Source organism: Capsicum annuum, chromosome 8, assembly GCF_002878395.1.
Source record: "Capsicum annuum cultivar UCD-10X-F1 chromosome 8, UCD10Xv1.1, whole genome shotgun sequence".
NCBI lineage: Eukaryota > Viridiplantae > Streptophyta > Magnoliopsida > Solanales > Solanaceae > Capsicum > Capsicum annuum.
In genome coordinates, this window is record NC_061118.1 from 115,981,012 (window position 1) to 116,053,100 (window position 72,089).

A 72,089-nucleotide genomic window follows, 5' to 3' on the forward strand; every position below is an offset into this window, starting at 1 on the left:
GCTGTAGGTCTATTGACTCTCATATTGAACCTTAAGGAATTCCTTGACTTCTCAATATCTTGTTTATGCATTGCCCGTACGTCATTATCAATTCCACTAATTAAAGGGTCATTTGCCTGACTACACAAATCTATGATAAGACATGGAAATGGCAGTGCAGTGGTAGTTCTATGAGCATGGGTAAATAGTTCATCACCAATAATATGGCTAAAATCCACTGTCAATCCTTTAATCAATGCAGTAACAATCACAGCTCTATTGATTTCTAAGTGGTCATCACCGCCTATTGGCATTAGCCTTAGTCTCACAATTTCCCACCAGAACATGGTCCTAAAGCTTAGGGACAACTTAGATATCCTTTTGTGGGGGTTGTGTAACCTCGCAGGCGCACCTTTTCTCTCTCAATATTCTGGCCAGCCAAGGCCTTTGGTTGTTCATTGTGAAAAATCGATGCTCCAAATCTGGTATTGCTATATGATATTTAGGCCCGAACAAAAATCTATTCAATGTATGCTCTGAGATATCTATGTTGACTCCACTCACAGGAACTATTTCTAGATTGTTCCTGTCACTGACTGATGCACCTGGGGGACAGTCTTTCTCCATCAATGCCAAGTAGTTGGCGTAATACTCACGAATCAGATTCAGTTGATAGGTTTCGAGTGGTCTACTCATCCATGCCTACTCATATTCATTGAATCGATGCTCGAGTTCTGGATACTCGTGCAGAGGTGTAGTCATAATCTGATGTTCCTTGAAAATAGGTCTCTTGACTTCCAACTTGTTCATTTTCTCGAGCCCTCTATAGAAATGATCCCGAGCGCCTTCAACCTGCCACCTGATAGCCTCCCGCGGTTGCGGGTCCTTATGCTCAACTATATTTGGGTCCTCTTGTTTTGGAAAATCCTCTTTGATGAGATTAAATACTTCAAACCCTTCCTCAACCGAACTCATTTTCGAGCTACTACTGCTACATCTTTCACCCTCCTCTTCTGACTGGGAGGATAAAGAAATTACCTGGCATTATTATCGGGTGTTGTGAGCCGGTGCATCCGAACCCTGTGATGGATCCTGCCTGGCTCTTTGGCCTCTACCCCTGCCTATGGTTGGTGCTATTTTGTTTGCTATATTACCTGTAAAGGAAGTATTTATCAATTTACGAACTCAAACCGAAAGATAGAAATATTGTCGACCAGCGATGAGTAGGGTGATGGTTCATCGAACCAAAATATAGGTTCGATTCCAGTAACGTTAGTTCTGGGAAAGTTGTGACGGCTTCAGGTGATGGGTTGTCGGGTGTCCAACGGTTCGTCGCATTAGCCATCGCCTGAACTTTTCAAATTTGAGCCTCATTTTGGCATTTTATCGAGCACCTTGTGTACACTTCATTTTAAACATGATTTTCATGGCATTTATATCAATAATACATCACAACTTTTGCCATTTTTGGTCCATGGGCTACTCAAACTATACCCAGGGCAGTGTTTATCAGGTTTTGACTTAATTTAAACCCACACAGTATCAATAAGAGAAGAGAATTTTTTCAACATTATTGCCTTGAACTATTTCATTTGTTTCTCATGTTGAGTAAAATAAAGAGTGATGAACAAATTATACCTGAGTAATGCAGTACTTGGTAACTACTCTGACTTGGACACTGAACTCAGAACAATAATTGGACTTTTGTTTTTGTAAAAGACTTGTTTTATTTGTGATGGAAAGATAAGAAGAAGAGAATGGAGTTTAAATAGATGGAAAACAGAAGAGGAGAAGATTTAGAAGAGAATGAAAAGACTTAGGTACATTGAATGCATGGAAAATAAATAGTCTCAGACACTTGAACAGTTGGAGCATTACTTAACTACTATAAATTATCCATTTAAAACTGTTTGGGTCAGATAAGGATGAAATATTCGGCAATTTAAATTGATCCAACCCGACCCTCTAAAATAGGGTTAAGTGCAATCGTTCAAGCGACGGTCTGTTGTAGGTGAGACGTTCAATCGGATGACCCACCGCACTCTTTCCAGTAACCTTATTTGCAACTTGTTAGCGACGGTTAGACTGACGATCCTTTGAGCTTGGGATGGTCCATCGGTCAACCCATCGCTACTTTCCAATAACTTGGTTTGCAACATTTGTTATGATGGTTCCCCACGATGGCCAGTCAAGGCAGCGATGGTCCGTTGGTTGGTCCATCGATCACCCCCAACTCTGTTAGCTTCTGGTTTTCTGCACTATCATACCTGCACACTTACACAAATACTTCAGCTTGCACAAAATAACCAAACAACTTAAACTAATGCTTTACAACAATACAATGTGGGTTGCCTCCCACTAGTTCCTGATTTATTATCGCGGCACGACTCAGTTATCTTGATTACTCAGACTTCATCGAGATAAATGGTAGTAATACTCCTTATCGAATCCATTGGACCAATATACAGTTTCACCCGCTGCCCATTAACTTTGAAGACACTTCCGTCTTCATTCTCGAGTTTCACTACTCTTAATGAGTTGGCTTGGTTAAATTTAAATGGGCCAGACCATTTGGATTTGAGATTACCTAGAAAAAGCTTGTCTGGAGTTGAAGAGGAGCATCAAGTCACCTTTCTGACAATCCCACTTTTCAATTCTACGGTTATGGTACTTTTTCAGTCTTTCCTTGTATAAATCAGTTCTTTCATAAGCTCTAAGATGGAACTCATAAATCTCATTCAGCTGCCCTAATCTAATATCAGTTGCTTCATTCCAGTTCAGGTTAAGCCACTTTAGTGTCCACAGTGCTTTATGCTCCAGCTCAATCGGCAAATAACATTCCTTCCATAAACCAATTGGTATGGTGACATGCCAATAGGTGTCTTGAAAGCTGTTCAATATGCCCATAAGGCATCATCCAACTTCCTAGACAAATCTTTCCTACTAGCATTTATAGTCTTGGCAAGGATAGCTTTGATTTCCCGATTAGAGATTTCCACTTGCCCACTGTCTGTGGGTGGTATTGGGTAGCCACCTTATGCTACTTAAATCCATATTTTTCCAAGGAAGCTTTGAACATCTTGTTGCAAAAGTGGTATCCTCCATGGCATATGATGGTATGTGGTACCCCAAAGCAAGAGAAGATATTTCTCTTTAAGAATGTAACAACCCGCTTTCCTTCATTATCCATCAAACCCACTGCTTCGATCTATTTTGACGCTTAGTCGACGGAAACTAATATGTACTTCATCCCAAATGAGCTCATAAAGGGCCCCATGACGTCAATGCTCCAGACATCAAATAATTCTACCTCTAACATTTTAGACACTGGCATCTCATGGTGCTTTGAGATAGACCCTTGCCTTTGACATTGGTCACATCTCTTCACGAATTCGTAGGCATCTTTGAATAAGGAGGGCCAATAGTAACCGCTTTGAAGCACTTTTCTTGTAGTCCAATAACCTGCATGGTGACCTCTATCTGGGGAAGAATGACTCACTTCCAGTATACTCAACATATCTACTTATAAGATGCACCGCCTAATAATTCCATCCGCACATCGCTGAAACATATACGACTCATCCCAGAAATAATGTGTCACATCTTGGATAAACTTTTTTCTTTGATGAAAGGAAAGATTCTCCAGCATTACTTCACTTACCAAATAGTTTGCAAAGTCATCATACCAAGGTACTTTTTCGAGCACTTCAACCAAGATTTTATCATTCGAAAAGGAATCATCAATCGTCCTTGACTGCCTGCTCAACTTCTAGTCTGGATAAGTGATCTGCCACCTGATTCTCACATCCCTTTCAATCTTTAACTTCAAAGTCAAATTCCTAAACTAGCAATACCCACCGGATCAACCTTAGCTTAGCATCCTTCTTCGCCATTAAGTACCTCATGGCAGAGTGGTCAGTGTGCACCACTACCTTAGTTCCTAAGAAATATGCATGGAACTTCTCAAAAGAAAACACAACTGCTAGAAGTTCCTGTTCAATCACAGTATAATTCTTTTATGCCCTATTTAGGGCCTTACTTGCGTAATATATTGGATGGAACTACTTCTCTTTATTTTGGACAAGAACGGCTCCAAGTGCCACTCCACTGGCATCACACATAACCTCGAACAACTTTGTCCAATCAAGAGCATCAAGAATTAGAGCTTCCACTAGTTTCAGCTTAAGGCATTCAAAAGCCTTACTACAGTCATCATCAAAACTAAACTTAGCCTCCTTCTCTAATAGTTTGCAAAGAAGGTTTGAAAACTTTGAGAAATCCTTTATGAAGCTATGGTAGAACCCCGCATGACTAAGAAAGCTACGTACCCCTTTGACAGAGATATGGGGAGGTAGTTTCTCAATCACTTCAACCTTTGCCTTATTGACCTCAATGCCTTTTGCAGAAATTTTGTGACCAAGAACAATACCCTTCGTTACCATGAAGTAGCATTTTTCCCAATTAAGGACAAAGTTGAACTCTTCACACCGCTGCACCGCCAAACTACGATTCAATAAGCAGAGCTTAAAAGAATCACCGAACACCAAGAATTCATCCATAAACACCTCTAAGGTATCTTCTACCATATCAAAAAATATCAACATCATGCACCGCTGAAAAGTGGTGGGTGCATTACACAAAGCGAAAGACATCCTCTTAAAAGCAAACACACCATATGGTCACGTGAATGTCGTCTTTTCCTGATCTTCAGGAGCAATAGAAATCAGGTTGTAACCATAGTACCCATTTAAGAAATATTACCAACCCCTTCCCGCTAGTCAATGAAGCATTTGATCCATGAAAGGCATTAGTAAGTGGTCCTTCAGTGTCCACGAGTTGAGTGTTCTGTAATCCATACATACCATCCACCCAGTAACAGGCCTGAGTGGGATCAACTCATTTTTCTTATTAGCCACAGCTATCATGTCCCCTTTCTTGGGCACATACTAAACGGGACTCACCCCTTTACTGCTTGAAATGGGGTATACCACTCCTGTGTCTAGCCACTTGATGATTTCTTTCTTCACCACCTCTTGCATAGGTGGGTTTAGACAATGCTGGTGCTCAATAGTCAGGATGTAATCCTCCTCTAGCTGAATCTTATATGTACAAATACCAGGAGGGATGCCGATGATATCTGCAATCGTCCAACCGATAGCGTATTACCCCAACAACCTAGGAATATATACCTCAAATGGTCGGGCAACTCTTTCAGCTCCAGGGTAGGTGGCTCTTCTATAGAAGGCTTAGCAGGTGGACTTGGATGATTTTTCAAGTCTAAATCCAACTTCTTGGGTGCATATGAATAAGACTCCATGCCTGTTAAGGCAAACACAATCTCCTCATAATCTTGATTCCGTCATGATCAAAATTCATCAATACAGCAACTAAAGACTCTACAACAAATTTTTGTTCTATAGGAACTTCCTAATCCTCCTCATAATAGACATCCACAATAGAGAATACGCTTGTATCTTTATGCTGTTTCATGGACCAGCATACATCGAGTCAAACTACCGCATCATCTAGCCTGAACAGTAACTCATTTGCCCTTAAATCAATAAGTACACTCCGGTTGCAAGGAAAGGTCGACCCAAGATTATGGATACCTCGAAGTCCACCTAGCAATCGAGAATGACAAAATAAGCCAAAAATATAAAATTGGCCACCTTTACTAATACATTATATAGAATTCCCACAGGCCATTCAAAGACCTGTCCGCCATTACTAATTTATGTTTGTGGGAGTAGGATTCCCCAAACCCAATTTCTTATACACAAAAAGTGGCATCAAGTTTATACTAGCTCCCAAATCATAGAGAGAATTTGCAAAATCAAGAGGCCCAATAATGCACGAGATGGTAAATGCTCCCGGGTCTACCTTCTTATGCACTAAATACCTTGTAGAGATAGCACCACAATGATGGAGATTGACCACCAGCTAATATCTAACCATTCCCTTCTTAGTGACAAGGTCTTTCATGAACTTTGCATACCGGGGCATTTGTTACAATGCCTCCAGCAATGGCAAATTAATCATCAATTGCTTAACTATGGCCATAAATTTGCCAAACTTTGTGTTGTTAGCCTTCTTCTTCAATCGATGGGGAAATGAAGTAGATTATTTTGGGAGAGTAGTAACCACCACTTTAGCTTCTTTTCCCTTGCACTTCTCCAGCTCATTAACATACTGATATTTAGATGGTGTATCATCAATAACCTCATCCAGTTTCTCAGAATCCATTGGATGATCAATTTCCACCTCTTCAATATCATTTGCCATAATATGAACCATAGGCTTGCCCACAGGAGTGCTTGCCAATACCTTACTACTCCTAGTGGTAACTTCCATACACGAACCATCTTTCCTTGGATTCTGAATAGTGTCACTTGGGGACATTCTAGACATTTTCCCTCTTAACTCCTTTTGGCCCCAGGACATAAAACACCCTTTTGGACTTTGTTAACCTTTTATTCTCAATCAAACACTCAAAAATACTCTTAAAATCTCTCTCAAGCTTAGGGTTCAAGAAAAGGCTAGGGTTTCATTAAGGCAATCAATTAAGGCTCTTAAGTGCGGTTTCTCTCCATCTTCCTTGTTGTCTAAGGCATGTTACTCCTCCCTCATTGTTATTTCAACTAAAATAAAGATTTAATGTACAGTTTCCATGGTATTATTATGGTAATGTTTGTATTTTGAATATATGTTGTGGGTTTTGGTTGTTCTTGGTTGGATAATGTATTCCCATGTTTCCTTATGGTTTTTATGTTATAATAATTGTTTCAACATGTGGTTACATGGGAATGTTCAATTGATACTTGGTTTTGGTCTTGGAAACTATATTCCCTCAACATGTTTGTTAAAATGGCAATGAGAATGATTTTGTCACATAGTTTGACTATTTTTGAAATCTATGCATTGCATAATATGGTAATGAAACTTAAATTGGTTTGGTTGGTTTTAAATGATTGGGAAGGACTTGGTGGCCATGGATTTGGTTTAATTGGAAATCTTATGGGGTAAATGGGAATCTCCTAAGACTTGGTTAATGACATTGCTTTCAAGATATTGTTTTATGACGATATCATATCATGATGCCTTAATACTTGACTCTTGGAAATTTTGGTTGGCTTATGTGTTGAATATTTTAATTGGGCATTAATGGTGGCTTGTAATATATAACCGTGAAGGTGTGATTCCAATGGATAGACACTAGAAAATCATGTTTATCGACATGAAAAGTGGTCATGGTGACCATATGCTTGTGGGTACATGGGAATCCCCCAAGTTTATACTTGAATATATGTATCATGGAGGGAGAAGGGTACACAAGAATCCCCAGCCCCTACGATATCTTTGGTTCATGCAACTACATGCACTGGGCCCATTTAGGGGTAAAACTGGACCCATATAGCCCATGGGTGGATTATGACAGTAAAGCTATACAACCCAGGTTAAGATTTTAAATAAATGCTAAACCCGGTTCTCTTTCCTGACATGATATATATGTATGTATGTGATTGTATATGGTGATTTGCTTTGGTTTTAAATAATGACATTATTTTATCCTTATCGTGAGTACATGCTAGTGTTGACATGCTAACCATCTTTGAACTTTGTATCCCTATGCTATGTAGCAATCAGCTATACTACTCCTTCTGCTCAGTGACTTTGATTCGGGGATAACATTCATGTCAGACTAAAGTGGTGAGCTTCCATACACCGTAAGACTCCATTTCATGCTATGGACTTCTTTTTATACTTTCCATTATTTCTTGGACTTTGGTTTTAGCTATGGTCAGGGGTATGTCCCGACTGAATGTTTTGGATTTTAGTTAGAGGCTTTGTGTGACTACAATGAGCATGAGTGGTGTTGGTATTGATGTTAACCTTCACATTGGTATTGTTATTACGGTTGACACTGGTTGGATGTTTTGTTGGATATTTGGTTGGTTATGGTTATGAACTTCTTTAAATATCTTCCATTAAATTTTATTATATCATGTTATATGCTTGGAATTCATCCGACATAGGGCAAAAGACGGTTATAGTAGGGTGTTGGGGGTGGTCTCCGATCCTGTCGGACTTAAGATGCCCGATATGATTAGGCCCTGGTTTGGGTAATGTCATTTATGGTATCATTGTTATGTATTTTCTGCTATTATTGTATTTATATGGTTCAACTTCATTCTAGAAGCCTTACCTTGGATTTTGATTTTTAATCTGACTTTTCATCAGTTCGGGGGATAGGCTTACTTGTCATGGCTTGCCGCGACAAGTGTCATCATGACCCTCAGTTTTTGGGTCGTGACACTCACACAATGGAAGCAATTGGGTCTAATGATCACCAAAGTCAATCCTATAGGCCCTCAAGATGTCCTCTAGGACCTGAATCATCCACTTCGACTTACCATCAATCAGAGGATGAAAAGTTATGCTAAGCTTGAGCTTGGTGCCCAACTCCGCATATAGTCTATGCCAAAACTTAGTGGTGTAATTAGCCTCCCTATCTAAAATAATACTAAGTGGAACCACATGAAACTTCACAATCTCTTTAACATAAACCTTGGCCAACTATTGAGAATTATATTCTACCCAAACTGGAAAGTAATAGGCTGACTTCGTTCACCAATCCATTATCACCCAAATAGAATCATACCACCTCAATGTCTTAAGGATACCCACTAAGAAGTCCATAGAAATATGTTCCCACTTCCACATGGGTATAGGTATCCTCTGAAACAATCCCAACGGCCTTTGGTTCTCATATTTCACCTGCTAACAATTTAAACATTTGGACACATAGTTCACTATGTTTCTCTTTATTCCGGGATACCAATACAACTTTCTCAAGTCAAAAAATATCTTGGTTGTACCCAGATAAATAGAAGAACACGAACTATGGGCCACTGAATGTATATCATGGATCAGATCTCCAACCCAAGGAACACATAATCTTTCCTTAAATCAAAACACTTCTTCCACATCAAAAGCGACATCTTCCAGCTCTTTACATACCTTTTTTTGGAGTGCATTCAACTTTTTATCCTTTGTTTGGCCTTAATCTATTACATGAATGCTGACTTTACCTCAATACTGGTCAACATACCACCTCAATCTAAGACTCTAAACTGTATTCCTTGAGATGCTAGAATTTGGAACTCTCTATCCAATTCTAACCTGGATGCCTATAAAAATAATAAGCCACCCATACTTGCATCTACCAGCTCAATGCGTCTGCCACTACATTGGCCTTACATGGATGATATTAAGTGGTCACATCATAATCCTTCAACAACTCCATCCACCTCTGCTGCCTTAGATTCAAATCCTTTTAGGTCATTATATACTGCAAGTTGTGATGGTCTGTGAAGACCTCACATTTGACAACTTAAAGATAATGTCTCCCGATCTTCAGTGCCAACTCTAAGTCATGGGTTGGGTAACTCCTCTTAAGTGGCTTCAACTACCTAGAATTATAGGCTAAATAACATACTTATCCTACATCAACATAGCACTAGAATTAAAAGTGAAGCATCGCAAAACACTATAAAGTACTGACCTTTAACTAGCAATAAAAGGATAGGCGATGTAGTCAAGAGTGTCTTGAGATTTTGGAAGCTTTCTTCATATTGGTTTGACTAAAAAAATTGCACCTCTTTTTGAGTTAAGATGCAAAGTTCTTGACAAATTTGTTGCAATATCTAGCAAGCCCTGTAAAACATATTACCTCAGAAACTGAACAAGGCTGAAACTAATTCGTTACCACCTCAATCTTCTAGGGATTCGGCATCACCCCTTTTTCAGAAACAACATGCCCCACTAGATAAACTGAAGACAACTAGAATTCGCACTTGGAAAACTTAGAAAATAATTGTTTCTCCCTTAGAATCTCCAAGACTATATAAAGATGATCGATATTTTCCTCTTTACTCTTAGAGTAGACAAGAATATCATCAATGTAAATAATAGAAAAGGAATCCAAGAATGACTTAAAGATTTTGTTCATTAAACTCTTAAAGGCTACAGGTGCATTTGTCAACCCGAAAGTCATAACAAAAAACTTGTAATTGCTATACTGAGTTCTAAAAGTTTTTTTTGATATATCCTTAATTTGAATTTTCAATTGATCATAACTTTATATAAAATAAATTTTGGAAAACACTAATGCACCCAACTGGTAAAAAAAGGCATTTATGCGAGGTAAGGGATACTCGTTATGGATGGTAACCTTATTCAAATGTATGTAACTAATACATATCCTCAAACTACAATTATTGTTTTAAAAAAATAAGATTGGGGCACCCTTAGATGAAGCACTGGGGCAAATCGAACCCTTATCAAGTAGCTCCTGCAGTTAGTCGACTTTCAGCTTAAGGCATTCGCAACCATATTAGCCCAGCTTGAATGGTAGAGAATAGTGAGATCATAATACTATAGCAACTCAAGACAATGTTGCTGTCTCATATTAATATTTCACTAATTAAAAAAGTACTGAAGACTATGATAATAAGAGAAGATCTCACAAGGAACTCTATACAAGTAATGGCACCATACCTTCAATACAAACACCATGGTTGCCAAATCCAAATCATGGGTAGGGTAATTCTTGTCATGAAGATTAAACAAATGACAGGCATGAATAATCAACTTACCCTTGTGCATCAACACCGCACCCAAACCAATACTAGAAGCATCATAAGGCAGAGGAAAACCCATGCCGTCCTTGGGCAAAGTTAATTTCGGAGGCGATGTCAACAACTATTTGAGATTTTGGAAGCTCTTCTCACATACATTCAACCACTAACATACCATATTTTTCTATATCAACTTGGTCAAAGTAACCTTAATAGATGAGAAACCCTCTACAAAACACTGATAATAACTTGCCAAACCAACTAAACTCCAAATCTCATGGGAGAATGTCACGACCCAAAAATGGATCATGATTGCACTTATCGCATTTAAGCCATGATAAATAAGAAAATCACCAAAACTAATAAATGAGCACCAAAACCCACAATAACATAATGCAAGATGAGACTTTTGGAACTGAGTTAGACCAATACAACCAAAATAATAGCAAAAGACTGAAAGAAATGTTAAAAATTTCCAAGAACCTAGTGTCATATCGTAAGAGCATCAAAGTACAAATATGAAATCAAAAGTACAAAATCTATGCTTATCTGAATAAAGACATAAATAAAATAAAATGAGATTTGGAACCCACCCTGAACGGGAGAATGATCCAGTACCTTGAATAACACAAATCAACAACATAATATCAACCTCTATGTATCATAATCGTGCTAGGATCTACACTGAAAAGTCACAATAGAGGCGAGTATGGTCCACTTATACTAAGTAGGTATCATAAGACAATTGAGTAAAGCATAAAATAAGGTAAGTAAAACAACCTATGAGCACATCACCTACAAGCAGAAAATTCACAAATGGTAACTCGCACTATCTCTAATAATAGTTCTAATATATATATACAAATAAAAAACAACACATATGTACATGAATATACATTTAAAATAAGCACGAGACAAGAAAACTAAAGAAACCATAACAAATAAGTGTGCAAATGCAATGCAATATGGATGGGATGAATAGAGAAATCCATTGCATGACTTTTGTTATATACCCACTGATCTCACAGATCCTATGTAGGACCACAATGGGTTTGAAACCCATATATTATATGTTTTATCTTAATCTTAACTCACCTCTCTATCTTATGCTCAGGAAGGATTTTCATGAAAGTGTCTCAATTTCTTTCAAAAATGGTGTTTATCAATGGTACCAATTTCTCATCAATATATATGTATGGAATAAGGATGTAATGCTTATAATCAACTCAATATGATGATATAAAATCCATCCAACATGTATAAATATAAGTTAACCTAGAAATCAACTCAATATGTTCATAATTCATGATTATCAACTCTAATTAGGCACTACCAGAATAAATATGCATGTAAGACATCATTAGTATCATATCAAATCCTATCTTGGGTATTTCTTTCATGATAAATGCAACAATTGCTCAAATAAGGCCTATATTAGAAAAATAAGCCCCTGCACGAGCATCATATCTAGAATAAAGAGATTTAAATGCACAGATAAGGCAAATAATGTAAATAAAGTTCCTACACAGGCAACACACAATATTAGATATCACACATTAGAAACAATAGATATAAGCCCCTACTAGGGCACACAACAATAATAATATTCTGTAATACCCCATATTTCTCAAGCTTAACTTAACCCTCAGTTCATGAGTTATCAAATATAAAATTTTTGAAATACTTAGTATTTTTTAATTTAGATACTGCCATTGCATAGGAAGAATTAGCTTTCCAATGATATATAATTTGCCTAAATCTGATAACAGGATAAAAAGTTATGGCTATTTTAAGTTTCAGTCATTAAACACCGTCATTCAGGCCAGTAGCGCATCGCGGAGTATCTCAAAATGACAATTGTCAGTTTCTAGTGTTGCTCCACGATATTGGCACTCGCACCAAGGTTCATTTTCATATTTTTCACTTTCCAGTGTATCAACGCGAACCCACGGCATCGCGATGAGTCCAGATTTCATAATCAAAGGGGCGCCATGATCCCACCACATCGCGCTAAGCCCTCAATTCTCAGTCATCATTTTCCAGAGATACGACGCGATAGTTCCGCGTTGCGCCAGGGGTCCAGGTCAGGAAAATTTCTCTAAAATTAAAATTGTCGTACACGAACAAATTGGTCTTTTTCCATGACTTTTTCATGCCCAGTTATGCGATTTAATCCTTAAAACTGTTTTAAAGGTCATTCTTAATCAATTTCCCCCCAAAGCATTCGCTCTCAAGAAAACAAACCCTAACTCCAAGAAATCAAGATCAATCTCAAGAATATCTCGAAGAACAAATATTCCAAGGTATGTTAGGTGTTCATCTATGGGTCCCTTTCACCCATAGATTACACGAATCCACTTTTAAAACTTCAAGATCTACGATTCATGATTTACATGCTTGAAATTTGATTGTACTAGTTTTCTTGATATTAAATGAGTTCCAATTCATGATTAATTGTAGATTCCATGAAGTTTGAATAACATGTACATTGAATAGTGAAATTCCTGTCATAATCCATGAATTTGCAAGTTAGGGCATATGTAATTGCCATGCTTATATGTTAACCATAATTATGTGCATTAAGTTGTGCTCTCTATGTGTTTGATAGAATGTCCATATGAATAAATTAATGAAATCATGGCATGTAATTATATGTATAAGGTTATGCCCTACAAGTGTTTGATAAAATGTATTTATGAATGATTATGGTTTTCAAGATATATTATGCTTTATTTTTCATGATATCGAGTCCTGGGGGTATTTAATACCCAACAATTTAGCTGTGTGACTAGAGCTAGTGACAATTACAGAACCTCAGTCATATCACGATCATTAGTACTCGCAGTTAGTTATAGAACTCAGTAGAATTCAGTTAGTTATAGAACTCAGAAAAATTTAGTAAAATCAATATTGGTTTAGTACAATCAGTTCAGTGTATTTCAGTTGGGAGTAGGATTTAGCACCAAGTGAGCCCAAGGATGGGGACTCACCTGCCAGTAGAGGGTGTGATCCTTAGAAGCAATCCTTGCATTCCAGAACTACGTAGCCAGCATAGGTTTAGACATCAAACCTGCTAGATTGAGGGTTGATGAGGTGTTTTAACCTGACAGATGAGGGTTCCACCGTTCTCATTAGAGTACCTACCAGATGAGGTTAACTCTTCAGCTTGTCTTTACCCATGGCATAATACTGAAAAGCTTCCAAATGGGGTCACAGGGTGGACCCCAACTCAGTTATCTTATTTGGGGCATTTCGATTAGATGATTACCTCTTACAATCTTAGTTTCAGTTTTAAGAATAAAACTTAGTTTAGTTCTACAGAATCAGGATTGTCAGATACAATCAACCAGTATCAGTAAATCAGTTATTTTCAGACATCAGTTACTCAGTATTAGAATTTAGGACATAGCTTCATACAAGCTTAGTCACAATATTTATTTAACTGCATATTAGTGCACACTCAGTATTTACAATAGTATAAGTTATCCATGTACTTTTATGTTCAGTTACTCAATATCATACAGTCAGTTATTGTTCATGCATATGAACCCTTGCATTCAGCCTTACCCTATCTAGCATACAGTACACTCCACATACAGACGCATACTCTTTCTTTGTACTATGATGTCTTATATCATAGGTTTAGATGCTCAGGTTCTTGACCATGCATAGATAAATTTAGATTTAGCTAGCAACAGTAGATTAGCAGTGAGTCCTCCTCATTCGAGGATATTCTTTTATTTTATTATTTTAGTATATGAAGTTAGTTAGAAAATTGTCCCATTAACTCCACATTCAGACAGTTCAGTCTAAAGGCTTTTCAGACTAGTTTTCATAGCGTATTCAGTTTTATAGATTTTTATTACAGTTTAATATTTTATCAGTATTTCAGATGTTTAGAACCTTATGGCATATCAGCCTATTATTCCACATTTATTTTAGTATATTATTTAGTACTCATAGCAGATATCAGTCATGGGTTAGCTTGTGGTCCTTCGGGGTCGTAAGCACCATGTAGCGTCTGGGGTATAGACACGAGGAGTTACATATTCACAGAATATAAACCCCCATATTATTTTTCCCAACCCATAGCTTTCTTTACTTATATTAACTACCCAACTTAATCTGAAATAATTTAAGCCATAACCTACCTTAAAATGATAAAATCTTTTTATAAAGTGCTTCAACATGGAGCTTTCCTTATACAAAATCTCAAAATAAACTACAACATTCAAATGTACCATCTACGTATTGAAGAAACCTAACGGTACCAGTACTGCCTATATTTGGGCCGAGTTCAAAATGGGTTTGAGAAATGAGTTCAAAACTTAAAGGACTAAAACCATAATTTTTCTTTAAAACACATTCCCCAGGGTTATTGGAGCCTACAAAGAAAACCAATTTGAAAATGGGTTTAAAATGAGGTCCAAATCAAAGAAAAGTCCTTGTTAAGCTTTACTGATAATCAAGATATTTTTGATGATATAATTAATAAAAAAAATAAGGGAGTATGGTTTTAGAGCTTACGCAATAGTTAATTAATCCTCAAGAATTTCCCAAACCTAAAGCTCAAAGGTACAAAAATAGACAAAAAATATGAAAACTAGACTTATATACTGTTTCAACGATGGCCGCTTAAGTGGCTAAATAATCATTTAAGTAATCACTGCTTAAGCTGCTGGGATGTTGTTAAAGTGACCAGGCTATATATGGATGACCTTTCCTTAAGTGACCCATCGATGCGTAAGTAACCTTCGCTAAAGAGGTAAGGTGATTGCCCTAACAACAGAAGGGACACACCGACTATCTTCTTAAACGGTTCAACGGATGCTTTGGCAACCATATGGTTATTTAAGCGGTTGCACCAGATGAGACTCAACACCAGCAACATAGCTAACATGCCAAGTCTTTGATGGACCATCGGGATTCGCTTAAAATTATGCAAACATAAAGGAACTATGCTTCTAGATATTTTCGATATTCTAGACTCAATGGAGATATCATATTTTTGAAAAGAATATTAATTTCACCAAGTTGACCCTTTGAACCCCTCTTCACTATCTTCGAAACAAAGGGTCAAAATACAAGTTAAGGATCCTGAATTCAAACCAATATGCTACTAATTCAAATTCAATATTTAGGCCTATTGGAACTATATAAATTGTCACCTGACACTCAAAATAGCGAATGTTGTCCAAAGTCAAATATATGACTTCTCAAGCCTCTAAAACCCACAAATTCAAACAAAGCATTCCCTATTTCATTTGGAACCACGCCAACCATCCCCAAGACCCAAAATAAATATTTTGGAACTATGAGGAAGGACAAAATGATAAAAACACACAAAAATCAAGTTTTTAAAAAATAGGTGATTACAACATCCACCAATAAGACTCTAGATCATTCTCAAACTAAAAGGCAAGGAATTATCTGAATTGGTAAAAAATTTAGGTTAACTATTATGCCAGTAGGACTCGATCTCCCAAGTATCCTGCTCAATAGATTGATGCATCCATAGAACCTTGACCACAGGAATATCTCTAGAATGCAACCATCTGATATTCTTTGCTAAAATAGAGACTGGTTCCTCCGTATAGGTCAACCTCTCATCCAACTGAATTGAGTCCTGATGAAGCATGTGAGACTTATCCAAAATATAATGTCGAAGCATAGATACATGAAAAATTAAATGAACAACTAAACATTCTACAGGTAAGGTCAACTCATATGCAACCTTCCCAAATGTTCAAAGAATCTCAAAGGTCCAATATATGTTAATTTAAGCTTTTCTTTCTTGTCAAACCTCATCATGCCCTTCATTGGCGATGTCCGAAGGAAGACTTGATCACCAATCCTAAACTTTAAGGAATAAAGCCTATGGTTTGCATAGCTCTTTTACCTACTCTGGGATACCCAAAGCCTATCCTAAATACCCTGAACCCTATCTAAAGATTGGAAAAAAAATTCAATACCATGGGTTCTAACCTCTAAAGTCTCAAACCAACTAATAAGAGATCGATAATACCTACCATACAATGCATCAAAAGGTGCCATCTCAACACCTTATCTAAAATCACTTTCAAACTATCATCATCAAATTGGTAAGCTCAAATCTACTCTATCAGGGAAGATCTAGCATCAACAAAGGCTAAAACATATTCGGGTATCAAAATATTAAGTCTAGCAATATGGTTAGCCAAGGAATTAACCTACAAGGATAAAAACCACTCCTACATTAAGATATGAGCTAAACTACTCATACAAGTTATCTTCTAGCTCAAGGCATTCACATCCCATTAGCCTTTCCCAAATGATAAGACTAGTGAGGTCATAATATTAAGCAACTCAAGCCAACATCATTGTTTCATATTAAAATCTAACTATTTGAAGAAGTACTGATGGGTAGAATGGTTCGAGAAAATCTTGCTAGAATTTTTATATAAGAAATGACGCCACAACTTCAACACAAGCACTACAGCTCCAACTCTAAATCATGGCCAGAGTAATTTTATTCATGAGGCTTCAAATAATGAGAGGCATAAGTAATTACTTTACCCTCTTGCAGCAACACCACACTCAAACCAATACTAAAAGCATCTCAAAATATAGTAAAACCCACACCCTCTTTGGCCAAAGTCAATATAGGAGCAGAAGTCAACAACTCTTTGAGATTTTGGAAGCTTTTATCACACACATTCGACTACTAAAAAATCATATTTTTCTTAGTCAACATGGTTAAAAGAACTATAATAGATAAGAAATCCTCTACAAAACACTAATAAAAACCTACTAGACCAACAAAACTCTGATCTTGGTAGGACAAATAGATCTAACCTAATCATGAATCATTGTTATCTTGGTTGGATCAACCATAATACCATCTTATATCACCAGATGACCCAAGAATGAGATAGAATCCAACCAAAGCACACACTTGAAAAACTCGGCATACAACTTCTCATCATGTAATCTCTAAGTATAATCCTCAAATACTTTACATGGTCAGCCTCTCTATAGGAATAAACAAAGATGTCATCTATAAAATACAACCATAAAAGAGTCAAGATATGGTCAAAATACCAAGTTCATTTAATCAATGAACACTGTAAAACCATTGGTCAACCCAAAATACATAACCAAGAACTCATATTGACTATATCGAGTTAAATCCATCTTTGGAACATCCAAAGCTCTACTATTTAACTGGTGATACTCAAATCTCAAATTGATCTTGAAAAACACCAGAGCACCCTAATGTTAGTTAAGAAGATCATTAACGAGAGGAAGAGGATACTTTTTATAACTATCGCTTTGTTCAACTTAATATAATTAATAAACATGCGCATAAAACCATTCTTTCTTTCCATAAACAAAATAGGAGCACCCCAAGGAGATAAACTAGGTCTAATAAACCTCTTACCCAATAAATCTTGCAACTGCTCCTTTAATTCCTTCAACCCAGTTTGGTCTATCCTATAGGAAGGAATAGAAATGAGCATGTTCTGGCTCTACATCAATAGCAAAATCAATATCACGAGCTAGAGAAATACCCAACAAATACCATAGAAAACACATAGATGAACTTATGAACAACCCAAATAGAAGCCATTAGAGGTGGTGAGGCAAAACTAGTATAAAAAATATAGACCAAATAAGACAAACACCCAACTAGTAGATATGGGCCAAATAAGTCAGGTCCAAAATGAGGTAAAAAATCAAAATTTTATTTTATAATTATATTCTCCAAGGTTAAAGGAATCTATATTTGAAAATCCACATGAAAATAATTTAAAAATAAGGTCAATCGACAAAAATTTATTTTAAGCTTTATTGGAAAAATCCTCAAAATCCCATTTCAAAATCAAGATTAAAGAGTTTCTTGATGACATAACTAAACACAAATTAATGAAATTATGGTTTCGGAGCTTACCCAAGTTCAACTAGTAATAAAAATCCTAAAATCCCCCAAATTAAAAGCTCATAGTCCAAATATTTATATGCCAGCAATGGCTACTTAAGAGACTATCACAAAAGCATCTTAAGCCACTAATATAGTCACTGCTTAAGTGGTATTGTGACTCTAAAGAGGCTATCACTTAACAAGATACCACTTAAGCGGCTACACCAGATTTCAATAAGTGTTGATTTTGTGCAATCTAAACATGCTCTGAACAGACCCTCGAGATTTGATCAAGACCCCATAGAAATAAATGATAGATAATACCAAGCTAATTCTGATGTTCCAGACTCAATGGAGATGTCAAATTTTCAAAAATGACTATTTTCAATAAATTAACCCCCCAGAACCCTATTAAGGCATATTTTACTAGTTTTTTAAATGGAGGGTCGACCTGCAAATTAAAACCTTAAAACTTAAACCAATCCCACTACTAATCCTAATTTGATATTTTGAATCTAATAGAACTATCCAAATCGCCATTACACTCAAAACATCAAATGTTGGTTGAAGTCATAAATAAAACTTTTAAAGCTCCAATTACCTCAAACTCTCCCAAAACTTTTTGAAGGCATGAAAAAAATGTCAACCATTTTCTCACCCCAAAATCAATATGTAGCAACTACAAAAAAGAGCAAAATGGTCAAATCACATCAAAAATAAAATTTCACAATTTTGGTCATTATTGTCTTTTCATCTACGTTAAATCTATTATATTTTATAATCTATAAATGGGATGTTACAATACCAGTAACAGTAATGAATCTTTTTTAATGATAAGATCAAAGTGGTATCAAGAGATAGATGCACTTTTGTAATACCCCAAAAAATGCAAATCAATATTAGCGCCATATTTCAAGCTTATGTATAGTACATCATGGTTCTTTGGTAGTTTCATGATCAACTTTGATATCAATTAGGGTTTCAACTATGTCCTAGTTATTAGGCAAATCAAAATATTCCTTACCAATTTAATTCTTGGGAAGGATATTGTAACACCTCGATTTTCTGAACTGAAATGCTGCACGGTGCTCATGACCCTGAAGGACCATAAGAAAGCCATGACTGATATATGTACCTGTATACTACATAATATAACATAAAATGCGGAAACATGAACATGAAACACCATAAGGTTTGAACTGAATAAATGTCTGAAAAAGGTATAACAATACTAAAACAAGCCATAAATAGTGAAAATAATGAGATCTGAATATCGAATCTGACATCTAGTCTGAAAGCCTCTAAAAGAACTGAATAAAGAGTCGAATCTGACATCATCCTCAAATGAGAAGGACTCACTGCAAACTCTGAACACTGGAATGCTACTGCTGATCTGGAGCTCGTGCCTTTGAACCTATAATGTAACATAAGAGAAAGCACCATAGCGCAAATGCGTCAGTACGTCTGAATGTACTGAGTATACGAGTGAGGTAGGCTAAATGCAAAGTGTTATATGCATGAACAATGCTGATTAATATGAACATGAGAATACATACATTCATACATAACTATAACTAAACTCGTGGAGATACTGACTACTAATTCTGAATACTGACAACATGAGTGTACTGATACTGAGATACTGAATAGATGAATGACTATTTCTAAAAGTTCAAATTATGAAGAATTAGTCTAGTTGACTGTGTCTGACAGTCCTGAAGCAGAATACTGATATCATAAATTTTGATAACTGATAAGACTGATACATGAGTTCAAAAAACTGATATAACTGTGATGATTAACCTAAACGATGAAACTGATACTGAGCAATTATATCTAACAGTCTAAGTTTTGATGGAACTATTTGAGTTCTATTTTATATGAAGTAACTAAATTTGAGATCAGTCCTATCTAACGGGTGATCTTTAAATATGATAATTCTGATACTATTTAACTATACTTGAGATCAGTCCTGTCTAATGGATGATGTTGAAGTCTATTTATAATGATAAGGATTGATTGTCTCTAACAGTACTGAATCTGTACTACTAAACTGAGTTGACTGTATCTAACAGTCCTGAATCTATAACTGAAACTGTGGGATGTATTCATCTAACTGACATGCCCCAAGCTAAGTTGACTGGGGTCCAATCTCTTCCCTGACTAGAAGGGTGTCAGTACCATGCCACTAGTAAAGACATCTACTATAGAGTCAGTCCTAATCTAGTGGGTGACTCCTGGGATCTGTCCTATAAATGTAAATGTACTAACAGGTGACCCCTGAGTATGTCAGTCCTATCTAATGGGTGACATCTCGTACCTACACTAGCTACATAGTTTTGGAACTTAGGGATTTCTTCTAAGGATCTCAGTTCTAATCAAGAGGGTGAGTCCCCATCCATAGGCTCACTCGGTGCTTAATCCTACTCCCATCTGAAAGACACTGAACTAAATATCTGGGCTGAACTAAATAACTTAATTGAACTGATTAGCTGAACTGATACTGATTAACTGGACTGATACTAGTGATATTGTTTAGAGAAGCTAAACTAAGTTTACTAGATTCCGATGACTGATGGAATGTACTGAGTTCTAAGGACTGGTTGAGAGTACTAAAGTTATTGAGATTGACTTTGAATACTGAGGTTACAGATATTACTGAGTACTGAGATCACTGAGATTACTGAACTACTGAGATTACTGAGGTTACTGGATTTTCCTAAGTTACATGACTGAATGATTTCTATAGATCATGGCTTGACTGAGAGTATCGTGATAGCATGACATGGCTCTAGGCAAACAACTATATTTTTGGGTACGAATACCCCCAGGACTCGATGGAAGGAAACTGACACAACATTACTGACTTGATCATAAGATTGGAGTCCACAATTCACATTATCATAAGTAGGGGATATTATACTTCATGTAGTTCTTCAACATCTTAAGCATGGTAGGGAGTGCATGGATATATTTCATGTACATATAGTATATCTCCATTATCATACATGATTCATACCACAACAATAGCAACACATCAAAAGCATGGAATTTATATTGAAATATATAGCTAACATGGACTTGTCATTTAGATATCATGGAGCCATGTAAATATGAATTTCTAGCATCCTAAGCATTTTATCAAACACCTTACATGCATAATATTGAGCATAAGTGTACTTAACAAATTTAGAAATCTTGAACCACCCAAATTCATGGGTTTCCAACTAACCTATTCACATGCTTCATGAAAAATACATTAAGATACAACCTTGAATCTAAACAATAATCATCAACATGAATATAGTCATAAAATAACAAAGAAATCATAATTTATAATTTAAAAGATGATTCTTCAGCTTCATGGATGAAAGGGACCCATGGATGAACACTATACATACCTTAGAAAGGAAACCTTGATGATTTGCTGGAGATTTCTTGGATTGGGAAACTTAATTCTTGATTATTTATAAAAGGGCTTGAATCTTTCTTTTGAGAGATGAGTTTGATGGAAATCCTAATCTTGTGGTTGAGAGTGTAAGAGAGGGTTTTTTAGATGCTTAACTAAATAAAATGGGAAAAATCATGCCTCTTTTGGGTTATAAGTCATGGAAGGTGAAGGAAATTACCAAAATACCCTTGTAAAAACACCCTTGAATTGCTGGAAAAAATATACTTGACCCATCTGTGACAGGCCATCAGGTTCGTGATAGGCCGTCATGAATGGTTGTTACAAAAGGGTTCCAAATTCTTGATTTTCTGCCAAGTCTGATGACTCCATCAGAAATGTCGTCAGAATATGACGAACTCATCAAAAAGGTCATCAGAAACGTAATAGCCCGTCAGAAACGTCGTCACCATTTTCCAATTTGACATGATGGAATAAAATAGGGAGAACTCTTTGCTCCGTTATCGGATTTAGGAGAAATTGGTATCGTTAGAAAGCTAATTCAAAGATATGTCATTTTATATATAGTAAACCACCCAGTTCATCATATACAACAAGTTATGATTAATTAAAGTCGACCCAAGTTTTGACGCTCACTAAAACTTGAACGATAGGAAAGCTTTCAACTTGTACTTAAGTTAGGGGATCTATATGATCTAAATTCATGCACAAATAGATTTCCACACTACATAAATAATTAACACACTAAATTTACATAGGATTCGAGGCTTTTGAAATGTCTATGCATAGGAATGATGGATTTTTTATCCTAGTCCAAAATATGGGCTATTGCTATATTTCCCCCTTGGGAACATTCTCCTCGAATGAGACTGGTTGAGATGAGAGAAAAGACAACTGACGTGGATATATAGCATGAATAACTAATCATGATTTCATGGCTGACATGATTGATAAACTAAACATATCATACTGAATATGCATATCTGATGCATGCATAATTGATTCATAAGTACATGAGGAAGAGTATTGATAAGCTGATCACGCATATCTGATGCACGAATATATGCTTGAACTAGCTCATGATCATGCAAATGAATATGCAATAGTAAAGATACCAAGTTTGAACTGGGAACTGAGCATGGAGCTGAATACCAAGTTTGTACTAAAATTTGAACATAAGAATGAGTAAGCTCAAAGAAGACTGCTACCATGAATTGAAAATACTGATGAGTCTGAGATTGATTACTCAATATGCATGAGTGGAGACATAAGAACATAACTGAATCTAGTACATGATATATGAACTGAATTGAGTCTCTAATGCGTGACATGGATAAAGTATCATATCGTGGCTACACTGAGCCATTGAGTACATATCTTACTGCTGAGTTTTAAAGCTAGAGGGTTAGCTCATAAGTAACTCTTTCTCCAAATAGATTAATCAAAGAAAATGACATATTTAAATCAAGGAAGTTTGGGAGCTATAGTGTATCTCCCCCTTGGGACACTATGTCCCTTGAAGGATGTTGGACTGACCTTGCTGAGATATTAAGGAAGTTGAGGCGATGTAAAAGTCACCTAGGAACTAAATCATGACTGATTATCTGAGATATGAAACTTAAGGCCTGATACATGAATGCATAGACATACTAACTTATCTGATTAACTGAGTAACTGGTAACTGAATGCTGGGTATGCAAGACTGAATTGTACTTAATCTGAGTAGCTGGGCTGAGGCCATAAAGTATTATGCATATGAGAAGGGACTGAATAAGTCATGAGCTACGTAACCTGAGTTTGGAACTTCTGAGTTCATGGAACACAATTTGTAATACTTAGTGATCTAGAACTAAACTTCCTGTACTAGGAACTGAAAGCACAAACAATTCTATGGAATACATGTGAACATAAGCTATATCCATGGAATTTGAGACATAAAGCATACATAGGGACTATGTTGACTGAAGTATGAAGCTTTACGCTGAGATAAGGATGAGTTCAAAATCACCTTCCCTAACTGTTTTTCTGTACATACTGGCACTACTACTGAAATCTGAGAGCCTGACTTGGTTACTTGATCTATCATCTCTCCCTTAGCATTAAGCCATCATCATAAGTCTGTGAACACTAAACTAATCTCTGAACTACACTAAAATCATCATCACATACTTACACTCTGATCAACACATGCTCGCCTTACTAAACATATCATCTGCCTCTGTTTCCTCTCATACTACTAATATTACATTCACACCTTCATGCTTAATTTAAAATCAATAAACTTAAATTTTTAACTCACATTGTTCAAGCCTACTGATTCATTATAGCACAACTATCCCCATGAAAACATAATATATTCAATCTGGATATCGTATCCCAAATTGTCTACTACTAAACTTTTAGGTTCATGCTTCTAACTCTTGGTCACATGCTATCATAGGATTTTGAGAAGGAATCTGATGGCATATCTAAATTTGGGCTTGAGAACAAGTTCTTATGATCAAGAATGAGATCCGTACAACTTTAGAACATAACTTACCTGATGGGATACTGTCTGATAAAGACCTATCTTTAGGACTTGAGCTTTACTATTTCTGTTACCTTGAAAGTAAGGTGGAATTAACATGAGTGAATCATGATAAGAATCTACCTGAGTTTCTTAGAGAACCTTGCTATAGCACGATCAGAGACATGAAAGAAGAGAAATTATTCCTAAAACATCTCATAGCCTCTTGCACATAAGTGTGGTGCACAACACACGCATGTATAAGACTCTACTAGATGCAGCTTTCGGACTTCCTAGGACTCTATTGAACCTTAGGCTCTGATACTAAGTTTGTAACACCCCGACTTTCTGAATCGGAATGCTATACGGTGCTCATGACCCCAAAGGACCACAATCTAACCCATGACTGATATCTGTACCTGTATACTGCATAATATATCATAAAATACAGAAACATGAACATGAAAGGCCATAAGGTTCGAACTGAATAAACGTCTGATAACAAAATGTTTGAAAAAGGTATAACAATAGCAAAATAAGTCATAAATACTAAAAATAATGAGTTCTGAATATCTAATCTAACATCTAGTCTGAAAGCCTCCAACTGAACTGAATAAGAAGTTGAAGGAACATGTCTCCACCTAACTCCATCTAGCAATTAAATAGTAAATGTAGAAGTAATCATATCGTCCTTAAATGAGAAGGACTCACTACAAACTCTGAATAATGGAATTCTATTGCTGATCTGGAGCTCATGCCTTTGAACCTATGGTGTAACATAAGAGAAAGCATCATAGTGCAAATCTGTCAGTACGTCTGAATGTACTGAGTATATGAGTGAGGTAGGCTAAATGTAAAGGGTTATATTCATGAAAAATGCTGACTAATATAAACATGAGAATACAAATATGCATACATAACTATAACTGAACTCGTAGAGATACTGACTACTGAGTCTGAATACTGACAACATGAGTGTACTGATACTGAGATACTGAATAGATGAACGACTATTTATGATAGTTTGAATTATGAAAAACTGGTCTGGTTGACTGTGTCTGACAGTCCTGAAGCTGAATATTGATATCATGAATTTTGATAACTAATATGACTGATACATGAGTCAAAAAAATTGATATAACTGATATAACTATGATTATCGGCCTAACCGATTAAATGATACTAAGCGATTGTATCTGACAGTCTAAGTTTTAATAGAACTATCTAAGTTCTATTTTATATGGAGTAACTGAATTTGAGATCAGACCTATCTAGCGGGTGATCTTTAAATCTAATGATTCTGATACTGTTTAACTATAGTTGATATCAGTACAGTCTAATGGGTGATCTTGAAGTCTATTTATAATGATAAGGATTGATTGTCTCTAACAGTACTAAATTTGTACTACTGAACTGAGTTGACTGTATCTGATAGTCCTAAACCTATAACTGAAACTGTGGGATGCATTCATCTAACCGACATGCCCTATGTTAAGCTGACTGGGGTCCAATCTCTGCCCTGAATGGAAGGGTGTCAGGACCGCGCCACCAGTAAAGACATATGCTGTGGAGTCAGTCCTAATCTAGCGGGTAACTCTTGGGATTAGTCCTATACATATAAATGTGCTAACAGGTGACCCCTGAGTATGTCAGTCCTACCTAACGGGTGACATCTCGTACCTACACTGGCTACGTAGTTTTGAAACTTAGGGATTTCTTCTAAGGATCTCAGTCCTAATCTAGCGGGTGAGTCTTCATCCCTAGGCTCACTCGATGCTGAATCCTACTCCTATCTGAAAGACACTAAACTAAATATCAGGGATGAACTAGATAACTGAACTGAACTAATTAGCTGAACTGATACTGATTAACTAGATTGATACGAGTGGTATTATTTAGCGAAGCTAAACTAAGTTTACAGGATTTCGATAACTAACGAAATGTACTGAGTTCTGAGGACTGGTTGAGAGTACTAAAGTTACTAAGATTGAATTTGAATACTAAGGTTACAGATATCACTGAGTACTGAGATTACTAAACTACTGAGATTATTGTGGTTACGAGATTTTCTTGAGTCACATAACTGACTGAATTCTATAGATCATGGCATGACTGAGAGTATCGTGATAGCATGACATGGCTCTAGGCATACAGCTATATTTTTGGGTATGAATACCCCCAGGACTCGATGAAAGGAAATTGACACAATATGACTAACTTGATCATAAGATTGGAATCCACAATTCACATTGTCATAAGTAGGGGATATTATAATTCATGTAGTTCTTCAACATCTTAAGCATGGTAGGGAGTGCATGGATATATTTCATGTACATATAGTATATCTCCAATATCATACATTCTTCATACCACAACAATAGCAATACATCAATAGCATGGAATTTGTATTGAAGTCTATAGCTAATATGGACTTGTCATTTAGATATCATGGAGCCATTTAAACATGAATTTCTAGCATCCTAAGCATTTTATCAAACACCTTGCATGCATAATATTAAGCATAGGTGTACTTAACAAATTTAGAAATCTTGAACCACCCAAATTCATGGGTTTCCAACTAACCTATTCACATGCTTCATGAAAAACACATCAAGATACAACCTTGAATCCAAACAACAATTATCAACATGAATATAGTCATAAAACAACAAGGAAATCACAATTTATAATTGAAAACATGATTCTTGAGCTCCATGGATAAAGGGGACCCATGGATGAACACTACGCATACCTTAGAAAGAAAACCTTGATGATTTTCTGGAGAGTTCTTGGATTGGGAAACTTAATTCTTGATTATCTTGGAAAAAGGCTTGAATCTTTCTTTTGAGAGATGAGTTTGATGAAAACCCTAATTTTGTGGTTGAGAGTGTAAGAGAATGTTTTTTAGATGCTTAATTGAAGAAAAATGGGAAAAATTAAACCTCTTTAGGGTTATAAGTCGTGGAAGGTGAAGAAAATAACCAAAATACCCTTGCAAAAATGCCCTTGAATTGCTGGAAAAAATATACTTGACACCATCAGTGACAGGCCGTCAGGTCCGTGATAGGCCGTCACGACTGGTCATCACAAAAGGAATCTAAATTCTTGATGTTCTGTCCAGGGCTGACGATGTCATCAGAAATGTCGTCATAATTTGACGACATCATCAAAAAGGTCGTCAGAAACGTGATAGCCCATCAGAAATATCATCATTGTTTTTCAGCTTGATATGCTGGAATAAAATGGGGATAACTCTTTTCTCCGATATTGGATTTAGGATAAATTGATATTATTGGAAAGCTAATTAAAAGAGATTTCATTTGATATATAGTAAACCACCCAGTTCATCATATAAAATGAGTTATGGTCGATTGAAGTTAACCCAAGTTTTGACGTTCACTAAAACTTGAACGATAGGAAAGCTTTCAACTTGTACTTGAGTTAAGGGACCTATATGATCTAAATTCATGATAAAATAGATTCCCACACTACATAATTAATTAACACACTAATGTTACATATTCGAGGCTTTTGAAATGTCTACACATAGGAATGACAGATTTTCATCCTAGTCCAAAATGTGGGGTATTACAGATATTAGTATAGTCAACTTCAAACAAAAATATATCTAGTTATACTACAAATTTTTGACCTCACGACCCACCAAAAAATATATAATTGAATTGGATTTTCAACGACACAAATTTTTCCCTAATCCGATATCGGAGCAAAAGGTTATACCCATTTTACTCCAGCATGTTAGCCTGGCAACTAAGTGACCACATGAGCCGATGGCTTATCACATATTTGATGACTTATCAGATAATTTCATCATCCTTAGAAAGAAATTAATAAATTCCAGCATCAAGTGATGACATAAGCTGATGGCTTATCACATATGTAAGGACATCAGCCCAATGTCATCAGTCGTAGAATTCAGCATTTTTCAAACGATTTTAGAGTGGTATTTTGGTATTTTACCTTCACTCCAAAGCTCCATAAACACTGAATTCAGCCTCTATTTCACCAAAATACATTTGTTTCAATCAAATTCTCTCAAGAACAAGAGGAAGGGTTTCCAATTCAAGATCCAAATCTCAAGGATTCTTCCATCAATCTTCAAAAATCAAGTATTAAGGCATGTCATATATTGATTCATGAATCCCTTTCACCTATGAAGCTAGAGAATCTCTTTTCAAAATACAATATTTGTGTATTTATGAACATTATGATTTAAATAGAATTAAAATTCATGTTCATGATGTTGTGGGGTTTGATTCATGTTTTAAATTACATATTCGAATGATTGATCCTAGTATATGAAGATTTGCATAATAATCAAGATAAACCCCCTTCAATTTACAAGTTGATTGATGAATCCATGATTATTAGATGTGTTGATGATAGTATGACCAAAGCATGCTCCCCATGTGTTTGACTAAATGCCTATGTGAAGGAAAAGTGCCATACTAGTATAATAATATGAAATCTCCATTCATGTACAAGTTTATGCACGTTAAGTGTTTGATAAAATATCTTATTCAATGAAGTATGGATATATATGTAGCCATTGTATTGCTTTAGAACTTGTACTTTATGAAATCTCCAACTTAATGTATTATGGATTGTGATATTGGTCATGTATTCAAGAAAGTCATACTTTGTCAGTTTCTTCCCATCGAGTCTTGGGGGTAATTGTACCCAAAAATTTAGCTGTGTGCCTAGAGTTAGTGTCATGTTTTCATGATATCCTCAGTCATTCCATGATCCATAGAACTCAGTCAGTTATGTGACTCAGGAAAGCTTAGTAATACAGTAATCTCAGTACTATTCCATCAGTTAATGAAAACTCAGTTAATTTAGACCAGTTCAGTTTAGTAATCCATGTTCAGTTTCTATTCAAATGGGAGTAGGAATTAGCACCGAGTGAACCCAAGGATGGGAACACATACTGTCAGATGAGGGTGTGATTCTTAGAAGTCATTCTTGCGTTCCAAAACTATGTAGCCAGCATAGGTTGAGACATCAACACTGTCAGATGAGGGTTGTTGAGATGGATAAACACTGTTAGATGTGGGTACCACCATTCTATTTTAGGAATACTATTAGATGAGGGTCACCCACAGCTTGTCCTTACTAGTAGTGCAGTATTGACACCCTTATAATTGGGGTTACAGATTGGACCCCAACATAGCTACATTGCATTATTTGGGGCATGCCAGTTAGATGACTACTTTCCACAGTTTCAGTTACAGATCAGGACTGTCAGATACAGTCATTTAGTCTCAGTAATAGAACTCAGATAGTTCTACAGAATTCAGGACTGTCAGATGAAGTCATCTCAGAATAGAATGAAACTCAGGTAGTTCTATTAGAAACTAGACTATCAGATACAGTTGCTCAGTATTAGTTATTTCAGTTATACGGTTATCAATATCTTATGTTATCAATACTCAAATTTAGTAATCATGTTATCATGAACTTAGTTACAGTTATTATGTATTCACACATGTATTCTCACATTCATATTATTTAGTCAGTTAGTATAGTTTATGCATGAGAACCCTTTGCATTCAACCTACCTCACATGCATACCATTATATTCAATTGTACTGACGCATTTGCGCTATGGTATTTTATACCACAGGTTCAGAAGCACGAGCTCCATAGCATCAATAGCATTCCAGTACTCAGGAGTCAAAGTCATCAGTGAGTCCTCATCCTTCGAGGACATAAGCATTATCTTATCATTTTAGTAGTTAGTTTATTTCAGTAGTTGGAGTTAGTTGGGGACATGTCCCATCAACTCCTTATTCAGATAACTAGAGGATCTTCAGACTATTATGTTCAGTCAGTTTATTAGTTTTTTTTGGGTATTTCATACCCCATGCAGATGTTATATTTTATTAGATATTGTGTCTCAGTTTTTAACCTTACGGCCTTACAACCTTTATTTTTGTATTTACACAGTATATTACTCACTGTTTAGGTACAAATATCAGTCATGGGTTAGCTTGTGGTCTTTCGGGGTCATGACCACCGTGTAGCATTTTGGGTACCAGATTCGGGGCGTTACAACTTTACGGAATTACAGAGCCCCAAATTACTATATCATTTGAAAAAAGGTAATTCTAGGGGTGTCAAATGAGTGGGTTGAGTTGAAATTGGAAATATTACAACGGGTTGAATTAGAAATTTGGTTGTGTCATGATCGACCCAAATTTATTTTGGGTTTAAATGGGTTGCGCTCAAATGAATTAAAAATTGGGTTGAGTCTTGACCCATCCATTTTGACCCACTTAATCTAAAAAATATTAACATATTGATATTTATCTCTTGTACACTACAATTTTAATTCTAACTTAAAAATTTAAAATAAAAAACAAGTTCAGTTTTGCTAAGGAATGTCACCGAACATTATAATAATGAAATAAAATATACTATAGGTGTGTTCACTAGGGAGAAAAAATATTTTTCAAGAAAATGTTATCCATGTTATAAATATACTTGTATTATAGTGAATTTCTACTTGTATGTTTATTAGGAGAAATTTTAGGATCCTAACTTTTGGACTAAGTCAGCGATAGTATTCTACAAAATTTGTTGGTTATAACAGCTTTTGTAAGTGATTTTATACCGCAAAATTAGTTAATCATAAGAGAATACATACACCAGATGATATCATTGAAGAAATAAAAGCCATTTATGGAGTTAATATTAATTATATGAAGGTATGGCGGGCTAAAGAGTGATCACTACAACAAATTTGACCTAAGGTCATACTAATTCTAGACCATATTTAAAAGGTGTTGCTAAATGTATCTAATGGCACACTATTAAAGTGTGACCTTTATCAAAAGTTTTTGGCTAAAAAAAATTAGATAACGCCTGAAAACGTATCCTTAGATAATATAGATTACACTTTGTAAGTGTTGCCAAAACATAAAAGAATTAACAACGCTTAATTGCCTAATTTGTTATGCTTTTTAATTGTGGTATATTTATAGTTACAAAAGCAACACTTTATAAGTGTGGCTTAGTATTTTCATAAAAATTTAATCCAAATTTTATAGTCCCTACCTATTAATTTTAGCAAAAATTTCACCTCTCTAAATATTTTTCACCCCTTCAATTTAGAAAGGCAAAAGATTTGTCACCTCCATAAATATTATCCAGGATGAGCTCTTGTTATTGTGCAACCTTAGATAGATGATGAGCATCTTCATCTTTAAATTCTTTAGTTTTCCTTAAAATCTCAGGTTTCATGATTAGCTCATTGCGAAATTAAAATCTTAGTTATTTTTCCTCATCTATTCCATTTTTGCATTGTCAGAGAAATCATAATTAGAAGATCTATATACATTATTCCTGACATTCTGTGAGTTCTCATATGTAATAGTATTACTATTGAATTGATTTTTGAACACGCCAAAGAAAAATAGAGCTCAAATTTGTATGGCTTTTGGGGCTTCTCTGTTGGTCGCTTTGACAACTGTCTTTTTCACATCAGTTGTAGAACCCATGGGAAAAACACTAGGTATTAGGGTTTATTTCAAGATATTTTGACATTCATCATCTGTCTCAGGTAGGGTGTTTGGCCTTCAAAAAATTTGTTTACAAATGTGAATAATTATGCCCATATAGTGCAGTAAAATCTTGTACTACTCTCGGCTGATTATATATTTTATGAAGTTTTTTCAATTTAATTTTTCAAGGACACATTTACTTTGTCACTTTTAACAAAAAATTATCTCAGTTGTTATTAGATCTTTGATCCATAGGTGAACCTTGAGCAGAATCAAAAGATTAGTCATGTTTGTTTTTTAAATATATAAATCAATATACTATATTTCTCATGGATCACTAGGTATGAATCATAGTAGCTATAAGGATCGTTCAGTCTACAAGAAGTATTGAGCTTATCTATACTTTTACCTGGCTATTATTTATCGTAGTAACATAGCAGTTGTGGAGTTTTTCCGTAATCTTTCTCATTTCAATTGCGTCGTCTATTTTCTTGATAGAAAATTAATAATTGTGTCAAAATAGTTGAAATTTATCCAAAAAAAATCAGTAGGATCACCGAAGCCCTTCATACTCTTCCTAATTATACAAAAACATATACATTATGAGTTTGTGTTTGGAGATCAACACATCTCAAGTTATTTAAGCTCATAACATCTAGTTTTAAGGGCATTGAAGAAAAGCCTGCCTCCTCTCACATAAAATCTTGCTTATGCCTTATTTAAATTGTATAAATGATTTTTTTTGCTTGTACTGTGCTATGCTTGTGTTTATCTAGAAATGGAATGCTATATCATTCTTGATGCATAATCTCATATCCTTATATTCCGTTGAAGAAGAATTATTAATGGAAAAAATAAAAGAACATTATGACTTTTTATCATGTTTGATCACTCAACTATAATTTAACATGTATGAGTTGGTTGATCAGTTACGTAATAAATGGTGTATCTGTGCAGCCTAATAACTTTTTTACTATGTATTTATTTATTCAATATCTTTTATTGTAAGTTATGCGTGAAAGGGACCACTTCTCTCTGTTTATAACCAAAGGATTCACATCCTACTTAAAGATAAAAAGTAGACACAAGGTACGTCATTTGCTTATTCCGTAATTATCTTTCTGAATTGTATTATTTCTTCTGTTTTAACAATAAGAAGCAGCATTGAAGTGCTTGTTACACATAACTAAAGAAAATGTTATTTGGACTAGAGAGTATTTCTTAGGGTGATATTATTCATAGATGATGGCCATAAGAAAAACTTTCAACGTACTTAAAAACTGGGTAGAGTCCAACATGAATGAATGCACAAATGGTGAAGGAATTTCTTGTGATGAATGTTTTGGTTAAGCTATCTGAATCAGTTTTCCCTAGTTTTTTGTTGAGTTTCTTCAAACTGCTTAAGTTTTTATGTTAAAAAAGTTCTTTGTTAATTATTTTCCTCTTTTTATAATGTATATGATTATTTTGTGCGTTGTATTGCCTATCATCTTCAGGTTTCTACCTTCTTTGAGGTTGGGGCAGTTTTGTGTTTGGTCGTTAAAATAGTGTCTTATTTTTTTTACCCCGAGGGAGAAAGAAGTAGTTTAATATATGTGCTCAAGGGTTTGGTTTCATATCATTTAAAGTTTTTTTCTGCAGCTTGATTTTTCTTAGAATACTTTTACTTTATACTAAAAGGTAAGATTAAAGAACTCACACGGACTAAAAATATCTATCTATCTATTATCTGTTGCATGTTGGATAATGTTTTTCGTATTTATTATCTATCTATGCGTATGTTTCTTTATTTTTTAATTTGTTGTTAGAATAATCTAAGATATTTTTTTATTAATGGGATGTAGGTTGGAAACAACATGAAAATTCAAGCATTATCTAGAATTTATAATCTCCCCATCCATATATATTCTTACAGCATTGGTAATTCTTATTTTGAATTTTTATTCTTATTTTTGTAATATGATGTGGTGATTGTGATGCTCAGCTTTGTGGGCATTTGTCTATTGGCTGCTTGCAAGGAATTTTTGAATTTACTGATGTAGAGTCAATGAACACATTATATGAAAGTCATAACTCATACACTCTTCCCATTTGTTTCAGTTATCGTCACGGAAATCATTACAACTTTCTTGTTGATTCTTGTCAATTATAAGTTGGTGGCAAGCTTAAATTTAGTTATCTAAAAGGTAAACTCTCTAATTTATAAGGAAATATGCTATTCATTTTTTCCTTGTGTAAGGATATAGGTTAGTAGCATGTGCTTGAAGATGTACTTTCCGCAATTCCATTTGATGTACCGGCTAACGCCATTTGACATACTAGCTAATAAAGCTATAGTCCCACTGTTCTCTAACTTCATACTGGATGTTTCATCACCCTCCGCATATGGTAATTGCTCAATAGGGATTTTAGTAGTTACTATTCCATTAGGGTATATTTCACGGTCCCAAGTTTCCTAAGGGATCAATGAAATTTCCTGTAACGTCTGCATCTGCTAATTTATTTAACTCTTGATTTCTATAGTAAGATGTTTTCCTCAAAAAAGGACTATTTCTCAATTTTTTCTTGATTTCCTTCTCACTTCATAAAGAGTGCTACTGTTAGTACATTCTCTTATTTTTTGTTACACATCTTGTAGTTCTGCTCTATATAGTGGTTCTTATGTACTTTGGAAAATTCTCTAACGTTTAAGTCCTTAATATGATGATTTGTACCCTTTAATTTTTCTATTGAACTTTCATTCTAGTTTCATGCCTTTGTTGTGTCCACACTTGTCTTATAATCCCCATGATGTTTGGAAACATTATTGACAAATTTAAATAGTATAGGCCTTGGATCATGATGTTCCTCAATCTTAATAGCTAATAGAGGTTAATCTGAGTAATGAGGACCCCTTATTATGCCTTGCACATTATTCTTCTATAGTATGTATTTGGATTGAGTCAATGGTAAAAGACACACTTAAGTTGTTACTTTTTCTTATTTTAATTATCTATGGTTCAATTAATCTACTAAACCATTTTGAGGACAACATGGCATTAGGTTAACTCAATATCGAGGAGTATTTTAATACAAAGAGGGAGTGATAGTTTTTCTATGTAAATTGACAATAAAATGCTATAGTTTAGGTGTATTTTTGGCAATTTGAATTTGGGCGGCCCATTTTCTCTGTGGAGGGTCGTTTGATAAATTTAGATGCTCAAATACTTCATTAAATTCAAAATAGCGATAGAAAATAATAGTCACAAGTTGTTCAGTTGAGAAGAGGAACCGTCGAACGCAATTTTTTCTTTTCTCATGATCTCTACTTAGACTATAAACCTTCTCTATATTCAGGGTATAATAAAAGAGTTGATGTAATACATTTGTGAACTTATTCCCCAGACTATATTCTCTATATTTTGGGATTCAAGTAAAGTTTATTTTTTTCCCTTGGTGGGATTTTGTTTTTGAGTTGGAAAGTACCTCCTTATACCTCAATTGTGGGATCATATTGTATATATTGTTATTGTAACTGTAATGTATATGTGGTTCATGGACAAGTTCAAGGTTCCAAGTTTGTGTAAGCTTGTCATTTCTACTGGCATAGAACTTGTTAAGCATTGATTGTGTCTATTGTTTCATTAGGGATTATAAACGATGGGACTGAGAGAAAAATTAAGTGGTGATATTAGAGGGATCATAGAACTAATTTCCTTGTGAGTTGGTTTTAAGATAAATAAACTTCTGAATAATAGACTAAGCTTTTATTTGTCACCATAATTTGTTCATTTCAGTTCCTAAACTTACATATTCGCTTTCTCTGAGGATAAGAGATCTGCAAAAGCTAACATATTGTAAGACTATAAGACCTTGATGGTCTTGTAGCCTGTTATGTACACAAAAGTGAAAAGGATATTATATTTTCATCATAGAATGATTATTTAATCTTCTTTCTTCTTACTAACTTGTATCATGATTCAGTCAAATTTTTTTTTTAGACATACATAACTTACATATATGTAAATGTATCTATTTTACATTTCAAAATCCTTACTGGTTGTAGCTTCAGTGGCAGTATACCAAGGGAATTAGGAAAACTTGTTAACATTCTTGTAAGAACTTCTCAATCATATTAATTCATGTTTGTTGATGGTGTATATCATTAATTTTTTTAGATTCATGTCAATTTCTATGACAGAGGACTTAACTCAAATAACTTTACCGGTAAGGTCGCACCAACTCTTGTCAATCTATCAAAACTCTACTAGCTTAATCTAGAAGATAATCAGTTAGGACCAATTCTTATTTTAACCTCCACAAGTCTAGGATTGGACCTTGTGACAAAAGAAAAACACTTGTGAGTAAACTTAATCTATTTGTATTGTTTTCTTAAGTTAGGATGTATAACTCTTAAGGTATGACTTTGACATTATGTCATTATCGCAATCACTTTAACAAAAACAAACTTTCAAACTCCATTCCAGACATTCTTTTTAGTTCTTACATGGCGCTAATACATGTGTAAGTCAAGAAACAAAAGAGGGATTCACATTATTTCTTCGGCCCTCCAGTTCTCACTTTATGAACTTATGAATGGCAGACTATTTGATGTGAATCAACTTAGCAGGAGAATTCAATTTACACTAGGACTTGTTCAAATAATTAAAGATCTGTGAATAGAATCGATCGTCTTATTTATCCTACCTTTCATGCTACTTCACCTTTTTATTTTGGTTTATGTGCTTGTATTCTTTATCTTTTTCTAGTACTAATACAACCTATCATATAGAGTCATCTCGATAGAAATGCCTTAAATTATAGCATCCCATCAAACCTCAACAATCTCACAAGTGTCGTGGAGTTGTAAGTATATTTTCCCTCATCATTGCTCATTAAATTGTCTTTTTGAAATTAAAGTAGTTCATTTGTGCTCCTATTTCTGCTTTTTACGAATTTTTGCTCACAACGATCTATCAAGTCCACTACTAGATTTAAGTGAAATGGATTTCCTTAATTATCTATAAGGCTTGCACAAAAAATATCTACAATCCTGATTTACTGATTTATTTTTTTGTACAAAGTGGACCATTGCAATAATTCCTTTCATAAATCAGAAGCGCCTCTATGGCTCTATGATGAGTGGTAATTTTACCACTCATTTGCACTCAATAATTATGCACACTACTATGATTTGAAGAGATAAGTGAGACAAAGTGGTTATTAAATGCACTAATTTTCACATTTTGCAGGCATACAAGCTAGGAGAATAAAATATGTGGATTTGAGCAAAAATGGACCAAAGAAGGGGAAAAAATGCAGCTAAAAGACCTGGAGCAGTCACATGACTCAATTACCACGATCGTTGTCTGGGGTCTACAATCACAGACAGTCAAGAAGGTTAAAAGTCCACAAATGCAAAGTCCTTATCATAGTAGCCGCAATCGCGGATAATCTTCTGTGATCGTGGCTAAGCGAGAATTTTGCCTAGGGCAGATTTTTCATTTCACCTAGACGAATCCAAATCTTTATATAGGCTAAAACCCTTTGTTCTTTAGGTATTCTAGATACTGGAAACACTTTGAATTTGAAATTGAAACCCTAAATTGGGAAAGAATTGTAAATTTGATTTGGAAATTTGGATTTTTGTATTTGTAAAGAATGAATGCATTCAACAATCCTTTTGGTATATATTTGTTTTTTGTGTTAATGAGTAGCTAAATCTTTTAGTCTAGGAATTATGCTGAAATAAGGTAAAATTAGTTATGGGTGTGATGTATTTGTGCATATGCTAGTTAGTTGATAATGGCTTCTACAATTTTTTTGACTAAATTGGTTGGGATTTGTGGGTGAAAGCCCTAAATACCTATAATGGGTTTGTGGGTGAAAACCACAAACTCTTGAAAGTTCAAACCATCCTTGAAAGAGGGTTTGGATAAGCTTTTGGAACCCACATCATCATTGAAAAATGGATGTGATAACCAAGGCAACAAAAGATAATTAATGGATTTAGTTTACTAATTCTAACTATCTTAGATATAAGAGTGAGTATAAAGTTGACTATATCTTGGGTATCTTCCTAGAAAGAGGAATACCCAATTGAGGTACTAGGTGAATATAATTAACACACTTATTAGGTATTTGAAAGGTTCAATACGTGAAATTCTTGAGGTTTTATTGACAAGCTAGCCTCAAGGACCCTAGACCTAGCCTACCATACTGTTAACAACTAGCATGTGCACCAAATCCACACTTACCCATACCTAATTTGCCCTTAGGTAGACATAATCCCAAGATTCTTTTTATATCGATGTTAAATTACAATTATTGTGAAGTTCGCAAAATTGAGTTATTACTGACACACAATCTCAAAACCAAACACCCCCTTATTTAAAATCATGCTTTTTCCTCTATTTACACTTCGGGTTATTTCCTAGTAAGTGTTAAGATCCATAAGACTATAATTCTATTTTTCAATCCTTATGGATTCAACCTCAATGAGAGTTGAGCTATTGATAACGACCGTCCTATACTACTCTATGTGGTACGGGTGAGCGTTATCAAAATGGTGACATTGACGAGGAGTGAAATTTAGTTTTTTACTTTTACGCTATTGATTCTTACTTAGGTCACACCCGTAGTGGAGTATATTTATTATTCTTGTTGTATTTGTTTCCTTCTAGGCGATCTCCGTAGCACAAATGGAGCTATGAGTGACAATACTAGTCAAGCCGGGTCTTTCGATGGCCCTCTTGATGATGAGGGGAAACTCAATGAAGTTGGTCATTCCAGTGCCATCTATATCCTACTTACTCATGAGAATGGTGTCTTTCATGTCACGAGCATCATGTTGCACATATTGTAAATGAAGGGACTTTTGGAGGAAGGCTTATGAGGACCCCAACCATTATTTAAAGAATTTTGTATAGGTGTGTGTACCCTTTGATATTACACACATAACCCCAGAGTCCATTTGGCTTCATCTCTTTTCGTTTTCTCTGATAGGAGAGGCGGTATTAAGCCTTCAATCTCTTTCGGTCGGGTCTATCACTTCATGGGATGAAATCACCATGACTTTCCTTGACCAGTATTTCCCATCGTAAAAAATACTCCAATTAAGGGATGAGATCATAATTTTAGGCAATTGAATTGAGATCCTATGCATGAAGTGTGGGAAAGATTCAATTGAAAACTAGAGCAATGTCTAAACCATGAGGTCTCGGAGAAGATGCTTCTTCAAATTTTCTATCATGCTTTTGATCCACTCAACAAAATCGTGGTGGGCACTGTGGTGGAGGGGGGGCTCTCTTGTGAAGTTGCATTATCATGTGGCAATGAATTTGCGTGAGGATGTTACCATGCAAAACTGAGGATGGTATACTCGAGATGCCGAGTTTCCTAAGAGTTCTACCGCTATATCCTTGGTTGACAAGGAACAAATGAAATGGGATGAAGAAAGAGAAGAGAATATAGCTAAGACGATGACACAACTAGAGATTTTGGCAAAACATGTGATGGGCGCACCCGTGAAAGTAGCGAATGCCATGGCATTAAAATCCTATAAAGATGTAGAGGAGGATAAAAATATAAATGAAGAGATTCGGTACTTGGAAACTTACTTGGGGGGTTCCCGCCCCGCCTATAAAAGGAAAGGTAGGAATCAAGGTTGGATAAATCATGAATGTGATTGTGATTAGAGGGATAGAGATCATGATTATGACTGATATATACCCCTCATGACTAGGGAAACAACAAAGATGGTAACACCGTCGACCCCGACAGATACAAAGCTGAAGATGTTTTGGCAAGGATTTTGATGAGAGTGGAAGGAACGAACAAATGGTCCATGAAATGAAAAGTAATTTTTTGAAACTTAATCAAATCGTGGTGTCACACTTCATCTCCATTAATCTATTGGCAATTCTAATCGGGCAAATTTCCACCCAATTGAATGTTAGGCCAAAGGGTGGTCTTCCGAGTAACAGTATTGTGAACCCAAAAAATGAAGCTCAAGTATTAGCAATAGTCACTAGGAGTGGGAAAACCCTTGGTGATCACTTAAAAGAAGAATTGAGAGAAAATATACCTAAGGCTACGTCAAAAAAAGTGCCACCAAAATTGCAAAAAGAAGATTATGAAAAGAAACCGGTGGAAATTGATAAAGAGGTGATGGAAAATGAGAAAATACAAAGTGATGTGATGCCTACAATAAAAGTCCCTCTTTCATTTCCTGAAAAGCTTCAAAGAAAAGAGGAGGGTGATAAACTCAAGAAATTAATGGCCGAGCTTAGCAACCTCTCTATCAATATCCTAGTGCTTGAAGCAATTCAATAAATCTTAGGATATGCTAAGCTTATGAAAAAGTTGATGTCAAAGAAGAAGCTCATCGAATGTGGAACAATTGAAGTCACCCATGGTTGTAGTGGTATCATAAGTAGCAAAATTGTGGAAAAAAAGGAAGACCCTAGAGCTTTTACCATCCCTTTCACCATAGGAATGCATATTTTTGTGAAAGCTCTATGTGATCTCGGTGCGAGTATAAACCTCTTTCCTTTTTTAATCTATAAAAAGCTTAGATTGGATACTTTAACTCTAACATCTCTGAGATTGTTAATGGTGGATTGGTCTATCAAGAGACCGGTCGGGATTTTTTATGATTTTTTAGTTAAAGTGGACAAGTTCATACTTCCGATGAACTTCATGGATCTATATTGCGAAATGGACCAAAAGGGACCCATCATTCTTGGTTAAACTTTCTTAGCCACTGGAAAATCCATTGTTTACTTGGAATTGGGTAAGATGAGGTTTAGAGTGCATGAAGATGAGGTCTCCTTTAGGTATGCAAAACAAAGAGACAACCCCGTGGAATTTCAAGTGGTATTAGTGATTAATGTTGAAGTCGAGTAGGTGAATGAGGGGGCACTTGAGGACCCTACATCATAACAAAGGAATACGTCATGTCAAGATGTTAAATAAGTCGCTATGTGGGAGGTAACCCACAAATGCCATGAAAATGGCTTGTATCCTTTATTTCTATTTTTGTAATGTAGATTTTATCTTTGGAAATTCAATAACCCATGCCTTTGTGGCACTATTGAGTGCATTGGATAATTTTAAAAAGAGAAAAGAGTGGAATTTTAACACTATGAACTGAATAAGGGAAAATCTGCCCAAATGTGAAATGAGCTGAACATGTGAATATAGGGATGCAAAAATGCCCTCAGTTACCGTGATTACAAGCCCTAGGCTGTGATCGCGGTCAACCATATGTCCGTAATCATGAACCCCTGACCGGGATTGTGGCTGCCTTAGCTATATGACCATCTAACTCTCCATTTCCTTCACACTCTCTTTTTAACCTATCTCTCTAATTTGACCTATTTCTGCCCAACTTTATAAGCACTCCAATAGCATTCTTGCATCTTTCTTGCATTAATTATCTAGTAGGTGTGTTGAATCTATACATTGATTATTAAAAATAAGCCATAAGATGCATGTTGTAGAGAAGGCTCGCAATTATGATTTTTATGCTTAAATATTAGTCAATTGTGCTTGTGTGGTGTTTCGCTGCTAGAACATGTTTTGAACATAAGTGGGGAAGTATTGAGTACCCAAAAATATGAGTTAAATTAAGAAAAATGAAGAGTGCAGCCCAAGTACTTGAGATATTGCCCAACTAATTCTTCACTAATGGCTCTTAGATTTTAAATGCATAATCGAGTACATAGTAGTTTCATTCGGCGGTCTTAATGTGAATTCCTATTATAGAACATGCTTAGGGCATATTTGAAAGTTTTGAAAATGGGAAATATGTTTGAAATAGGTCTCAGATACTGTTATCATGTTCATCGGGATTGCGATTATGTCAACACGATCGTGGATCCATGGCCCATGATTGAGACAATCAAGTGTGATTTTCTGCCCCATACAAAAATTCTACACTTTAAATTTTTGTCCAAACACCACCAAGAAACTATCCAATGATTTTTCATGGACACTATATCATAGTTTGTGCATTAAAATATCATTGATAGATGTGTTGTGTTGTCTATTGTTTGTCAGGATAATCTCATGGACAAATACGACCACATCCAATTTATGGCGTTCGAGTGCCATACTGACTTCTATGGTGATATTTTGAGGACAAAGTTGCTCTAGGAGAGAGGAATTTATTTGGATTATATGTTGGATAAGCATTTGGCATTTCATGCCAGGCTTGAGGCAACAGGGTGGTGGTGTTTTGCCCTAGATCCGTGTAAGGAAAATGAGCAATGGGTTCGATAATTCTAAGCCAACCTTAGCGTAGTGTCTTTCTCGAATCCATCCAACTTGAATATCAAGATCCGAGGGAAAATAGTAAACTTTGGTGAGGAGCAAATTAATGATATGTACAGGCTCCCAAATGCAAAAATGGGCATGATCGAAGAAAAAACATATGAGTTGGAAAGCTGGATAGTGGAAAGATTGTGTCCCAGAGAGGAGTCTCGTGGGTGGAAACCAACCGTAACATCTACATAAATGACTTTACTTTTGAGGCTCAAATTTGGTTGAACATAGTATGTAGCTGAGTCTCCCCTTTCACCTACATGACACCAGTCCTAGATAGTTGTTTGCATTCTAGATGCCATTGTTGGTCCGCTCGTTGTTTTTGATATGAAATTCTTCAAGAACTAAGGTGGTACACATCTCTTCTTACCCTTTTTGATTACTGAGCTAAGTAAGAGATTTGGGGTTAAAGAATACTCTAGAGACACTTGGGTGCGCCTGGGTACCCCCATCTATCCTTTGAGAATTTGAGGAGAGGGCACACCAAGTAAAAGAAAAAAAAAGAAATATCGACTTGGGGAAGTCGACATGTGAGGATCCTGAGTCTTATAGTCCATCCACCGCCGAGCCTCTTGAGGATATTAAAGTTGATATTATGGCCATCAAGAAGCTCGTGTTGAGTTTACCCTAGGAATCGGGAAAGCCCTCCACCACTCAACATTTAATAAGTCATAAGCTGATTATGAAAAGTATTAGGAGGAGCAGAAGAAATAGGGAACTGCCATTACTAGGCTTGAGAAATCCTACTCATCCTTAGCAGTGTCATATTGTGATCTCTGGGTTGTACATGAAAAGATGGTAATAAAGGAGAAAAAGAGAGATAGGTACTTTAACAAGATATAGAAGGGGGTGAAGGGCCTTTGGAAGGTCCTAAAACCCCGTGATCAACTTCCTTCCTCCCGAGTGAAGAGTGATAATAAGGCACCAGACATATGGTTTAGTCTTGAGGAGGCTGATGACAATGTAAAGTCTGAGAGTGACAACAACTCCTGATGCAATTTTAGGGAGTGCCCTTATCTCTCTTTATACTTGATTATTTACGCAGTTGGGACATTGATACCTTTTTAGTTAGGGGTTCCTATCTCCATATTCATTTGATTTGGGACTGTGTTATTGATATTTTTGGATATTTTGTTGTTTTTTTTTGATAATTTTTATTTTTATTTGAGTTGTAATATTCGGGCACTCCGATGGTGCCCACATTTGCATGGATTAGTTTTTTGTCCTTAGATTTCTACTTTATATTTATTTTACTTATGGAAATATCAGATGAGTTTTTCCCTATAATAGATTTAGTGACGACATTCTTTAGGAGAAGTGTCGTGATTGGGTTTTGATCCATGGATGTAGGGGAAGCCTGAATACCCATGGCATCAAAGTCACAAATGCAAGGAAAGTTTGAGTACCTATATCATTTCATATTTTGGGATCGCATTTATACCTATGGCTAACATCGAGTAGAAATATGGTTGGATGGCCCGTATGAAAACCACAATGTGAGATCAAGGCTTGGGTTATTGCCATAATTAGCAAATTGTGCATAGTGCAAATACAAAGTAAACACCCCCCCTCCATCTAAAAATTTTCAAAAATCAAGGGCATGGACGTGAGTAACCTTGTAAAAAAGCTTTTTCTCTTTTTATGACTAAAATTTTAACTCGTGAAAATTAGGAGATACTTTATTTTTTGTCTATAGCGAAAGGGTAAACTGAGCCTCCTTAGAAAATTTTGCATGACGTGTGTGGTGAGCTTATTTGTCCAAATCTCATGTGTAATTATATCATCTATAACTTGCCCCATTAGTTTCTCAAGACTAATTTTGATTGTACTTGGTTGGGGAGACGATCTTAGGCCATATTTGTGACATTGGAAGTCCACTTTAGCCTAAAACCCTACCCTTACATAGATGTTATCCCTAGTCACTGACTTTGAGCCTTTAGACCTTTGTTTTCCAAACATATTGCAAGTCATGCGCCTTTTAATCTTTTTCTCTATTTTGAACCCTACCCTTCTTGAACTTAAAATTGCAACTTGAGGCTAAAAGCCTATGTTGGGGGTGGTGGTGATTAAATAGGTAACTTTAAGCCACAAAGTTGTAAGTAAGTAACTAGGAGCTTAAGTATTGAGAACAAATGAATGAGAAAAGGAAAGGATCCAACAAAGGAAATAGAAACACAAAAGGTGTAAGAAAAAGAAATGATAAGAAAAAGAGTAAACCAAGGAAATAAAAAGTAGGCACGTGTGTAAAGAGTGAAAACAAAAGAAGTGCCCCATGATCAAAAGTTGGATGGAATAGTGTAATGTAGATGTTCAAGGAGGGTTTAGCTATGTGTTCCTAAACGATATCCTATCCTACCCCAAACTAACGTTACAAGCTCAAAAAGCCCTTCGTGATTTTCAACCAAGTATTTTCATTGTAGTGATGATTGAAAATAGGGGCAATCCTATGGCATGGTACTTATTAGCATTGATAATTCTTGAGAGGGGGAGTATTTTTCACTTAAATTCCTTGTTCCATAATTGATGACTTGGTGTGTGATATTCTCTTTCTTGTGATGAGGCATGTAAATAAGTCGAGGTGAGTGATTTTGTCATCTCTCAAAAAATAAGGAAAAAAGAAGTATAATGTAGTTGAGGTCAAAGATGAGTCAATTTTAGAGTATTAGTGATTGTTTCATAGTTGCTCTTTAAAGTCTCTTACATCTTTGAAAAATCACATTTTATGTTAAGGGGTGTTGTCAAAATAGTTTTGCCCATGTGAGAAGAGCTTTTTGTGGTAATAATCAAGTTGAAGTCATTATGATCATTGGGTAATAGAATTTGGGCATACATGTGCAATTGTCTCATAGTAAGAAGTAGTGTTGCTTGAGGACTAGCAAAGTTTAAAGTTGGGTGTGTTGATCAGTGGTGATTTTACCGCTTATTTGCCCTCAATAATTTGCACACTACTATGATTTGAAGATATAAGTGATACAAAGTGGTGATTAAATGCACTAATTTCCATGTTTTGTAGGTATACAGGCTAGGAGAATGAAAGATGTGGATTTAAGCTAAAATAAACCAAAGAAGGAAAAGAAGTGCAGCAAAAAGAACTGGAGTTGAAAGGCCACAAACGTAGAGTCCTTATTAGGGCCGTGATAGCTGTGATTGTGAACAATCTTCTGCGATCATGACTAAGTGAGAATTTTTCCTAGGTCAGTTTTGTCATTTCACCTAGACGAATCCAAACACTTATATAGGATAAAACCCTTTTTCTTTGGGTCTTCTAGAGACTAAGAACACTTTAAAATTGAAAATAAAACCCTAAATTGGGCAAGAATTGTAAATTTGATTTGGAGATTGGATTTTGGTATCTGTGAAGAATGGATGCCTTGAACAATCCTTTTGATATATGTTTCTTTCTTATCTTCAAGAGTAGCTAAATCTTTTAGTATTGGGATTATGTTGAACTAACATGTAATTAGTTGCGGGTTGTGAGGTATTTGTGTATATGCTAGTTAGTTGATGATGGATTCTACTATTGTTTGACTAAATTGGTTGGGATTTGTGGGTGAATTCCCCAAATACCCAAAATGGGTTTATGGGTGAAAACTCTAAACTCTTGAAAGCTTAAACCATCCTTTAAAAAGGGGTTTGGGTGAACTTTTGGAACCCACATTATCCTTTAAAGAGGGATGTGAGAACCATGGGAATAGTAGATAATTAATGGATTTAGTTGACTAATTCTCACTATCTTAGATATCAGAGTGAGGATGAAGTTGACTACATCTTCGGTATCTTCCTAGAAATAAGGATACCCAATTGAGGTACTAGTTGGATATAATTAACACACTTGTTAGGTATCCGAAAGATTCAATAGGTGAAATTCTTGAGGCTTTTTTGACAAGATAGCCTCAAGGACCCTAGACCTAGCCTACCTTATTGTTAACAACTAGCATGTGCACCAAATCCACACTTACCCATACCTAATTTTCCCTTAGGTAGACATATTCCCAAGATTCTCTTTATATCAAAGTTAAATTACAATTCTTGACTAGTTTACAAAATCAAGTTAATATTGACACACACACTCTCAAAACTAAACACCCCTCCCTACCTTTTAAAATCATGGTTTTTACTCTATTTGCACTTTGGGTGATTTTCTAGTATCTGTTAAAAACCCTAAGACTAGAATTCTACTTTTCAATCCTTGTGGATTCGACCTCAACAAGAGTTGAGCTATTGAAAATGACTGTCCTATAATCCTTCATATGGTATGAGTGAGCATTATCATTCTTGACAATATAGTCACTCACCACTCTCTGAGTAGTAATTAGTTATGAATGCGACTATGAATATCCAAAAACTATGACTAATCTATGTTGGAAAAACTGGTGTTATGCTCAAAGTCATTGAGTATGGCTCACTCCAAGGATCAGTGCCTCATAAATTTTTTGCTTTATCTCAATTACAACAAGTGTGACTATCGTGATCCTAAATGAAAATTCCATGTATATATATGTGCAATGATTGGAATAATCTGAATAAATTATGCAGGAAGTTGAGGAACAATGTATTTAGTGACACATTAAACATGGGTGGAATCAGCGGTACACAACTCACACTTGTTAATCTACAAAACAATGAGATTTCCTCAATAACATTTGGCTCTGGATAAAAAACACTTTGATGTATGGTTCATTTCACCTTTTCGTTGTTTCAATTTTATTGTTTTTTTATTTATCCTTGATTGCTTTGGGCTTTGTCCTTAGACTGATAGGAAACCCTAGGTGTGACACGATACTTGGGAATAGGGAGTACTGCCAGCTTCAGCAATAATCTTCAAAGCCTTACTCTGCTAGCCTGGAGAAATATATCCAAACAATCTCATCAACAATGACAATTAAGGAAAACTAACACCAGTAGCTGGAAACAACAAATAAAATTACAATTCAATACTAAACATCGATTGCACATTTATCAGTATATATCAATTTCTCTCCTTTTTTCCCTTGAAACTTATATATATTCCAGTTTTGGATGGCACATTCAAACTTTTTATATTTCCTTGCTTATTATGGATACCTCATTTAATTTTTTAGAATTTAAAACTATATATTTTGAAGGTTTCAAAAGATGTAGAGGAGAATATCCATAATTATAGTCATAACATATATATATATATATATATATTGGGTTCATACGAACATGATCATCTGTCATCTAGTATATATATGTATGTATATATAATGTGATTAGTGATATATATATTTAGAACATGCTTGCATTTTACAACTGTTGTCATAGAGTATGTATAAAAAGGCTACAATTTTGAAGTGTGGCCAATAATAAAGAAAAAACCACTTTTATTAAGTGTTGTTATAGAGGTTCTATACAAAAGGCTATGCTTGTGAAGCGTTCCTACTAACAAAGAAAAGGCCATACTTGAAAGTGTAGCTTTATCTTATAAAAGTGTATCCAATGAGAAGTTGCAGAGTGTGGCCTTTAAACCTTAATGGCCACGCTTTTAAATATAGCTGATATGACAACACTTGAAAAGGATGGCCTAAAGTCAAATGTAATGCCTTTTTAGGCCACTCTCAAAATGCGTTGCCTAACGTTCAAAAGCGTAGCCTTTGATCAAAGGCAACACTTTTTGCTACTATAGTACACACCTTATCAGGGTGGAAATATGACTAAAATATTGTAGTGAATAGAGATTCTTAGAGGTAGTTTGGCCAATGGATATCAAAAAACACCGTGATATATTCATATGCTAAACACAGTGAATCCTGACTTTCATATTAAGATACATAAGGCAGTGCATAATGTGTTTAGGTAATTTTTTATTGAATTAAATCCAATGATAAAGGGTTTTTTAGTTTTGCAGACTTGTTGTAGTGATTGATGGGCCTCATTTGAGCAGACTATAAAAAAGAACATTCCTTCCAGCGAGCATATTTGATGGTGCAGGTATTAATTATACTTGTTATTGATTAGATTATATGTATAATAAATATTCAATATTATTATCTTTTTTTTGCTAATTTTGTTTATCCTATACATCAATAATTTTAGGAAAGCATGTTGTGCATAAACCTTTCAATTTTTTTATTTGAATTAGATTGTATTTTGGCAATAGCTTATGGGTTCGTAGATTCTAAAAATGACTATTCGAGGATGTTGCTTTTCCAGAAGTGTAGGAATTCATTTGGACAATGGGGAAACATGTGTGTTTTTATCAGATTTCAATAAAAGCATCATAAAAAGTATAAGTATTGTGTATCATAATGTCCCCCATCTTGAATGTATTTGACACTTGTGGAATAATGTTTGCATTCACTTTTATTCTATTTGAACTTTGGGTGATTTTCTAGTATCTGTTAAAAACCCTAAGACTAGAATTCTACTTTTCAATCCTTGTGGATTCGACCTTAACAAGAGTTGAGCTATTGAAAACGACCGTCCTACAATACTCCATATGGTATGGGAGAGAGTTATCATTCTCGACTCTATAGTCACTCACCACTCTTTGAGTAGTAATCAATTATGAATTTGACTATGAATATCCAAAAACTATGACTAATCTATGTTGGAAAAACTAGTGTTATGCGTAAAGTCATTGAGTATGGCTCACTCTAAGGATCAGTGCCTCATAAATTTTTTGCTTTATCTCAATTACAACAAGTGTGACTATCGTGATCCTAACTGAACATTCCATGTATATGTACATACAATGGTTGGAATAATCTTAATAACTTATACAGAAAGCTGAGGAACAATGTATTTAGTGACACATTAAACATGGGTGGCATCAGCAGCACATAACTCACACGTGTTGATTTACAAAATAATAAGATTTCCTAAATAACATTTGTCTCTTGATAAAAAACACCTTGATGTATGGTTAATTTCACCTTTTTGTTGTTTGGATTTTATTGTTTTTTTTTTCTCCTTGATTACTTTGGGGTTTGTCCTCAAACTGATAGGAAACCTTGTGTGTGACACGACACTTGGGATCAGGAAGTACTGCCATCTTTAGCAATAATTTGCAAATCCTTACTCTGCTAGCCTAGAGAAATATATCCAAACACTCCCATCAACAATGACAACAAAGAAAAACTGGCACCAGCAGCTGGAAACAATAGATAAAATTACAATTCAATACTAAACATCGATTGCACATTTATCTAGATATATCAATTCCTCTCTTCTTTTTTTTTCCCTTGAAACTTATTTATGTTCCAGTTTTTGATGGTGCATTCAACTTTTTTTGGTTTCCCTACTTCTTATGGACACCTCGTGTAATTTTTTAGAATATAAAACTGCATATTTTGAAGATTTCAAAATATGTAGAAGAGAATATCCACAATTATAGTCGTATCATATATATATATATTGGGTTTGTGCATGCATGAGCATCTGCCGTCTTGTATATATATGTATGTATATATAATATGATTAGTGATGTATATATTATGAACATGCTTATGTTTTACAAGTGTTGTCATAGAGGATGTATAAAAGGTTATGATTTTGAAGTGTGGCCAATAATAAAGAAAAAACCGCCTTTTTAAGTGTCATTATAGAGGTTCGATACAAAAGGCTATGCTTGTGAAACGTGCCTAATAACAAAGCAAAGGCCACACATGAAAGTGTAGCTTTATCATATAAAAGTGTTTCTAATGAGAAGTTATAGAGCTTAGACTTTAAACTTTAATGGCCACTCTTTTTTAATATAGCTGATATGACAACACTTGAAAAACATGGCCTAAAGTCAAAGGTTATGCCTTTTTAGGCCACCCCCAAAAGGTGTTGCCTCAAGTTCAAAAGCGTAGCCTTTGATCAAAGGAAACACTTTCTGCTACTATAGGACACACCTTACACGGGTGGAAATATGACAAATGTTGAAGTGAATAGAGATGCTTAGAGGTGGTCCGGCCGATGGATATCAAAAAACACCACGATACATTCATATGCTAAACACAGTGAATCCTAACTTTCACATTAGGATGCATTAGGCAGTGGATAATGTTATCAGGTATTTGTTTATTGCATTAAATCCAATGATAAAGTGGTTTTTAGTTTTGCAGACTTGTTGTAGTAGTTGATAGCCCTCATTTGAGCAAACTATACAAAAGACCATTTCTTTCGGAGAGCATATTCGATGGTGCAGGTATTATACTTGTTATTGATTTGATTATATGTATAATAAATATTCAATATTTTTATCTTTTTTGTGCTAATTTTGTTTATTCTATACATTAATAATATTTGGAAAGCATGTTGTGCATAAACCTTTCTATTTTTTATTTGAATTTGATTATATTATTGCAATAGTTTATGGGTTCGTAGATTCTGAGAATGACTTTTCGAGGATGTGGCTTTTCCAGAAGTTTAGGAATTCATTTGGACAATGGAAAAACATGTATGTTTCATCAGATTTCAACAAAAGCATCATAAAAAGTGTAAGTATTATGTATCCTAATGTCCCCCATCTTGAATGCATTTGACACTTGTGGAAGAATGTTTGCATTTACTTTTAGAAATTAAAAAACCAACTTAGTGACTTATATTATTTTATGGTAAAAGGTTATATAAAAGAGGATTTCATAAAACTTATGACCAAGGTTGGTAAGGTGGAGCATAAGGTGAAGGTTTTCTAGATGAATATGGTTATGAAAAATGGTCTCAATGTCATTCACCGGTAAATAAAGGTATGATGATGACTTCTAATATTGCTGCATGTGTAAATGGTTATTTGGTAGAGGTGTGTGAACTATCTATCTTAGGATGTCTAGAAAAAGAAGAATTGATCATGGAACTGTAAGAATAGATAAATAGCATCATATACAGAGACGACATTAGGAAGAAGTTTTGAGAAAATTCTAACTCTTAATGGTGCAAAAGATTCTTGGATGACGATATGTTTTAAAATATACATACAGAATTTTTTTCTTTAATATGTTTTTTTCGTAAACTTAACTAAAACTGAATTTCATAAATTTATCAGGTTAAGGCTTCCTCATGCTATGTTGAATTTATATATAAATCTGGTATAAGGTACATTGTCGACCTTGAGCGTAAAGCATGCAACTATGGATAGTATCAAAATAATGAAATAACTTGTCCTCACGCAATTGTAGTTTTGAAAAGAAAATATGTAGATAACTTTGGTCTATACTGCTCTGATTACTATAGGCCTAGAACTTAAGTGAAGACATGTAAAGTTCCAACTATTCTGATGCCAGATATGAAGAATTAGCATGTGCCTACATTTGTAGAAGTGGAAGAAGTATTACCACCAAAATATAAAAGACTGCCTGGAAGGCCAAACAAATGGTGGCATAAGAAATCAAGTGAAACTCTTTCATTAAGAACAAACTATTGTGGTAGATGTGGTCATGCAGGTCACAACAGCCACACTTGCGATTTTTTCCAAACGAGACATAAGCCTTGCCTCTTTAGTTACATATCATGATCCAATTATTTATCATCAGTATTTTCACTTTGATTATTTTGAAAAGTGTAAATTTTTTTTAACCAATTTTTATTATCATGTAATGAATCTGAAATTTGGTTAAGCTGGTTTAATTAATTTTAGCTCTTATTTCTTTCTCATTTGTTTCCTATTACTTGTAAAAACTAATGTTTTAATATTATGTACTATTACAATATGTTATACTATTTTTAGTGGATACGTGTTGTTGAATGTCTAAATGTTAAAAAATAAAGAAATGTAAATTTAATGTAAACATAGGCAAAATTCGGCAAAAATTCTGTTTGAATCAGCTGAAGTATAAGTAACAAACGGAATATTATGAATGTGATATTCATGCATGTATAAATATGTGATATATATGGATGAAGTGCATGCTTTATCAGTAATGTATTTTGTACCTAATATATATTGATGTCATGTATAGGGGCAATATGCATATTGATGGTATGTATAGGTTCCTTGTTGATACAACTTTTAAGTAACAATAACATATACATAAATTTGTTACATATAGATTAGATATCACCTTTACATAGCTGACTAATGTATTATGTTGTAATAAACATAGCAAGAAATGTATAAGCCCAAAATTGTATTCATATGTCTGATAATCTAACACACAACATATTAATTATAGGGTACTACGATACATAGTCTAATTATGTATTAGAATTGAATTAACTTCATAAATCATAGTCATATACATATATATGTTATATATAAAATGTGAATTTCATTCATTTATTACATACCAGTTAAAACCCCTTATACATATATATATATATATATATATATATTTAATATATGTATTAAACCATATACATTGCATAGTAATATGTGAGGGTTATAAATAACAATAGATCTCAAAAGGGATTGTATAACCAAAATATTTTAATCATTTTGTCCAAAAACCAAAACAAAAACAAACCAAAGAACTTTGACACATCAAATTGTGGATGATATTGTCTTTAACATTCATTCTAAAAAAATTGTTCAAAAGGAAGGTAAACTGCATAACTATTCTAAACTAATGATCCCTGATTTATCAAGTGGTGGAACGTAGCTTGAACTTTTTCTTAGAGGATCATCATTGTAGCTAATGTATCCTTTCTTGCCCCTGACCACTTTTTAATTCCATAATAGAGAAGCATAGTGTAATCGATGAGTTTGTGCTTCAAACACATCTGAAGGTACTGTCAGCCCTTCACTCAAATATATTTCCTACCTTACTACAAAAACTCAACAGTCTCTGACTAGATAAAAGTTATATTAGTTTAAAAAACCAAATAAATTAGTACGCATTATACATATATAATTCTTAGAAGTGGCACTTACATACTACCACATTTTTGCTGGGCATTATGTTCCACATACTCGACATAAAATGGGTGTTAGTTCACAAGCTGTATGTGTTGACATATTTTATCTTTGTACGCATTTGGAGTTGACCAGTCAATGCATTTTTTTTAGAAAACCACTATCAGCCAAGTAAGTTGGCAATATCACTGCCAACTTATGAATTTCAGGGGATGGGTCTCTATTTTTGGAAGTGGATAATGAGTCATACACCAATATGAGTATTAAAAATTTAGTACAATAATTGTCAACACCCAATAAAATTCTCCATTATAACTTACTAAAACGTACACCTCATCAACAGTATGCCAAAGCAAGCCCGTAGGAATGTTGAATTATTTTATTATATTGGTTATTGACTTCTCATATCTTGCAATAATACATGATTTCATGTGTTGTAATACCCCAAGTTCTTTAGCTCTAGACCCATCAAAATATAGGCCATTGAATTAGTTTTCCTATTCCACTAGTCTTACCTTAATGTGATATCATAGTAAAAAGTTCTAGAAAATTTGCCTAATGGACTGTCAATTTCCAGTGACAACGAATCTGGCAACGACCCATTGTCAGACATAATAAGTCATTGTATGGATTCATTGACACATTAGTAAGGGATCCTAAATTTTATCTCAGTGGTGACAAGTCCAGCATATGACTCGTTATCAGTCCTAACAAGTTATTAGGTAGACCCTTTATCACAATAGAAAAAATCTAAGAAATTAAGTTTTTGATAATAACTCCTTCTAACGACCTGTTATCAGTCCTAGAAAGTTGTTAGGATAGAAGTCATTGTCATACTCATGAGGGCCCAATTCTTAGGTCCTTTGACAATGACTCTAAGGCACGACTCATTATCAGACACAATGAGTAGTTTCCTGAATTGTTACGACTCCTTCCCCAGAGATTCCTACATATTTAAAGGGTTGTTTATTCTTTTCCAATTCTTTTAACTCACAACCCATGTTGTTTATAATTCCCCAAGGGTTGCATATAAGCCTAAATTTCCCCAAATTTCTCATTAAGTTACAAAACCAATTGGAATCATGAAAAAGGGGCGATTATTCTTCTCCAAAGAAAAGTTAGGGTTTCTTAACTTCAAGTTCAAATTCTAAGGATTTCTCTAAGGCTTTCACCTCTAGGTATATGGGATTTTATCAATTGATTCTTTCAATCCATTGAGTTCCAAAAATATCTCATATCTTCAAGTTTATTTCTTCCTTAAGGTTTTGGCTTTTAGGTTAAATATGAGTTTACTTAATCCCTTTAGTATTTTATGAAACCATGAGTACATATTTTTCCCACAGAAGTAGCATCTATTCATACTCAAAATCATAGATTTTTCTTTGGTTGATTAACCATTGAGTTTAGCTTGAATTATAAAATTCCTTATTATGATCAGTTTTTACTATCATCATGTTTGGTTGCATCATTAAAGTTGGTGGGTGATGAACACCCGATACCTAGGGACTTATTCATATATCATCTTACATATCTTTTAGCATTTTATATTATCTAAATTTCATACTTTTAGAATAATATCATGATGAGAAATTCAATTTATGTTTCAGTGTCTTTCACTTGGGAGTAGTACTTAAAACTGAGTGAACATAGGGATAACGGCTCACTCATTAGTTAGGCTGAGACTATTAGTAGAATTCCCTAAGTTCCCAAACTATGGCATCACTATAGGTTATAAAGGGTCACACGTCAGTTGAGGCATGACACCCTAGTCCTTCAGGACCTCAATTTAGTGGATCCACGCAAGACAGTGTTGGTACCCATGGAAAGGTACTGACACCTTCCAACTAGGGTTATAGGTTGGACCCCATTTTGCTCAGATTGGGGCATGTCGATTATTGTTAGCTCCCACGATCCTCAATTCATAATTCAGGTGATGATTAAATTTATGTCTCAATTCAGATTATACATGACCTTGTATTTAGTTTTTCAGTTTCATTTGGTACATGTTTATACTTGGTCTTGCATACACTTTATCATGTTACATGCATTCATGTTCAGCTTACATGAGTTAATTTTCCATCTCGCATACTCAGTACATTTAAAGTACTGATCGCATACTTCTTTGCCTATATTGTCTCATAATATAGATTTGGATGCTTAGCACTCGAATCGCTCTTAGCACATTCCCATACCACTCAAAATAGTTTGGTGAGTCCTTATCATTCAAGGACTAGTTATTTATTTCATCATTTAATTTTATTTCAGTCAATTGAAGTTAGTTGGAGGCATGTCCTAAAAAGTTATTATGATTTAGTGGCTTTTAGACAATTAGACATGTTTTCAGTTGTAGAGTATTTCAGACAGTAGTAGTATTGATTCCATTACCATTTATTATCAATTATTTTATTTTAACTTACTCTTAGTATTGCATTACTTATTTTCAGTATTCTTAGAGTTATGCCAAACCATTTATTAGCTTGGGGTCACTTGTGACTCTAAGCACCATGTTATGACTAGGAGATTGCCTCAGGTCATGACAGTACTCTTCCTACATAAAAGTCACATTATACAAAGAATTTAGATAATGCCTACGATGTGTCTTCTCAATATAGGTTTTGAAGAAGAAATATGTAGTTGTGTATCTATATTATTGAGCAAATTGTTTCTTTGACTTCTTTTACTGATGGTAGAAGATAGTTTATTTTTCATATTTTTGATAATATTCATTGTTAGATATTTTCTATAGCTGCCCCAAGTCATTTATGACTTGTTGGAACTGACAGTTTGGTTACCGGGCAATTCGTTTGGTTTTTAGAGCCAATTCATTATTTTGAAGTCTTCATCGGTTCCAAATGACCACCGTACAAAAACATCAGTCAAACGACCTCAAATACAAATTTTGACTATTCTATTAGCTCTAAAATATCTACTTTAGTCTAGGAAGGCTCTTAGTTTGGGTCCCAGGCACTCGGGCTTATTTTGACCTATGGGTCAAAAAGTTAAGAAAATAGAAACTCAATGTGGGACCCATATTTCATCGAAATGGCCTTGGATGGAAATTTTCACTGCACCATTTGAGTCTAAAATATTGAATTTGATATGGTTACATAGTTCGTTGCATATATGAGATTCTAGATAAATCCTGAAGGCTCAACGAAGACTTGGAAATTTTGTAAGTCTCAGTTGTGATCTGGTGCACCTAGATTGCAGACCATGGATCGTGATTGTTGTTTGGTAGCACCAATAAGTGTCGCAATTGACTTGAAGTCACAAATGTGACTCCTTGGGCAGGCCAACAAAATTGCAATCGTGATGGGATAATGTCTTGATCACAACTTCTTCATCTGATGCCTTGAATCGTGATTGCAAACATCAGGTTGTAATGGTGAGACTCGAAGACCTAGTAAGGTTATACATACCCTATTTTAGCCAAACTTTGCTCATTCTTCATCCATTTTCTTGAGAGCTAAACCCCTAATAGGTAAGATAGCTTAAAATTAGAGCTTGTGAGTGATTTGGGAGCTTGTCTAACCCGTGTCACACAATCATCTTTCAATTTTTTGTATGATTTCAGCCTTTTCATGGTACAAATTTCCATTTTATGTTCAAAAATTCCAAAACCTTGAGGTATTATTTTAGCTCCAAATTAGCTCATGTTTCACCCATTTTAGAGGGTAATGACTCGTTGAGCATAAGGGAACATTAGGTTGATTTTGGAAACATGATTTTCCATATATGGGACACACATAAAATTTTGGGTGATCTTTTGATCCGAAGCACAATAGTACAATATGGGTATCATTATTCTCTTATTAACGTTTAGAATGTGGTTTTGATAGTTTGTCATCTTGCGAAACCTTCTCGGAATGGAAAAATAGTGATTTAGCAGATCTTTGAGCTTTCATCATTGAGATAGGCTAGGTTTTATCCTTTACTAGATTTAGATAAATCATAGTATGTTTATGATATTGTGATAGATTTTCGATAGGTTTTAGATGTTGGTATGATAAATTGAAATGCTTGGGTTAGTTGGACCTCTTAGGCTATTTGAAAATAGTAATTTAGGCATAATCGACCTAGTTTATTATATTTTAGGTGAATTTCCTATACTAGGGATAATTGAGGCTTGTTTAACATCTATAAGTGGATTTAGATACCTTAAGCCTAGTTCGAGAAGAATTTACCTAAAATATAACTTCGGGGATTAGAATTGGGCCCTTGACCTATCTTAGGCTAAGATACGTGTTAGCTTGTGTATACCTTTATATGCTTGTTAGACTCTTGGAAATGCTTACTGAGGTAATATTCAGAAACCTTGGCACTTGATGGATATGTTGGTTGAAACGAGGATTGATGCCTATTGATTATGCTATTACTTAGGTTATTGATGAGACTATTGGGTATGTTTATATATTTATATTTATCGGTTCGAGTCCAAAAAATGCATAAAATGTTGATGATATTTGCCTTCTTTGAGTTTGGAGGATGATTATGACTTTGATGATATATTTACTGATTCAAGTCCGATTGATTATATTTACCAATTCAAGTCTGGCTACTGATAATAGTTATCGATTCAAGTCTAGCTATTGATTGTATAATTATCGGTTCGAGTCTGACTATTGATTATATTTACCAGTTCAAGTCCATCAATTGATTTTATATATATATATATATGTATATATTGTTTTGAGTCCGTATATGTATATTATGCTATGATGATATACTTATTATGAAATGATGACATTTGGGTGTGAGATTGATAATCTAGCTAAGTCAAAAATAAATTAATAGTCATAAGTGGTGTGATATAGATGGATTCTAGTGAAATAATGATTAGTTGCTAAGTGTGGATAACTTGACAAATGATATGAATATGGACAGGCGGTGGATATAGTGTGGTATGATGTGGATAAATTGCAATGGTATTATGAGAGTTGATAAATGATAGTGGTGGGTTATTCTATCTTATTTGTACCTTTTGGGCTTATGGGGGCTTACGATGGGTTATTTACTTTCTTGCACTAATCGAGTTATGGGAGGAAATTTTATAGTTATGATTACATGTATTGATGATTTACATTATGTTATGCTATTATTTGGGTATATTTACTATTTATGCACAGTGATGTTGGAGATGATTTAGGTTCGTTCTTACCTTGACTTAGTAAGGTTATCTTGCATTTTATCATATTAATATCATGATTTAGCTTAGTCAGCTGATGATGCCTACTAAATAGCCATGGTTTTGGTACTCATACTACACTTCTATACCTTGTTGGTGTAGATCGAAGTACTAGTTGCCTTTACTGATTGACATTTGTGCTAAGTTGATATTCAGAGATAGGGTGAGTGTAATGACCCTTCAGGTCATTTTTCATATTTCTACATATTTTTGTCGTTAGAGCTTTTCCATAGATACCCTAATTCATTTATGACTTGCTATGATTGATAGTTCAATTACCGAGAAGTTTGTTTGGTTTTTAGAGCCAATTTTTTGTTATGAAGTCTTCGCTGGTTCCAAATAGCCACCAAGCAAATACTTTAGTAAAATGATCCCAGTAGCAAATTTTGACTGTGCCAGTAGCTCTGGTATATCAAGTTTGGGCTAGGTAGACCTTTGGTTCAAGTCCCGATGCACCGGAGCTCACTTCGACCTATTGGTCGGAAAGTTGGGAAATTAAAAATATGGGTGTGGGACCCATATTTGATGGAAATAACCTTGGATGGAAAATCCAACTTCACCATTGTGTATGAAACATCGAATTTAGTGTGGTTACATATTTTATTTACGTATATCTGATTCCAAATAAATCTCGAGGCCTTGGTTGATGCTTGAAAAAATTCTAAGTTTCAGTTGTCACCTGGTGTGGCCCGCGATCCCACATGATGTGCAGGGGTAGTGCAATTGCACTAAGAGTATAGTAATCACCATATCTTCTTCCACAGCTAGGTTGTGAGATTGCACATATAGTTATGTTATTGCAACACATCCCCTGAAGAGGGTATAAAAAGACCTCTTAGGTCGCGAATTCACCCATTTCCACCCATTCTCTTGGGATCATAAACCTTTAAGAGTGTGATAACCTTAAATTGAGTCTTGGGGGTGACTAGAATCTTGATTAACTTATATTTTCACGAATATCTTCTGATTTAAGGTAAGAATCTTTCAAATTCATGATTGAATTTCTTGATTATTTGACCACAGCCCTAAATCCTTTAGGGCTTGATTTTAGCTGAAAGTTTTCTTGGTTTTCATCTATTTTTGAGTGTTTTAATTCTATGAGCTTGATATCATGTTGGATTGGTCATGGAAGTGTGATTTTCCATGAGAGGGACCCATATGGGTTTTTGGCATGATTTTTTTACCTGAAGCATAATGATGCAATATGGGTATTGATATTATCGTATTGATGAGTAAAATGTGTTCTTTATAGCCTGGTGTCTTGAAAAGGCTTCTCGAAAGGGAAAAAGCAAAGTTTTAGCGTTTCATGAGCTTTCTTCATCGTCGAGGTAGTCTAGGCTTATCCCTTGTTACATTAAGCTTTGTCATAGTATTCTTATGATATTGTGTTGGATTTGGGATGGATTTTAGGTATTGGATTGATGAAATGTGTCACGACCCGAACTAGGGCCTAGCCGTTGCAGGTATCTCAAGTCCCACGTGGATTGGAGATCACCCACTGCACCTAACCCAACCAAACACATCACACTCCAATGTCAGATGAATTCCAAAATTATAATATGATAGTGTACAATAGCTTAAGAAAAATTTAATGCATACCTATAACCAACACCGACGACCGGCTAAACAACTGACTGCCACAGCCCAATAATCACAGTAGTCCAAAAAAGTCTTCTAAACAAAGAACCAAACTGAATACAAACAAAATGTCGGGACATGCCCCCCAACTATAGCCAAAACAAGTCCAAGCAGTCTAAGACATAAATGAACAAAACATGAAATGTAGACTACCGTTGTAGGAAAGCTAACCACTTCAATGTTAACTCACGAGTTGATCCCGAAGTCTAATCATTAAGTAGGACAAGTAGAAGTATGACCAATTCCTGCATCGCATAGGGAAAGAGCATCCGAAGACGGTTAGCAAGGTTAATGCTAGCATGTAACTCGGGGATAAGGATAATATAATGACATTATCAATAGTTCAAAATAATTCAAAAACCAACGCACACAATCAAATGCATAAACTTATATATATATACATATATATATACATATATATATACATATATATATATATATATGTATCGCGTACCGGGATAGGGAACAAGGCTTAACATGTGTTTCAAAACTTTAGCTTGGATTGTGTAGATCAACGTTGTAACATGTACCCACCGTCTATATGGGCACCAACTCTCTCCCCTAGTCGGTACCTAGTGCGTGTAGCTGCATAAAACAGAGAATAATCTCATATATATGCATGGGGTACTCTAACCTCCCAACCATATACTAAGGTAACTTAAGCACCTGATCATGGAATGATTCACGAGGGCCTTAAACCTCCCTAATTATGAAATAATCATAAGAGGGACTCGAACCTCCCTGGTCTCTTTAATCCCCTCATCGGCAAATGTGGTTTCCAGTATTGGTCGCTCGAACCTTCACTTTCACGACTCAGATACACAACCCTGATTAGAGCCCACTTAAAATATTTATCACACAATCCCATTCATTAACCATATTTCACATTGAGGCATACATTGTTGGTATCTTCATACCCACTACACTTACAAGGAAACAACAACATGCCAAAACAATATTCATTAACTTGGGGAAAACAACTCTTTTTTGTTCATTAATACAAGGTGGGGGATCACTAACTCTCTTTGTTCATTAAATCAAACCATTGTGTTTCAAATACCTCTTTATATCATGTAATAGTCCAAGACTACTTCAATTTTATAAATTCCAACATTTCTGATAACTCAAAACCAATTTCATACTATGGGGTTAGGGTTATAAGCACTTCAAAAGTCACAAGTATGGGAAAATCACAATTCCCTAGTTCATTCACCAAACACATGCACCCATAAGTTCAAAACCATATTTAAAACATGATTAATCATATATAAACCATAGAAAAACATTGTTCAATAAAAAACATTCAAACCCCCAACCCTTGTTTCAAAACCATCATAAATATCTCATGAACAATACTTTAAATCACAATATTTTAAAAAAATTAACAATGAGGGAAGGGTAAAATGACTTAAACACCAAGAAATTTTGAAAGAAATCGACACTTGAGCCCTTAGATGACCAACTTGATGAAACCCTAGTTTAACTTGCTTGAGGGAATTTAGAGAGCCTTTTGGAGTGTTGGAGAAGTTACTTGGATTAGTTTCTGAGTACTAATAACACCCTAGAGAGGTTATAAGATGTGGGTTTTAATTTGGGTATCACAGGAAATGTCTAGAATGGCCTTAACTTAAAAGCTGAAAAAGTTTTAACTTTGACTACGGGTCAACCATTGACTCGTAGTCACTCTTTATGACTCGTCACCACGAGTCATAACAAAGGAAGTACCACCAACGCTACCTACATTGTTGACCTTACGACTTAGCCACAGGGAATCGTGATAGGACCTACTACTCATAGGGTCCAATTGTAGTCAACACAAAACCCAAATTGGGGTATAAATGGACACCCTTATATTACACCTAATGACTCGTAACATATCCTTACGGCTCATAGTAAGACACTCATACTCAGAGCAGAACTTAGCCACTAAAATTTCGAGTTGGTTGTGATTCCATCTCAATGACTCATCATGAGTCTTTATGACTTGTACCCCTAAGTTTTACCCAGTACAGAAACTCAAACACCATTCACTAGACACCTTATGACTAAGACCATTGGACCCGTCTAGACACCCTACGACTCGCCAGGTAAGTCGTTTCCAGGGCAAAAAGCTCAAAACTCAAAAAACTTTCAAGCACCAAAAAACCTAGGGCATTACATACTCCCCCTCTTAGGATCATTACCCTCGAATGATAGGACAAGACATTTATTAGCATGATTTGACTTCATATACCCCTACCCTTACCTTTACCAAAGATAAAAAACATAGATGCCAAGGAAATCACTCTTTCCTTTAAAAAAGTCAGAAAACAAAGACATTAAGGAATACACAAAACTTAAGAAGGATTACCCAGAATGAGAAACAAGAACGGATACTTTGAATTCATGTCCTCCTCGGCTTCCCAAGTAGATTCCTCAACCATTTGGTTCCACTAAAGAACCATTACAAAGCCACATCCTTTGTCTATAACCGTTGGACTTGTCGATCCAAAATCTCAACCGGGACTTTCACATAGGACAAGAAATCCAAAATACCCACCTCTTCCAAAGAAACAGACATCGAAGGACCAACCACGCACTTTCTCAATATTTAAAAATGAAACACTAGATGAATGGAGCCCAAACTTGAAGGCAACTCCAACTCATAAGAAACATTACCAACCCTCTTCAAAACCCAGTAAGGACCGACATAACAGGGACTGAGCTTCCCCTTCTAACAAATCCGCATAACTCTTTTCATTGGAGACATCTTTTAGAACACCCTATCACCAACACTAAATTCCAACTCCCTTCGCCTCACATTCACGTAGGACTTTTGGCGACTTTGGGCAGCCTTAAGTCTATCTCAAATTACCTCCACCTTCTCCATGGCTTGGAAAACCAAATCATGGCTATACAACTTGTTTTCACCAACCTCAAACCATCTAATAGGAAACTTACACTTCTTACCATATAAGGCCTTAAACGAATCCATACCAATGTTAGAGTGATAACTATTATATATGCAAATTATATGAGAGGTAAGTGGTTAAACCAACTACCACCATAATCAAACACACAAGACCGAAACATATCTTCCAAAACCTAAATTATCCTTTCCACTGGCCCATCCATCTGCAGGTGGATCCCGGTGCTAAGGGTCACTTTTATCCCAAAACCTTACTGTAACAACCTCTAAAAGTAAGATGAGAACTAAGTACACTAATTAGATATGATGAAAACTATAGTACGATGTAACTTCACGATCTCCTCAATAAATAACTTGTATAATCCTCAGAAGAGAAATTAGTCCTTACTAGCAATAAGTGAGAAGACTTATCATCTTACCCATGATGACCCAAATCAAATTGAATTGATGGCAAGACCGCGAAAGACTAATAACAAAATCCATATTAATTATCTCCTATTTCCTCACCGGCAGTTCAATCTCTTAAGTTAACCCACTAGGCCTTAAGTTCTCTACATGCACTTGCTAATATACCATGCACTTAGCGACAAAATTAGCGATATCCCACTTCATATTATTCCACAGATAAATATCTTTAAGATCATGATACATGTTTGTTGAGCCAGGATGAACAACATAATATGACTCGTGAGCTTTGGCCAAACTTCTTTCTCGTAGCCCATCAATATTTGGGAGATACAACCTGCCTTAGTACCTTAAGATACCATCACCACCAATCTCAAAAACCATCACTTTCTGCCTTCCTATATCATTCTTGATTTGCATCAGAATAGGATCCAACACTTGCTTCTTTTTTACTTCAGCACCAAGAGAAAACCTCGCCATCTCTTGAACAATCTTACCTCAAACCTCAGAATCGAAGAGATGAACTCCGAGATTATCCAAAAGGTGAATATACTTCACCAAATCATGCTTCTCCTCATCCACGTGTGACAAGTGTCCCATGGACAACCTGCTAAGAGCATCAACAACCATGTTAGCTTTACCTGGATGATAGTGAAGACTCTTGTCATAGTCCTTTAGCAACTCGAGCCACCTTTTTTGCCTGAGATTCAATTTTTTCTGGGTGAACATGTATTACAGGATCTTATAATCTAAATAAATATCAATATGGGCCTTATACAAATAGTACTGCCAGATCTTTAATGCAACCACCACAGCTAGTAATTCTAAATCATGGGTTGGATAATTCTTTAAGTGAACTTTTAACTGTCTAGAAGCATATGCAACCACCTTTCCATTTTGCATCAACACACAACCCAATCCCACCCAAAATGCATCAGAATCGATGACAAAACCATCAGTACCCTTAGGTAGAGTCAAGATAAAAGTTGAAGTCAACTTATCCTTCAGCTGCTCAAAACTAGCCTCAGAAGCATCAAACCATAAGAATTTCACCTTCTTCTAAATCAACTTAGTCAACGGGGCCACAATAGAAGAGAAACTCTCCGCAAACCTTCTATAGTAACCATCTAAACCCAAAAAATTCCTAATATTAGCTGGAGTCGTGGGTCTAGGCCACTTCTTAACCAACACAACCATCAGTGGATCCATCGTGATCCCTTTAATAGAAACAACATGACCCAGATATATGGAAGTATTCAACCAGAACTAAAACTTAGAAAGCTTTGCATACAACTGCTAATCTTTTAGGGTTTTCAACACAAGGAGGAGGTGATTGGCATGATCCGCCTCACTCTTAGAATATATCAAAATATCATTAATAAAGACAATTACGAGAAATCCAAGAATAAAAGAAAAACCCAATTCATAAGATCCATAAACGCAGCTGGAGCATTTTTCAAACCAAAGAACATGACCAAAAACTCAAAGTGACCATATCATATTCGAAAAGCAGTCTTAGGGATATCCACCTCCCTAATCTTCAACTAATGGTACCCAGATCAAAGATCAATCTTAGAAAAGAATATAGCACCCTGAAGCTGATCAAAGAGATCATCTATCCTTAGAAGTGAATACTTGTTCTTCACGGTTACTTTATTCAATTGGTAGTAATCAATATATATTCAAAGGGAACTATCCTTATTATGCGCGAAGAGAAATGTAGCACCCCATGGAGACACACTAGGGCTGATAAAACCTTTATTAAGAACATTTTTCAACTGCTTCTTAAGTTTCTCAACATAGCTGGAGGCATCCTATAAGGAGGGATAGAAATATGATAGGTGTATGGAAAAAGATCAATCCCAAGATCAATTTCCCTATCAAGAGGTATACCAGGAAGATCATCGAGGAATACCTTGGAAAATTCACAGACCATAGGGACAGTCTGCAAAGAAGAAACTTCGTGTCTAGAATCCTTAACATCTAATGAGTGATAGAGATACCCTTTGGAAACCAATTTCGAGGCTCTAAGATAGAAAATAAACCTTTTCTTAGGCTTTAGGGAACTACCTTCCTCTTTGATTAAAAGCTTGTTTGGAAAATGGACACTGACCCTTCGGGTCCTAAAATCAAGAGACACATAACATGAATGAACTCAATCCACCCCTAAAATCACATCAAAGTCTAATATATCAAACTCTATAAAATCCACCAAGGCCTCTCTACCATAGACCGACATCACATAACCCTAATGGACCCTTCTAGCCATAATGGAGTTACCAGCCGAGGTGGAAACAAAAATGGATCCAAAATATACTCTGAATCAAAGCCAAAATAAATAGCCACATAATGGGTCACATAAGAGAGAGTATACCCAAGATCAAGTAGACAATATACATCATGAGAAAAGAGTTTAAGAATAGAAGTAACAACATTGGGGGATGCCTTAGAATCCTGAAGAGCAGCAAGAGAATATAGATGGTTTCAACCTGTGCCAGAGCCTGAAAGCAAAAGTAGCACCTTTTGGTACAAGATCAGATGAAGCAGCAACAGGAATTGTATTCAGCCCAAAAGCAACTTTAGATGGACTATCCCTCTGCAGATGACCGGTCTGATAATATTTAAAGGACATATTCCTCTCTTTGTCATAAAAACCAAGATGCATCTGACCATAAATTCTACAAAGAAGATATGAGAAAGATGACTGAGCCCACTAGCCTATGACTGGCTTTCTACTGCTCTAAACCTACTATCATACTAAAAACGGTGGTCACCCGACAGCTTTGAGTAACGAGTACAATCCATAGAGTAGGAACCAAAATTATCCCACGTCTTCTTAGACCACTTTCTACTATCACTACCACCTTGTTGCTGACCTCCATCCTGGTCTGAATAGTGAAACTTGTTATCTAACCTCTCACTCATCTTTGATTGTTTCTTATTTTCTTTCTCCACTTGTTGCATATGCACCAAAAAGCCTAGATACGTCTATATCCTTATTTAACAGGGTATCCTTACTATCTAAGATAAACTCATGGGATAACCCCAAAGAAAAGTTCTTTCTTATATCCCTCATGCGAGAAACCAATTCAGGAGCCTAATACCATAACTAATGAAACTTCAAGGCATAATCTTTTACGTGCATCCTGCCTTGCTTAAGATTTACAAATTCCTCAAACTTCGCCTCCCTTAACTCTTGAGGAAAGAATGGTCAAGGAAAGCACTAGAAAAATCATCCCACAAGGTGGACTCAGTATCATCTCCCCTAAAAATGTCCCACTCTTTAAACCATTGGTATGCTACATCCTTTAATTGAAAGGCTGGAAACTCTACACACACCATATTTATAGCATGCATCATAAGGAATTTCTATTGTATCTCATCAATAAAGTTTTGAGGATCTTCCTCAACACTAGAACCAGTAAAAATAGGAGGACTCAACCTTATGAATTGGCCAACCCTAGTAGCCTTAAATGATAAATCTACACAATCAACACGCTCAGTCTGGGAGACCACAATTGGGTAAGTAAATGAATTGATTGGCGAAACTCCACATTAGAAACATCCACTTGAGGTTCTTAAGGAGTGATAAGGGGAACTGGGAGCTCCCTCAAGGCAATCAAAAGCAGCGACACTCGATCGGGTCTAACCTCCTTGAGTTGGATGAGTTCTATCCATATTGTCCTCAAACGAGATAGAAAGGTTACCACAAATATTAGATCTTCTAGGAGGCATGATCTGAAAAACAAACATATGGGAATTAGAGGATATATAAGACCTTAGACTCTATATCTCAGAATAGAACAACAAGAAAGGGAAAAATTTCTAAATGCCTTGTAGCCTCTTCCTTATAAGTATGGTGTTCCACACACCTATAAATATACTCTACTTCACACGGAATTACTAGATACCCAAGAACACCAAATCTAGTCTATGATACCATCTTTTTCACTACCCGAACTAGGCTTGGCCGTGATAGGTATCTCAACTCCCACGTGGACCGGAGATCACCCCTGTACCTAACCTAATCAAATACAACACAATCCAACGTTGAATGAATTCTAAACATAAAACTGGATTGTGTGCAATAGCTTAATAGAAGTTTAATGCATACCTATAATCGGCAACTAACGTCTGACCAAATAACCGATCAACACCACCCAATAACCACAGTAGTCCAAAAAAGCCTTCTAAATAAAGAACCAAACTGAATACTAATAAAATGTCGAGACATGCCTCCGACTATCGCAAAACTAAGTTTAAATAGTCTGAGACATAAAAGAACAAAACATGAAATTTATACTTCTAATGTATGAAGCTCACCACTTCAATGTCAACTCACGAACTAATCCTGAATCTTAATTACTAAGTAGGAAGAATAGAAGGATGATCAATTCCTGCATCGCGTGGGGATACAACGATCGAAGATGATAAGCGGGCTGAACACTAGAACATAACTTGGGGATAAGTATAACATAATGACGTGATCAACAGTTCATTATTATTTAAAAACCTATGCACAAAATCAAATCCATATTCATATATATATATATATATCATATGCCGAGATAAGGAACAAGGCTTAATATGCATTTTAAAACTTTAGCCTAGATTGTGTAGCTCAATTGTCATAACATGTACCAATGGTTTATATGGGCCCCAACTCACACCCCCACGTCAGGCCCCAGTGTGTGTAGCTGCACAAACTAGAGAATAATCTTATATATATGTATGGGGGACTCAAACCTCCCAACCATATACTAAGGTGACTTAAGCACTTGATCATCCAATGATTTATGGAGGACTCAAACCTCCCTAATCATAAAATATAATAAGGGGGACTCGAACCTCCCTGGTTACTTTAACCCTTGCAGCAGCAAATTTTGTTTCCTATATTGTCGCTCGGACCTTCACTTTCACGACTCAGCTACTCATCCTTTATTAGAGCCTAATTAAAAAATTTATCACACAATCCCATTCATTAACCATATTTCACATTAAGGCATACATTGTTGGTATTAATATATCAACTACACTTGCAAGATAACAATAACTTGCAAAAATAATTTCCATTAACTTAGGGAAAACAACTACCTTTTTGTTCATTAATACAATGTGGGGGTCACTAACTCCCTTTGTTTATTAAATCAAACCATTGTGTTTCAAATACATCTTTATATCATGCAATAGTTCAAGACTAGTCCAATTTTACAAATTCCCACATTTCTCATAACTCAAAACCATATCACACTAAAGGGTTGGGGTCATAACCACTTCAAAAGTCGCAAGTTTGGGAAAATCACAATTCCCTAGTTCATTCACTGTAAATATGCACCCTCAAGTTTAAAATCATATTTAAGCATATAATAACCATAGGAAACATTGCTCAACACAAAGCATTCAAAAACCCCAACCTTTGTTTCAAAACCATCATAAATATCTCATGAACAATACTTTAAATCACATGTTTTTACAATATTAACATTGAGGGAATAGTAAAATCGCTTAAACACCAAGAAATTTTGAGAGAAATCGACCCTTGAGACCTTAGATGAGCAACTTGATGAAACCCTAGCTTAACTTTCTTGAGGGAATTTAGAGAGCCTTTTGGAGTTATAGAGAAGTTAATTAGATTAGTTTCTAAGTGCTAATCACACCCTAATGGGGTTATAGGAAGTGGGTTTTAATTTGGGTAAGAAGGGAAATGTCCAGAATGCCTTTAATTTAAAAGCTAAAAAAATATCATCTTTGACTATGTGTTAACCCTTGACTCGTAGCCACTCCTTATGACTCGTCGCCATGAGTCGTAACCAAGGATGTACAACAGAGAAACCTTACACTGATGACCTTACGACTCAGCCACAAGAATCATAATTGGACCCTACAACTCGTAGGGTCCAATCATAGTCAACACAAAACCCAAATTAGGGTATACAACAGACACCTTACGATTACAGTAACATAACCTTATAGCTCATAGTGAGCCACCCATACTCAGAGCAGAACTTAGCAACTAAAATTTTGATTTAGTTATGATTCCTTCCCAATGACTCGTCATGACTTTTTATGACTCATACCCTTGTCATTCCTAGGATAGAAACTCAAGCACCAATTACTAGAAACCTTACGACTAAGGTCACCGGACCCATCAAGACACCCAGTGACCCGTTCGGTGAGTCGTCAAAACTCAGAAAACGTTCAAGGACCAAAAACCCTCAACCTATGTTTTTAAAATCAATAAAAATATCTCATTAATAATATTTTAAACACACAATTTTATAAATTAACAATGAGGAAATAGTAACATGCCTGAAACACCAAGTTTTATGGAAGGAATTCAACCCTTTTAGATCTACTTGACCCATTTATTGAAACCTTAAGTATGGTTGCTTAAGACAATTTAAGAGAGATTTTAAAAGTGTTTTAGTGAGTTAACAATGCTAAAACGGTCCCCAATAGGGTTTTAGGTCGTGGGTTACAATTGGGGAGAGGGAAAATGTCCAAAGTACCCTTAATAAAAAGACTGAAAATTATCGCCAATGACTACGAGCAATTATACGAATCGTATAGACACATTACGACTCATTAAAAGGAGTTGTAATTAATACAGAACCACTAGGACCCCATACTGGTCTGGCTATGATTCATACCACAAACTCAAAACCATACTTGACGACTCGTAACCACTTCTTCTTCTCAAGACAGCAACATAGTTGTGATTATTCACTGGACACCCTACGATTTAGACATAACGACTCATTATGAGTCTTTACGACACATGGCTTCAAGTCGTAATGAAGATAGAGTCTTGGGCCAAACTTTTTGGACACCTGAAAACATGGTCTGTATGACCCATAAAAAGTCTTGATGACTAGTTGAGAGCCACACATACTCAGAGAAGAATAATAAGGCACTTTTTCTGATTAAGTCACGACCAAGTCCCTATGACCCGTCATGACTTCCTACGACTTGTAAAGGGAGTAGTAGTCAAGACAGTGAGGATAAATTTCAAAAAAAATTCAATGACCAAAAACTAGGGGCACTACATACTCCTCTTTAGGATAATTTGTCCTTGAATGATAGGACAAGGTATTTATTAGGATGATTTGACTTCACATATCACTACTCTTACCTTTAACAAAGATGAAAAACAAAGATACCAAGGAAATCACCATTTCCTTTAACAATGTAAGAAAATAAAAATGTTAAGGAATATACATACCTAAAGCATGATTATCCAAAATAGGGAACAAGAATAGATACTTGGACTTTGTGTCCTCCTCGGGTAGCTTCCTCGGCCTTTTGGTTCCTCTAAAGAACCTTTACTAAAGTCACGTCCTTAGTTTGCAATCGAAAGATATGCCAATCTAAAATCTCAATTTGGACGTCTTCATTGGACAAGGAATCCGAAATACCCACCGCCTCTAAAGGAATAATCGAAGAAGGGTCACCCACATACTTTAACAACATTGAAACATGAAACATCAATTCATATTCAACATTATCATCCCTCTTCAAAAACAAGTACGAACCAGCAAACGGGGACTGAGCTTTCCCTTCTTACCAAATCGTATCACTCCCTTCATGGGGAGCATCTTTACGAACACCCAATCACCAACACTGAACTCAAACTCCTTTCGCCTCATATCCATGTAGGACTTTTGGAAACTTTGGGTAGCCTTAAGTATATCTCAAATTACCTTCACCTTCTCTATGACTTGGTGAACCAAATCAGGGCCAAACGACTTCAGAAATATTAAACCACCCAATACGGATCTACACCTCCTACCATAGAAAGCCTCAAATGGAACTATACCAATGCTAGAGTGATAACTATTATTGTAGGAAAATTCTATAAGAGGCAAGTGGTCAACCCAACTACTGATAAAATAAAAAAACAAGACTGAAGCATATCTTTAGAAACCTGAATTGTCCTTTCTGTCTGTCTATCTGTCTGTGGGTGGAAAGCGGTACTAAGGTATACCTTAGTCCCCAAACCTTGCTAGAACGACCTCTAAATGTGAGATAAGAACTGGGTACTCCGATCTGATATGATGGAGGCTAGAGTACCATATAACTTCGTGATCTATTTAATGAATAACGTGGCATAAGCCTCAGAAGAGAAATTAGTCCACACTGGAACAAAGTGAGAAGACTTAGTCATCCTATCCATGATGACCCAAATCGAATCAAATTACTGGCGAGACCACGATAGGGCTGGTAACAAAGTCCATGTTAATTACATCCTAATTCCACACCGGTAGTTCAATCTCTAGAGTCAACCCACTGTGCCTTAAGTGCTTTACCTTCACTTGCTGACACACCATGCACTTAGCCACAAAATAGGCCATATCCTGCTTCATGTTATTCCACCAATAAATCTTCTTAAGATCATAATACATCTTCGTTGAACCATGATGTATAGTATAACACGACTCATGAGCTTTGGCCAAAAATTGTCTTCATAACCCATCAATATCAGGAACACATAATCTACCTCGGTACCTCAAGATACTATCACCACTGATCTCAAAAGTCATCACTTTCTTCCTACCTACATTATTCTTGATTTGCATCAGAATAGGATCCAACACTTGCTTCTCCTTTACTTCAATACCAAGAGATGAACTTGCCACATCTTGAGCAATCACACCACCATCCTTGAAATCCAAGAGACAAAATCTGAGATTAGTCAAATGGTTAATATCGTTCACCAAATCCTGCTTCTCCTCATCTACAAGAGATAAGATTCCTATGAACAACCTACTAAAAGCATTAGCAACCATGTTAGCATTACCTGGATGATAGTGGAGACTCGTGTCATAGTCTTTGAGTAACTCGAGCCATTTTCTTTGCCTGAGATCTAATTCTTTTAAGGTGAATAGGTATTGCA

General features: G+C 35.4%; 1 long non-coding RNA gene across 1 annotated transcript; it reads left to right on the top strand.

The window, feature by feature from the left end:
* Window positions 1-32,227: 32,227 nt before the first annotated feature.
* On the top strand, window positions 32,228-37,571 carry LOC107879619. The gene is made up of 3 exons (XR_001677017.2): window positions 32,228-33,877; window positions 34,058-34,143; window positions 37,189-37,571. It is a non-coding gene; the product is annotated as an uncharacterized LOC107879619 (long non-coding RNA).
* The last annotated feature ends 34,518 nt before the right edge of the window (window positions 37,572-72,089 follow it).